We start from the raw sequence: 69,151 nt of genomic DNA on the forward strand, positions 1-69,151 counted from the left end.
CAGAATCATACTTGTAACTCCTACACTATCTTTCCCTGTTTCCTGTCCTAGGTCTGGCAGTGCCCTTGCACTGTAAGATTGTAAGATTATGCAGCAGAAGAGGAATAGCAGAACAGCATCTTCTTCACCACTTATCACCAGGAAGGCATTATCATGACTAGGCAGGTTGAAAGCTATACATAGGAGTCAACCTCCTGCTCCACAAAGCCTTTATGATGTCAGTGACAAGAGGAAGATTAAAGTCAGGGATGAGAACTGGTAACAACCATCTGGAAAAGACTTTTACACTAGGCCCCATCCTAGGCCTCTAACTCTAGTGGCTAAAATGACTGAACTCCATCCTGTGAGCTTAGCCCAACCCCAGTCTCCCAACAGGACTATAAATAGCTCTGAGTCAGTAGCTGCTAGCTCAGTGCTAAATCCCTTTTAATGTTACTATGACTCGTGGTTGGGTCTTCCTGATGCTCACATGGAGACTGACAGCAAAGGCCAACTTTGGTACCATTACCAGACCTGCTTTTGCTCTGAGGAACATCCTGGATTCAGGAGTCTAAATATAATTCATGGTTACCTGAAGGCTGACCTCTCAGTTGGATAAGAACAGTACTTTTCAATGCTATCACCACCAGCAAGTGTGTAGGCACACACATAAAAACAATGCTGGTCTCCCTCCCATATTTGGATAAAATATGAGAAATTTAGCATTAAAATGGTAGCTAATCCAACAATAAAGAAATATTCCCTTAATAGCTACAAAAGAGATGCAGATTGCAGAACCAGGACTTCAGGTCTTGATAATCACAGAAGTCTTCTAGAAGAAGTCTTTGAACTGGATCTTCTCCTTTAGACATTAACACTTTTTTGATACCTACTATCTGCCAATCACTGTGCTAGGTGCTGGAGATAAAACATTAAGCCATGATCATCAAGACAGCTCTCCACTTCAAAAGCATTGCTTTATCCTAGTGAATTGCCTTTTGTTGTGCAGCCATCAGGCTGTAAGAAGCATCCCTCTGAACTGGTCATCTAGTCAGGAACACTGTCAAGAGCACTGTTCCTCATATAACACAATGTGCTCTTCACAGGCATTTGTGGGAGACATTCCAATCTGATCTTACTTCCAGGAATAGTTTTACTTCTCCAGAGTAATAGGGTTTGTTTTTTGTTTTATTTTTTTGGTGCTGGGCATTGAACCCAAGGCCTTATGCATGTGAGGCAAGCACTCTCTCAACTGAGCTATATCCCCAATCCTGTTTTTTATTTTCATACATCATGAATTGTAGGACCAATGATGTTGTCTGTTTAGCGACAAATTCATGGCTCAGCTGTAGTAAATATGAAGATCATTTCTATATGCATATTTAGTTTTGCCTCTGGTTCTATGTTGTCTCTGACCATGTCTTTTAAATTTCTTCATTCTTCACACTTTCAATTTACAGCATCTTGGGGTATATGGTTGGCTTGTTTTGGTTTTTGCATGTGTGTTTGGAAGTGGCTCTTAATTCTTTTGGAAGAAGGCATTTTCATTATCTTCAATGTTTATAATACAGTATATATATATATATATATATATATATATATATATATATATATATATATAAATGCAAAGACAAAGGTGTGTCCACAGGGTGATGTAGGACCATGACAGAGCTTATAAATTAGTCAAAAGCATTAGAGAAGTTGGGCATAGGGGCATTCACCCGTAATCTCAGTTACTCTGGAGGCTAAGGCAGGAGGAGGACAAACTCAAGGTCAGTCTGAGCAACATAGCAAAACCCTCTCTTTTTTTTTTTTTTTTTTTTTTGAGAGAGAATATTTATTTTTTAGTTTTCGGCAGACACAACATCATTGTTTGTATGTGGTGCTGAGGATCAAACCTGGGCCGCACACATGCCAGGGGAGAGCGCTACAGCTTGAGCCACATCCCCAGCCCCGCAAAACCCTCTCTTAACAAAATGTTAAAAGAACTAAGGCCTGTGGCTGGGGCTGGGGCTGTGGCTCAAGCGGGGCGCTGGGTTTGATCCTCAGCACCACATACAAGTAAAGATGTTGTATCCACCGAAAAACTAAAGAATAAATAAAAAAAAAAAAAGAACTAAGGCTGTAACTCACTAGTAGTGCTTACCTAGCATGCACAAAGTCCTGGGTTCATTCCCCAGTTCCACAAAATAATAATAATAATTTTAAAATAAAGCATTAGAAATGACTGCACTGGGGTCACTGCTTGAGGTGTTTTTGTTGTTGTTGTTGTTTGCTGTTCTTTGCTTCATTGAGGATGTTGTAGAGTTTATTCATAATACATCAATCTTCAAAATTAGGTGGTTGCCAAATTAAAGATACTTTTAAAAAATCTTGTAGAAATTAGTGTCATAGCATGGATTTAGGGAACACCACAGAAATTATTTACAGTAAATTAAAGCTATTGCCATGAGTTCCCTTTCATCAATTTTTTTCTCACAAAAAGATTATGGGACAAAACCATTAACATCTGTGTCAGAATTTATGTGCAGAGAAGGAAATTCAGATGGAATATCCAACTTTACCTAGAAGATATTTGATAGCAAAGTGAGCACAATTAAAATAATTATCTGGAAGATGTATATACACAAATTACCACTAACTGAATTATTGAAATAAATGATGCCAAATAGGATTAAGGCGTTTCATTTATGCAGACTAAGTGCCTAAGATTTGTCAGTGATATTAAAAGTCATTTTGTGGCTGGGCACAATGGAACACACCTGTAATCCCAGCCACTCAGGAGGTTGAGGCAGAAGCATCATCTTTTTTTTTGGGGGGGGGGGACATACCAAGGATTGAACTCAGGGACACTTGACCACTGAGCCACATCACCAGCTCTATTTTGTATTTTATTTAGAGATAGGGTTTCACTGAGTTGCTTAGCACCTCACTTTTTTTTGCGGAGGCTGGCCTTAAACTCATGATCCTCCTGTCTCAGCCTCCAGAGCCACTGATATTCAGGTATGTGCCACGGCCCTCAGCTGAGGATCACCTTCTTAAAAACAGGATCTTCCTAAATTGCTTAGGGCCTCATTAAATTGCTGAAGCTAGCTTAGAATTTGAGATCCTACTACCTTAGACTCCCAAGTCACTGGGATTACAAGCTTGGGCCACTGCAGCCAGATAAAAACATAATAATAATCAGTTTAATAAATAATTTTTTGGCAATACTAAGAATTGAGCCCAGGGTCTCGAACATACTAGGCAAGCATTCTGCCACTGAGCTACAACCCAGTCCTTTCTATTTTTAGATAGGATCTCACCAAGTTGCTGAGGCTAGCGTCAAATTTGTGGTCTTCCTGCCTCATCTTCCCAAGTAGCTAAGATTAGAGACATATGCCACCATGAGGGATCCCATAATTTTTCTTTAAAAGAAAGGAAACTGTACACCAAGTGTACCTATGTTTACTATTAAATCTTTCAGCTATCAGGCTAGACCTTAAAAAGAATACTACTCTGGGGTTGGGGCTGTAGCTCAGTGGCAGAATGTCTGCCTGGCATGTGTGAGGCACTGGGTTCAATCCTTAGCAATACATAAAAATAAACAAATAAAATAAAGGCATTCTGTCTGTCTACACTACCAAAAAATTTTTTTCTTTTTAAATACTACTACTCTATCTGCATTGTGCATTCTTAAATTAGGCTAAAACAGAATGCATTACTCTTTATATCCCTCGCCCTTTTCTCTTCCTTTTTAGTGCTGCAGATTGAACTCAAGGCCTTCCACATGCTAAGCCCATGCTATACTACTGAGCTATATTCTCAGATCTATCTTTCACCTTTAAAGCAATTTAAAAAAAAAACCAAAACTTTGGGCTGGGGGCTCGATGGTAGAGTGCTTGTTTTGCACACAAGAAGCCCAAGATTCTATCCCCAGCACTACAGGAAAAAAAAAAAAAAAAACTTTCAGAAGTTTTAAAATAAAATTCAAACTTCTTAGTATAGTGCCCAAGCCCTTATGACTTGGCTCCTGCCATGGCTATAGTCATCTCCAGTTAAACTCCATGGACACTTATGATCTAGCCATACAATTTATTGAAAATTGCAAAGTATCCCAATGAAATGTGGCTTTTACTTAGCCTTATAAACTTTAAATGGCCAAAAATATATATTTAGACATTAAATGAAAACCTAATACACTAAAGGGAATAACTGTAATGTGTGACAGACTAATATCAACTATCCCTAACATAAAAGTGCCAATATAGCTGGGCATATGCCTGTCATCCTAGTGATTCAGGAAGCCAAGGCAGGAGGAGAGTATGTTCAAGGCCAGCCTGGGCAACACAGAAAGACCTTGTCTCAAAATAAAAAAATTTAAAAGGCTAAGGATGTAATTCAGCAGTAGAGCATGCCTTGGTTCACTCCCCAGCACTTCAATAACAAAGTGTTTGTAGAACACTGGAAATTGCTGAAATGTTCATCAATGGGAATAGTCATACTATATATTATGAAGTTTTAAAAAAAAGACAAGGTAGATTTATTTATCCTAACAATAAAAAGACAAAAAAGTGTAAAAGGCAAATTGTAAACATCATGTGTAGTATGATCCCTTTTTTTTCTCTTTTTCCTTGGTGGTACTGGGGATTGAACTCAGGGGTGCTTTCCCATGGAGGTGCATTCCCAGCCCTTTTTATTTTTTTCTTTTGGGAGTCTCCCTAAGGTTCCCAGGTTGGCCTTAAACTTGCAATCCTCCTGCCTCAGCCTCCCAAATCCTTGGGATTACAGGCTGGCAATATGATCCCACTTCTATACAAAAAAGATCATATATAAATTTATTGCTAATGTTTTTATATTTTATGTAAATAAGAATGTTTTTCTTTTTTCTTTTCTTTACAGCAGTGCTGGGGATTAAACTTGGGACTCTCACATGTTAGGCAAGCACTCTACCACTGAGTTTGCTTCCTAAAAATGTTAACTTCTATTACTGAAAAAGAATATTCATAAGTACATTTTCAACATCATTGAAATCTATTAAGAAAAAAAGTCAAAATATGTAATGATAGGTATTGGGGGGTTTTGTGCTTTTTAGTGAATGCTTAGCTTACATGTTTATCAGTGAGCTACATTCCCAGCACTAATGATAGCTTTGGTGGTAGGGGGTAGTACCAGGGAATGAACCCAGGGGCACTTAACCGCTGAGCCACATCCCTTGCTTGGATTTTGTTTGTTTGTTTTTGAGACCAAATCCCGCTAAATTGTTTATGGCCTCATTAAGTTGCCGAGGCTGGATTTGAACTTGCAATCCTCCTGCCTCAGCCTCCCAAGCCTTAATGATGGTTTTTAAAGCAACTAAGAATTATCTAACTTTGTGTGAGGTTGACAAGTTACTAATTCAAAGCTTGTATAATAAAGAGAGGATGTTATTCTTTTTTAATTTTTTGAACAAGCACTACATTCAAATGAATTAAAAATTCAGAAGTTACACAATGGTAAATTGTGAAATCTCTTCCTCCCATCCACTTCTACCCAGTCAGCACCCCACGTGTAACCATATTACATATTTCAATGTATCTTTCAAAAACAGTCTCCACACATACAGATCAAGTAAAAAGTACTTTTTTTCTTTAAAAAAAAAACTTTTATGACCTTTATTGTATTGTTCAAATGAGGAATTCTCAATAAATGAGTTTGTGAACATGAAATGTATTTTCAATATCAGATATCATAGTCTTATGTTGGCAGTCTGAAGGAGGTATTTTTATGCTGGAATCATACTTGCACCTTTCTCAAGTAGTAGGAATTTCATTGGGTTCCTGAGGGAGAAACAAACACTAAACAATGGTCATCTAAATGATGGCAACATTTACAAAACACCAAACATGGTGATCTTACTGTAAAAACTCCTGGTTCATATGCTTAACCAACATCAGATTCACAGATGCATAGCTCATGTTATAGTAAAAAGTAGGAACTTTAGGACTATAACACCATTGACGATATTTAACTATTGTTCTCTACTAATTTTTCATTTTTTCACACTTGCTGGTCTCTGCCTCAGATGTTCATCTGAGTACTTGTTGGTGCAAGACTCCCCTTTTCTACTAAACATGACAGTTTACTTTTATTATCACCTATCACACTATACTCCTTCATGTTTCTGGTTCCCTGTGTGCTGAGTTTCTTCAAGGCAGGGACCATGACTTTTTTTTTCTTGGTACTGGGGATTGGACCCAGGGGTGTTTTACCATTGAACTACATCTTCAGCCCTTTTTATTTTGAGAGAGGTTCTCCCCTAAGTTGCTGAGGCTGGCCTAGAATTTGCCTTCTTCCTGCCCTCAGCTTCCCGAGTCACTGAGCAACCCCACCCAGCAACTTAAACAGAATTTCTATATTACCAAGCCCTAGTATGATGCCTGGCAGTATTAAAAAGTGTTAAAGGGAAAAAAAATTATACCAAAGGTGATACTTGAGAAGGTAACACCTAAAGTGTTTGTCAGGCAAAACAAAAGCACAGAGGTTAAAAAAAAAAAAAAGTAGTTTGCAAAAATGAAGATAGTTCTGTGTGAATGAAATAACAGTTCAAATTAAGAGATAAGGTGGAAGAGGTAGCATGGGATACTTCCAAGGTGAGGTTCAAAATCTTTAGCTTAGTCAAGATATTCCAAGAGATGAAGGTGTTCCCAACTAGCTTTGAACCAATTTAGTTCCCTTAGCTATGGCTACAATTGCTTGCAATTTCCTAAAAACATATTCCACCACTTTAGTCTTCCCTTGTGCCTTGTCCTTTACTCATATACTTTCTCCCTTCTTCAAAACTCACCTCAATTGCCAACTTCATAGCCAAACTCTACCTGATCTATCTGAAAACAGGAACCTCCCCTGTGCTGACCTCTATCGTAGTTTCTCTTTCAGTTCTTTTGACTCATTTGGCTCCACACTAAAGTCTAAACCTAAAGTCTAAAGTGAATCTGGTGTTTTTAACTTTGTCTCTCCAGTTTCTTCGGTGGTAGATACTGTATTTGTTGTGTTGTTGAATAAGGTAGACAGACTCCATTTCTCACTATGTTCCTGTCATAATATTTGAAAGTCTAAAGACTCACTTTACAGACTGCAAATCCTGGTTAACTGACTGGTGCGACTTAAAAGTGATGTCGAATTATTAATTTGTTAACAGCCTTTATTGCTATTACTCAAACTGGGTGGAAATTTGACCACAATCCATAATTCTCTTTGCATCAAGGTTTTCCAATCGTCTCCCTGTTCAGCCCCAGGATACCTGCCCTGGACACAAAGCAACCAGCAAGATCCAGGAACCAGCAAGGTCGGATGCTGATATAACGAGTGTCTAGGAACCCGCAGTCTGGTGAACTACGAAGCTCTGAGCTGCGCGTGGAAAAGAGCAAGAGGCAAGCCTGTGTGAGCTTGGTCTGGGACTAGGCCCGCCTTGCTCGGCGAGTTTCTAGAACCTCCGGGCTCAGAACTAAAGCTATTAAAGACGCCGAAAAGGGCGAAGGAGGCGCCGGGGGCGGGGTGCCGCGCTTTGTTCCAAAAGGCTCCCCTTCTGAAACAGCTCCTTTCCAGGACGCTGTACCGGATCCCTTCCTGGTCCTCCTGAACGGTGACCCCACTGATTTAGAATCCCAAATTGCCTCAGAATCACACTGCTCCTAAGCCATACCGGCTCCAGCAGGGGACATCAGTACTTCCTAGCCCGCAGAGCGGAGCTAAGGGCTCCAGAAGATTCCACGAGCCTCGGAAACCCGGGCTTGCACCCTTCCCCACAAGGCCATTCGGCACAGCCCTTCCCGGCCCGAGCGCCCCCGCGCCGTTGCCGGGTAACCGCGGGGCGGCGGCAGGGGCTGAAGGGGCGGGACTTCCGGCGAGTGACGCGCCCCAGCTCGACTACAAAAGACGACGGCTGCGGCGCGCCGGGCGGAACTTTCCAGAACGCTCGGTGAGAGGCGGAGGAGCGGCGGCTGCCTGGGCTGCACACAGTTACGCGCTCCTTCCCACTCCCTCACAACGGCCCCAGCCCGCTCACCGGTGAGTTTCAGCCTTCGCGCTTCTCAGTCTCCTAGCTAACGCTGTTGGCGGCACCTGGAAGCCGGATGGAGCCGCAGTTGGGAGGCGGTTGGCTCCGCGTGGGCGGGAGGGTTGTCGGTTCCTAGATCCATAATTCCATTTTTTGGAGGGCCGGTGTGGTGCCCTGGCAACCCATCCCCAGGTCGTAGGGAGAGAGTCCAAGTCCTCTTTTGAGCCTCCCCCACCCAGCCTAAGCTCTCCAAGGAGCAGCCTTGGGTTTCCCCTCTGTGCGCGCCCCCGCGCCCCTCCGCCCGCGCTCGCTCTGGGTGGGCAACTCTGCGCGCACGCGCAGGAGTGAGGCAGGGGCGAGGGGCTGCGGGAGGAGCCGAGCGAGGCTGCTGCTTTCGCTTCTCCAGTCTCCCCTCCCTCTCTTTGTTGAGGGCTGGGCTTCCCCCTCCGCCCCTTCTATCCTGGGTGGGAGGGAGAAAGGAAGGAAACCTTCACGGTCGGCGCCAAGTGCAGGGGGGAACCTAAGGACGATTAACTACGCTGACCTGAGGGGCGAGTGGGGTTCGGCTGTGAAAGTAGGGAGGTTTTAAGCAATGTGACAAAAATACAGTTAAGCCCTCCTTCCCCAATAATTGTGCCTGGGCGGTGGGGGGGCTTGCTTTCAGGAACCAGTTCCATAAAACCCCTCCCTCACCGCATGTACCTCAGTGTCTTGGGGATGGTGTATGGCATTTATCAGTGTACAAAGACAGTGAAAATGTAATCAATGGAGTGAATCTATTAGTGCCCCTTTTGATTACTGTTGTCACCACCTCAGGGGGAAGGGAGAACAGAAGAATCCAGATTACACTACGGAAGCTGTAGTGTGGGAGAGAAGGAACCAGCTGCTAGAATGCTTTTGAATTCCTTGATGATTTTTTGCTTACATTTAGTTAACTAGAACTTGTAGCTGAATTATCACAGGAATTGTTACATTTCTGTGAAGTTTAGCGGAGGTGGTGTTTTTAAAATCAGATTTAACAAAGTAACAGTTTGCTGTGCCTTAGTCCTGACTTTACTAATTAAAAACTACCATTTGAAAGCTGATTAAAATTGCATTTTTATTTCAGGCTGTAGAAAATGGTGAAAGAAACCACTTACTATGATGTTTTGGGGGTCAAACCCAATGCCACCCAGGAAGAATTAAAAAAGGCTTACAGAAAATTGGCCTTGAAGTACCACCCTGATAAGAATCCAAATGAAGGTGAAAAGGCAAGTAATATGTTTGTGAACATCTGAGTAGTTCTTTGCGGATATGTAAAGTGTTTCTATTACTGTCTGAAATTGAGTGGGTTTTTTTGTTGTTGTTGTTTTTAAGAAAATTGACTCTCCTTTTCTCAAATAGTTTAAACAGATTTCTCAAGCTTATGAAGTTCTCTCTGATGCCAAGAAAAGGGAATTATATGACAAAGGAGGAGAACAGGCAATTAAGGAGGGTGGAGCAGGTGGTGGTTTTGGCTCCCCCATGGACATCTTTGATATGTTTTTTGGAGGAGGAGGAAGGATGCAGAGAGAAAGGAGAGGTAAGAAAGATCTACATGCAGCAAGTTTCAGTAGCTGTTGATCAAAACAAATTTTTGAGAAATCACTCGTTTTAAAATGCTTGTTGACTTGTTGGTATAATGTTGTAGATTGACCCATAAACTGCTTCTGTTTGTTCCGATTTCTGGTGTAATTTTATAAATGAGATTTTGTGTAACTAAAAATAGCTAAGCCAATCAAGTGGTAACAAATGAGTGCTTTTAAAGCCCTTGGTTGGATACATCCAACTCCCTCAGGTTACCAAACATTAATTAAGGGAACAAAGCATAGCAACATAGTTTTAAAACCCTTTGCGAATCTTACTTGGTTCCTGTGCCCTGGAACCCATGTTCCTGTGCCTTTTTCAGTCAGGTGAGATATTAAAGTTCAGAAATAAATTATTCAAGCTCATAGCAAAGGGAACAGTAGAGGTAGCAATGAAAACATAGGCTCATTGACTGTGTAGCCCATTATCTTTTTAATCTTGATTCATCTTTGTTTTCTCAAAATATGTACATTGACTATTTAGCAGAAAAGTAGTCTGTAGGCTGTACATGGAATAAGTGTTTCAGTCAAGAGAAGACAATCTCACTTTATTCCCTGTGTAGTTTATATAAGCAAGGGCAGATGTTTTTATATACCGGTCTTCAGGAGAGGATTATGTTAATAGTTTACTAAAAACAAAATCAGAAACCCAGATCACTTGTTTAATAAACCATTAGATGGTTTGTCCTACAGAAAAGTATTTGTAGTTTTTATCTTTTTTAAAATAAAGAATTGGCCTAAAATTTATCACTTGACCAAACTCTAGAAACTTTTACTTTTTCCTTGCCTGTACTTTCCACATAAAAGTTACAGTGAGCTGAGAATGGTGATATATTCCTGTAATTCTAGATACTTGGGTACTGAGGCAGGAGCATCACAAGCCCCAGGCCTGCAGGAGCAACTTAGCAAGATCCTGATTCAAATTGAAGAAGGGCTTGGGTGTGTAGCACAGAGGTAGAAGAAGGTTCCTGAATTCAGTCCCCGGTACTGTAAAAAGGTTGATGAAAAGTGTGGCTTTCAGCATGCCATAACCAACTACATGGACTGTTTGTGATAATAGAACCCAAAGATACAGCTAGGAGCAGAAGGATATAGTTGTTAATGCTTCACATTCTATTTAGGAAGTTAAAATGTTCAATAGGCATATTGTCCAGAAAAGAGTTTGAGAACTTTTTTCAGTCATGCATAAGGCAATACTGTTGCAGTGGATAAAGTCCTTGTGGAATCATTAGCTAGAAACTTATTAACTAACCATTGGGAAACTGTTTCATTTCTGTTGTCATACTGTCCTTATGTGATCTCAAAACTCTACTCCCTGTTCTAATATGAAAGTAATGTGTGACACTCCTTTGAAGCCTCAGGCCACCTGGGGATCTTTAAATTTGTATTAATTTGGGATAAAGGAGAAAATGCAATTCTTCAGTTGAAGTAATCATCACACTTTCTTATGTGCCCACTAAACACGTGTGACTAGTGGCTGCTATACTGGACAGTACAACTAAAACATTTCCATTACTGCAGAAAGTTCTGTTGAGCAATGCAGTTATGAAGGGTATGATAAATTTATCCTTAAAAAAAAAAAACAGTGCTTGCCCAGTGGTAAATGGCTGTCCCTACTGAATCGGGAAGAAGTAGAAATTGATATTTCAGTGGTGTCTTCATTGGCTTCCCTGTCCAATCTTGACTGTTAGGAATTTACTGTGCTAAAGAATTTTGGATGAAGTAATTGACTCTGTTGCTCAATGTCATACCTGAGTGAAAGCTTCAAAGAAAACATTGGCACAGAAATACGTATTTGAATTATTTGTGAAATGAGCTTACTTAGCTAACCTTGAATTTGGAGGTAATATCTTTGATTGCCATATTTCTAAGATGGTATGTCTGTGTCCTTGGGCATGTTAGTCTCTGACCCAATTTTCTTCATCTGTAATTTTATCACAGTTCCACGATCACATGTGATAATATGGTAAACATTCTGTGAATAGGTGCTCAACTGATGATAGATCCTTATGAGGCTCATTTTTCATTATTCTTTACCAATTTTTATAGTGACTTCAACATAAGATAATAGCATTTTAGATGGGTTTTTAATGAGTAGTGTTTTGTTCTAGGTAAAAACGTTGTGCACCAGCTCTCAGTAACATTAGAAGACTTATATAATGGTGCAACAAGAAAACTGGCTCTGCAAAAGAATGTGATTTGTGACAAATGTGAAGGTATGATCTTTTGACATTCCTTTACATAACTGAAAATGGAGCTAAAGACTGAATAGGTAAAACTTGACAGATGTGCATTACTGTATCTGTTGCTAAACTTACACATAAATTTCTTTTAAACACTTTTAAGGCCGGGGTGGTAAGAAAGGAGCAGTAGAGTGCTGTCCCAACTGCCGAGGTACTGGAATGCAAATAAGAATTCATCAGATAGGACCTGGAATGGTTCAGCAAATTCAGTCTGTGTGCATGGAGTGCCAGGGCCATGGGGAGCGGATCAGTCCTAAAGATAGATGTAAAAGCTGCAATGGAAGGAAGATAGTTCGAGAGAAGAAGATTCTGGAAGTTCATATTGACAAAGGTGAGTTCTGATCCCTAGAGGAAGTTCCATGGCAAGTTTAATAATACTATTTTTAAAAATATACTGTTTTTATAGGTGGGGTTGTGACACAATGGTAGAGTGCTTGTCTAGCATGTGTGAGGCACTTCGTTCAATTCTCAGCACCACATGAAAATAAATGAATAAACTAAAGGTCCATCAACATCTAAAAAAAAAAAAAAAGCACTGTTTAATAATTAGGAAGATTCAGAAACCCTTCAGTGTAAAAGAGGGTCATTTTTCTGGCATAAGTGATTGAATAATGTTCCGTGCAAACTTAATTCCTGTTGCACCAGAATTCTTTGACCTTTTAAAATTAAATTACAGTTAAGCTGTGTACCCATTCTTAATATCTTTAAGAATTATTAGATTAAAAGATATGCATACTTTTAAGGATTTGGGAGGAGAGAAAGAGGTTTAAATGAAGAATGGCCTCGTTAAAATTCATCTTAAATGTTTAAATGTTCTTATTTGTCCACTTCTTAATTATTGTATTAAAATTATTGTAATTATTGTATTAAAATGCTGAATTTTTTGTTCCCTTTTTTCCTTTGAAAAACATCTCAGTGTGTTGCCCAGGTGGCATCAAACCCCTGGGCTTAAGCCATCCCCCTGCCTCAGTCTTGTGACTAATTGGCACTGTAGGTGTATGCTGCCATGCCTGTCATACTGTTCCTTTTCTTAATTGATTTGTAAGGATTTAGATGACTCGTTCTGGTTTTTTGGCTTTTTAAGTTTTATGATATCCCTCTCAGTTTCTACCTATTGGGCTCTAGGTTATAACTATGTAACTTTTTTATATTTATGCATTTTAGGATTAAACTATTTTGTCATTTTCTTAATTTTGTTGGCTTATTTTAAAATTTTAGATGTATTACAGCAGTGCATGTTCATTTTAGAAATATGTATAACCCCAGAGAAAAATTGATTATGTGTAATTCTGTGAGACAGTCAACATTATGGTATTAATCTCTTTCAGAGTGCTTTTATAAAATGAAACTAATATTGTATCTGTCAAACTGGAACTGATAATATGAGCATCTTTTCATAGTAACATATAACTCAAATTAATTAAGTAGTTACATTAAAGTTATCCTTTGTGCATCTGCAGATTCAGCCAACTTTGGGTTGAAAATATTTGGGGACTATATATTCAATACAGTATATATTCAGTACAATATTCATTGTACTGAATATGTACAGATTTTCCCCCCCCTTGTCATCGCTTCTTAAAACAATGTAATACAAAAACTATTTGCAACTTATTGTACTATGTTACAAGTAATTTAGACATAAGTAAGTGTGCAGGAAGATGTGCATAGGTTATATGCAAATGCTACATCATTTTATTGTATAAGGGACTTCAGCATCCTCAGATTTTGGTGTTTGAGGCAGATCAAGGACCAGTTAGTTTCCTGCTGGTATCAAGGTGTAACTATAGTTATATACATGTATATTATCAGGAAGAAGTAGAAATTGGTATTTCTGTGGTGTTTTAATATTGGCTTCCCTGGCCAATCAAGGTATAACTATAACTATAGTTATATATATTATTGGGAAGAAGTAGAAATTGATAAATAAATTATATATATATATATAAAGTCTATCATGTAAATTATGGTAACTGCCCTCTCACAAAAATTTTTAATTAACCAGGTAACTTTTACGTATTTTTATAAATTTGATTTACAAATTAATTTAACTGGCCCATGATGAATAGGGTTTGTGCTTTTGAGTTTTTCTCTTTGATGTCTTCTCTTAAACACAGCAATATCATAGGTGTGATGGGTTGAAATAAAGAGGGAGAAAATCAATATTGTACAAAGAAAAAAAAAACACAGCAATATATATATATATACTTAGAGCATTGATTGCAAATGATGCTATTAATGGTGTGCTCTTTACATTGAGAACAACCAAGAAAAATTAGCTGAATTTAACTGCTTTACTGATGTAACAAGACAATTACTTTGCTAGTATATAGTTTAAAGACAGATTATTAAATTTTGTCAGTACTGATCGGTATTGGTTTTAAGTCCATACTGAAGTATTTGTGGATTAATTTTGCTTCAGAATAACGTGGGGAGAACATGTGGAAGTACAATACATAAAATATTAATCATAGGTTAACCATGGAATCTTGATTAATCCATGGAAATCCGTTGCACTGTTGACTGCATTTGTATGGAGTGGATGTTTATGTATGCATACATATGCTTATTTCTAAAATGTGGAATCACTATTGCTTATGTTCAGTGACCTTGGTAATCATTAGTTCAGCAGATACTGCTACAGTGCAATCTGAAAAAACAAGATTTTCTTATATAAGTTGTTAGAGATGTTATAGCCTTTACTGAACTAAAGTATATGGGGCAGAGAGAAATAGAAGTTGAGGAGAATCTCAGTAAAAATACTGATCTTTTTAAAAATATCCTGCTGGAAAATCGTCTTTCCTGTGTTTTTTCTTTTGGGGGGGTGGTGCTGGGGATTGAACCCAGAGCTTTATGCATGTAAGGCAAGCACTCTACCAACTGACCTATATCCCCAGGCCCCTATCTGTGTTTTTGACATTGGCCACTAAACCTCCTCTCTCCTTCCCAGTTTTTTTATTGCTGTAGTATTGAAGGATCGAAACCAGAGCCTTGCATGCACGTGCCGAACAAGTGTTCTACGATCAAGCTATACCCTTAGACCCAATATTGCACATTTTAAATATTTTTAGTTTATATCTAGATACTCTTATAAATGGTACAATAGTGAAAAGAAAGTTGATTTATTACTGTTAGACTTAATATAAATAACTTGAAAAAGGTTTGTTTTAAATTTTTTTTAAGATGTTGATGGACCTTTATTTTATTCATTTATTTGTATGGGATGCTGAGAATCAAACCCAGTGCCTCACATGCTAGGCAAGTGCTCTACCACTGGGCCGTGGTGTAAGCCTCTTGGAAAAGATTCTTAAATGTTATAGTGGAAGTAATTAATGTTTATTGCCTATAATGTTTACTATCTGCCAGTTTGGTACTGGCCTAGGTATTTTGGGGGTGGGGAGCAGTTTGCACAGTTTGTTGCTTTGTACTTTTGTGTGTAACTTGATGGCCCTGTCCTCCTCCTTTTTTTTTTTTTTTTTTTTTTTTTTTTCTTAATGTGATAGCATAGGCATTTTTTACTTAAATCCTCTCAACAGCTCTAATGAGTTAGGTGTCTCTTTGGGAAAGTTGAAACTTAGAAAGGTTATGCAACTTAGTTCCCCAGAGTAGTCCAGCCACTAAATAGCAGCTCTGAGCTTTGAAGTCTTGTCTGTTTGCTTCTAGAGTTTGTTTTCTATTTGATAGCTTTCTTTAGTAGCAAACTGAACTGATTAAGAAGTCATTAGTCATTTCTCTGAAAATTTACCATCCACAAGATTTTAGCATTTGTTTTTCATGTATACACAAACAAATCTGTGTGTTTTAGAAGATTTTGCAGTTCTCACCTCAGTAATGGATGGATATTCAGCAAAAGTACATGCTGTTCTCTTGTTTTTAGGCATGAAAGATGGACAGAAGATAACATTCCATGGTGAAGGAGACCAAGAGCCAGGACTGGAACCAGGAGATATTATCATTGTATTAGATCAGAAGGACCATGCTGTTTTTACTCGGTAAATACTTAAATGACATTGTATATTTGGTTGTTTTTATTTGTTTTTATTTAAATGAGCTTCCCTAGAACGGTTATTTTATTTACCCTTAGAACTTATCCTTAGAATGTTATTTCTGGAAATCTTAATCTGAAACTTAAAAGGTGTATTTCAATTAGGAGATGTTTTCTATGAGCATGAATGGGTGCTTGAAGGGAAACATCCCTAGGCAAAATTTTACCCTCAGTCATAAGGTCATAACCCTTTCACTAGTTTTCAATCCTGAGTTAGTGATAAATTGAGTTGCTTTTAAGTGTAACTATCTAAAATCATCTCAAAAGAGAAGTTTGGGCTCAGGTGTATGTAAATTCAGGTCTACTGCTATAAAATATTTAACATTGAGTTTATGATGAACTTATGTTGAAACACAAGAAAGTTAATCGTTAACAGTGAATTATTAAATATATCCATCGATGAAACATGAGAGACTGATGATAGGATTAGGACAACATCTTCAAAGAACTGGTTTAGAATGAATTATGTGGGGTGGTGTTTCACAAATGTCTCAAAAATAATGAGAAATGCTGACGAGTTCAGGATGACATATATCAATAAGGAAATTCTTACTATTGCTTGAAATCTGTTGTCTCCATTATTTAATTTCACAGAGCCTAAATAATCTAGGACCCAGCCCAGGTCTGTTTAAATTTATACACAAGTAATGTTCTCTGTTCCTGGTGTATATTTGCTTTCTTTTTATTTATTTACTTTTTTAATTTTTTTTTTTTTTACTTCTTTAAAAATGTCTTTTAATTAGTTGTTGATGGATACAATGCCTTTATTTTACTGATTTTTATGTGGTACCAGGGATCAAATCCAGTGCCAGGCAAGTGCTCTATCATTGAGCCACAGCCCCAGCCCTGTATTTGCTTTCTTTAAACCTCATTCTTATGAGAATTTTTTCTCTTTTTAAGTGAAAGGTGAAGATGAGCATTTCCAGAGCAGATTGTGGGCTATTTTTTTAAAAAATATATTTATTTATTTTTTTTTTTTTTTAGTATTTGGTGGACACAACATCTTTGTTTGTATGTGGTGCTGAGGATCAAACCCGGGCCGCACGCATGCCAGGCGAGCGCGCTACCGCTTGAGCCACATCCCCAGCCCGAGAATTTTTTCTTTTCCAAGAAACTTTATTTTAAATGTTAAGTGGTACAGGTTACCAGAATGTGTGGAAGGATTTTAAAACCTTGTTCAGGAACTGCTGTTCCCAGTTCTTAGCTCTGTTCCATTTTTAGGGGGATTGGGAGGGGTTACTGTATGTGAACTGCATCGATTCTGTTCAAGAAGAAAGCAGCAAGGTGCATGCCTATAATCCCAGTGGCTTGGGAGCCTGAGGCAGGAGGATCACGAGTTCAAAGCCGGCCTCAGCAACAGCGAGGCACTAAGCAACTCGGTGAGACCCTGTCTCTTAAATAAAATACAAAATAGGGCTGGGGGTGTAGCTCAATGGTTGAGTGTACCTGAGTTCAATCCCTGGTACCCAAAAAAAATTTTTAAAAAGAAGAAAGCAGTTGCCCACTCTAGTACTTATAATCATTGGTAGTTTGAAAGATGTAAATATGTGCCATGTTTTCATTGATATAGACGAGGAGAAGACCTTTTCATGTGTATGGACATACAGCTGGTGGAAGCATTATGTGGCTTCCAGAAGCCAATATCTACTCTTGATAATCGAACCATAGTCATCACCTCTCATCCAGGTATGGTAACTAGATGAGTTTTTCCCTATTCTAGATTTCCTAATCTCCTAATAACTAAGAAGTAGAGGCACTGGAAGATAGCTGGTATTTTTTCTTCCTCCATTATATATCCTTCCCTGGGTTGATAAGGTCATAAACAGAAGAGACTAGGATTGTTCTGCCTCATAAATTATAATTCCTATCAGTTAGGACATTCCTTTATTGTTTTCCTTGCCATGTAAAAATATAGCCATACTTAGAACTTGACTTTGATGTTTTTAGGTCAGATTGTCAAGCATGGAGATATAAAGTGTGTGCTAAATGAAGGTATGCCAATTTATCGTAGACCATATGAAAAGGGTCGCCTAATCATCGAGTTTAAGGTAAGCTATAATACTCTAGGATATTTGAGAATGGTTAGCTTAACCATTGGTTAGAATTAACATTTTCTGAGTGCCAAATAATCTCATTTATATTCCCCCTTGCATAAAAAGATATATATTAATCTTATTGTTACTTAATAACAAGTTGGGGATGGGTTTATTTGCATCATTAAGAAAGGGATGACCTTTTTAAAGTCAAAAGAGCTTTGTTAATCTCTTAAGAAGGATTAAATGTTTCTGAGGGTGGATTCTTATGTTTTAAATATCTATTTGCTGAGTGAAGCAGTGCTAGAACCAGCGTTTTTTTGTTTTGAAGACCTGGCTTTTGCTTGTTGTATTAGCACATGCTCACCAATTCATGAGACTGTGGCAGGAGATCACAAATGCAAGCCCAGCCTGGGCAACTTAGATCTTCTGTCTCAAATTTTTCTTTAGAAGTTTGGTATATAGCTCAACACTTGGCCCAATATACACAGGGTCCTCTGTTTGATCCCAGTACAGCAAGAACAAAAGAAGACCTGACTTTTGTCAAAATTCTTAAACTGGGGTTCACAGTATTGACCTTTGGCATATTCGTTTAAAAATTATGTTTTTCTAGGGGAAATGAGTCCATGATACTTGAAGAAGCTAATAATGAAATTAAATTAACAGAAATTTCTTTTTGTAGGTAAACTTTCCTGAAAATGGCTTTCTGTCTCCTGACAAACTCTCTTTGCTGGAAAAACTCCTACCTGAGAGGAAGGAAGTGGAAGAGACTGATGAAATGGATCAGGTAGAACTGGTGGACTTTGATCCAAATCAGGAAAGACGGCGCCATTATAATGGAGAAGCATATGAGGATGATGAACATCATCCCAGAGGTGGTGTTCAGTGTCAAACCTCTTAATGGGGCCAGTGAATAATACTCACTGCAGGCATTTTATATGCAGTAGTGAATGAGTGAAGGACTATAATCATAATATGCTCACTACTTGCTATTGTTTTTGTTTTAATATTCAATTATAGTAGTGTTTTAAAAGTTAAATGAAGAATAAACGCAAATATAAAAGCTCTGACTTTGCCCTGTATGTATGATGACTTCAGTGTGCAAGAAGTTGTTTAATACCTGTAAAGACTACTTTTAAAAAAGTTCCCCTAGCATCTGTTAGGCCATACCTTGTAATTGATTTCAGCTGTGTATGTGGACAAACTTAGACTGAAAAGTATACTAGGTATATGTGTTGATTTCAGTGTATGACCCTTCATTGTTAAGCTATAAAATTAAAACTCTGTATTTAACTTGCAATCAGAAAAAGAAAACTTAATTTGTAGAGGAGTGTTGGTCTGTCTAGTTATTTGTATTAAGTGGGACTCTTGTGATGACTGCATTCTATTGCCTCAACTTACTTGAAGGTGACATAATGTATAATTTTGCTTCTGGTATCAGTGAAAGAAATGATACCTTTCAAAAGATGGGGTTTATCATTATATGCTGCTTCTTAAGGGCTTGCACTTGTAGAATTGCATTCCCTTCTATTGTGCCATCTTTTAAAAATATATATATATATACATACACATATATACAAAACTGTGTTGACCAGTCCTGGTTACATTTTTCCCTTCTCTTTGGACCATGGTAAGCCCTGGTAGTGAAATCCAGAGCTGGATAACAGAAATTAAAACGAAGAGACCTATACATGGAAAAGTAGTTTGCATGTATAATATAGGAAGGTGTTCCTTAGGTATGTTACAGACTTAAACCATTTGACTTATGCTCCAAAGTAACTGTAATTTGATGTTGGTAGTCTAGCAAATATGATGAATAGCTTTAACCGTGTGTTTAAAAGTCATCATATGTTCACATGCTTAAATCTGGATATCAGAATTTAAGCAATTCTTGAAATGTATGAATGTCTCCTTAATATACTGATTACAAAGCATTTCCAGTGTGTCACTGCAGGCTTTTTTTTTCCCCCTCAGATCATGAAAGCATTAGATTTTAATTAAGATACATAGCTTCATTTTACTTAAAATTAACAACAAAATTAATATTAAGATAATTAAATGCTTAATATTAAACATGGGTGGGGAGTGAAAGTAGAGGGTTGACTTGGTATGAATCAAGAGGAAAGGGGCATTAAAAACTTGTCAACCACTGGGGTTGAGGGTAATAATAACTTCCTGCCTTAAACATTTCCAACCTGGAAGTAGCCTGAAAGTTTCCCTCATGCACTAAAGAGGAGAAACTAAACTTGGGGTAGAAAATAATATCCAAATCTTCAATGTTGGTTTGACACTGGTTCTCAATCTTGGCTATCACTGTCGGGAGGACTTCCCAACATGATGCATACTTTACTTCATAGCAGCTTCTCAGTGGGAAAGGAAGCTCTAAAAGCACAGAAACGAGAATGCACAATACAAAAAAATGCCATTCTTGCACCTTTTATCTTTCAAAATGTGTCATCTCATCCACCTTTGGAGATCGATAGCAGGAATTTAAACACCTTTTTTTTTTTTTAATGGGAAAACCACCCTCTCTAGTCTACTGGCTTCTCAAATTTGAACATGTTTGCCAGGCCTCACTACCAATTTGATGCTGTAAGTCTGGGGTACGACCTAAGAATTTGTCTTTGAAACAAGTTGCCAGGTAACATTAAGACCAGTGTTATAGTATGAGTAAAAGCTAGTGACTACAAAGACAGGTCCAGATTCTTGCAATTCATTTATTTCCACTTACCTCACTACCTGTGGTTTGCTTGGGTAAATATTTAACAGAATGTGGAGAAACAATCCATGGTTTCTTTGCCTTAGCCTAAACTCTTGAAAATTTGAGAAAAACAGCAGAAGTAAGAAATGGAGCTCTGGAATTATCTGGTTTTCAATGTGAGCTCCATGCAAGTTGTGTCATTAAAGTATATCATGTCTGGAAATCATTTTTTTATGTATTTGTGGGGTCTTTTATCTTTTTTTAAATTTATTTAAGTAGGTATATATTACAGCAGAATACATTTCGATTCACTTTACAAACGGCAGCACAACTTTCTCTGGTTGTACACAATGTAGCTTTGCACCATATGTCCAGTCATACATATACCTAGGGTAATAATGTCTATCTCATTCTACCTTCTTTACTGTCCCCAGTGTTTTATTATTTTTTTATGTGGTGCTAAGGATTGAACCCCGTATCTCATACATGTGAGACAAGCATTCTACCACTGAGCTACATGCCCAGCCCCTTATTTGTGGGGTCTTAATAGAATCTCCCTACTGAAGTGGTTCTGAGACTTGAATAAGGCTGATTACATAGTAACAAAGAGCTTAATAAAGGCTATATTAGTGGAAGTAGTAAAGAGGATATATACCTAAAATTTCATGTCATTTAAAAACATGTTGCTTTGGAATACCTTAGGGTGGTATCTCAGATATTAAGTGGAGCATAGGACATAGGTCCTTAATCTAATGAATTTAATGCCACATATTTTTGAGTTTATGTACTAAACTCCCAGGAACCTAAACCCATATACTTAATTTCAGAATAAGTGCACATAGATCCTTGGCACCCAACTCCCTTTAGCCTCTGCCATCATACTGGTAACATGATCCCTGGCTGGAGGTTGCCCTTCAGAACAAATCCAGGGCCTCCTGCATGCTAGATGAGCATTTTACCTCCAAGCCCAACCTTAGTCCAAGGCTGTAGTTTTTAGAAAGTAAAGGAGTAGCACCACCTGATCTTCAGCCCCTAACCCCATGTAGCTGGAGTGGGCTCTCCTGCCAAAGTGGCCCAGACTCAGGTGCTGATCCCTCTTTCTCTGGAACTAGGGACACGCAAAAGAGGAAGTGTTGGAAAGTACTAAAGTTAGTCACAAGACAATAAGTGCACTACCATTTTTTAACCCTGAGTTTTGTGTGGAATAAAAGGCAAAAATATTTTCAATTTTGTTTGCTCAACATGCATTATGTTAATTTAAAAATGTAATGGCTTCTAATCCAGGCTTTGGCCTGGTCTCCCAAGACTACCAATTTGTCTAGCACTTACTTTGCTGCCTTGCCAGTTTGCCATTCCTGGAAAGGTTCTCTCTCTTTAGATGCCAAACAACTTTACTTTCAACTCTTCCTCCTGGTTGTTCTTTTATGGTCACCTCCAGAAATGTTTTCCTAACCCATCAGCATATCACTCTTTTTGTCTAGCTCTTCTTTACCATAAGGCAGAAACTAGCCTTTTTTGCACCATCCCCAGCACTTGATGCTAGGAATAGAAGTGCTCCACAAAACTCCTGGAAGAAATGAATATGTGCTGACTAGATTCTTGATTGTAAACTAGCACAAACTAAGCAATATCCAGTAGCCAGCTTGTGGAGTCAAGGACTAAATCAAAAACCTAACTTTTCAAAGGAAAGTTTTTGTAAAGAATTTTGAGCATAAGTTGTTTTCATGTCCCAATTTAAACTTTTTTAAGTAAAAGGCTTAACTGGAATGACATGAGAATTCTTAAACTAATGGCTACATTCAACTCCCACCAGCATTTTTTTTCCCCAGTACTGGGGGACTGAACCAGGGAGGAGTTACGTTCCTAACCCCTTCCCCACCTCTTTTCTTTTTGAGACAGTCTGGCTAATTTGCCCAGGCTAACCCCAAACTTACTTATGATCCCACTTCAGTTTCCAGACTCACTGGAATTGTCTCCCTATACCTGGTTTTCAACTAGCATTTTTAAATGTCAAAATAATATCAAATGACATCTTGGACAAAAGCTGCAGGGTTTTTTGGCAAAAGGGAAATAGTTACAGAATGTGAGAGATTTCTTAATGCTGTGCCGAATTCAGCCAATATTGAGCATTACATGCCAGGCACAGATCAAGCTGCATTTCAAGTAACAATTAAAGGTAAACTAAAGGGCTGAGGATGTAGCTCAGTGGTAGAGCATTTATCTAGCATTTGCCCCGGGTTCAGTCCCAGTAGTATTTAAATAAGAAGTCAAGTGCAGTGGCACATACTTAAATCCCAGCTACTGGGGAGGCTGATCAGGGCAAGAGGATCACAAGTTCAAGTCCAGGGGCTGGTAATGTAACTCAGGAAGGGTACTCCTGGATTCAATCCCCAGTACTGAAGACAGCTAAGTGAAGTGGCATAAGTCTGTTATCTCAGCAGCTTGAGAGGCTTGAGACAGATTGTAGGTTCAAAGCCAGCCTAAGCAATGGTGAGGCAATTCAGACCCTGTCTCTAAATAAAATACAAAATAGGGCTGGGGATGTGGCTCAGTGGTTTGAATGCCAGGAAAAAAAAAAAAAATTTAAAAGGCTGGAAATGGTAAACCTGGGTTCAGTCTCTAGTACCAAAAAAAAGAAAAAAATGCTAACATTAAAAGGGAGCATAGAAGGCCTACAGAAACAAGATTTCACATTCTTGAAAGTGCCTAGCACAGATATATGGCACTTGTGATGTATGAAGTTTCCTATATTTGTTGAAACAAAAAAGGTATCCATATGTAAAATTGTTTTTTCAAGAGTAAATGCATTACTTTAGCTAACTGGTAAAGATGCACATTGCAAGAGATTTCTGTAAGTCTTAGATCTTAGGTTTTCTTAAAAACAACAGCACATTTTCAATGCTAGACCTTCCTCCACAAAAAAGAGATGACAAGACTTTGAATTCTCATAACTGATCCTGCAGCTAGCTCCATCCAGAAGATGGAGACAATATTCCCTAGAGTTGGTCTGAATGTTTAAGAAGGCCAGCCAAGAAGGGGCAGATGAAAACATAACTAAACTGAGACCTTATGCCATCAACTGACCTTTCTCACTCAGACCAGTCTATCCTCCTATCCCAAGAACATGCCGGACTTGAGATTCAATAATTATTTTTTCCCACCCTGACACCCACCCCCACCTTTTGATCCTAAGTAAATATGTTAAGTACATGAGCACTTATTTACAAGATCTCCAGAAAGGTGTAAAGTTTATTAACATCTTTAAAAAAAAAAAAAGCTATTGAATATGGGGATACTTATTTACAAGTTTTAAGATGGGAGGGGCACATTTTAATCAGCATTTCAAATAATCAAAGGAGTACATTTTTTTTCCTAGAAATATCATTTTCACTCTCCAGAAAGAAGATAAATGAAAACATTAAGTGAATGCCCCAGTTAGAAGCAGATAAACTAATACCTTAAAAATATTTTTTAGAAAGGGTAACTGCTACTTCGGCAAGAATTTTCACAAAATTATTTCCATGGCTAACTCAGACAATTTCTTTGCTTAGAAAAGCTGGCCTAAAGAAGCAAAAGAGCAACACATGAATACATCCTCACTTAAACATGCTTTCAAGCTAGTTTCTGAAAAGCTGAATTAGGGTTTCCAGAGCTTTAGGAGTCCATCTTCACTATAGGTAGCAATCAGGTTCTGATGAGGGTGATGTGCAATACCAATCACATCCTTCTCGTGAACCTGGAACAAGTTAAAGCAGATTAGGGTATGCAGATCTCTTAACAAATCACTCTTTACAGGCTTCTAGAGCTGGAGTGGGTGGGATGGAAGAGTGATCCTGAGAAACCACATATTGCAAATGGCATAGCTGGAAGACAGAGAAGAGCTATCCAACTCACATTACATTGTGTTATAATAAACTTTTATTATGTTAAGCCCCTGAGATTTGAAGACTGTTACAGTAACTGGCATTACTTTTTGTACTGACTTTAATATCATGAGAGTTAGAAATTTCAAAAACTTCCTAATCAATTTAATTAATATAATACACAAATAATGTGCCTTCAAAAGGGTTCCACAAGAAAAAACTATTTGGCTAGACAAGTGTATACCTCTTCTTCTCTTTGTATGCTCTCATTCTCTCCACCTGAAGTTTGGGGGGCGAGGCAGGGTTGTCACTAAAGGAATGACTTGACTTGATAAAAGGGGCAATGCCACACATTTATAGTTGTTTAATTTTACTTAGTGTAAAAATGCCCCCATTACATTTTTTATACTGAGGTTCACAATGATAGCAGAGTATGGAAATGGTGTGTACGTCTAAGTTTAGAAAGACAAGGTTATCATAATTTCTTCTGATTGAGTAATACTCACTGTCAAGGTTCTCTCCAGTTTGCCAGTCACTGTGCTAAAACAGTACAGCACAAAGTCCTCCCCCACACAGTAGATCCATTCACCACGGGGAGAGAGGGCACAGCAAACAAAGTCACCACCTTCTCTTTTACCAGAGCTGAAGCTTCTGACAATCTAGAGCACACACATATCCCAAAAAGACAACAATGAAAAGAAAAACATTAAATCAGCAGCAGCTCACCCATGGATAGCATTCTAAACATTTTTTAAATGACATTCTGAAATAACTTACAGTTCTGGGGATTGTGTCCAGGGACACTCTAGCTATATCAGTGAGCTATATCTTCAGTCTTTTACTTGTTTGAGACAACAAGTCCTACCAAATTGCAGAGGCTGCCCTCAAACTTTTAATCCTCCTGCCTTAGCCTCCTGAGTAGTTGGGATTATAGACGTGTGCCATCACAATGGCACTAAATATGACAAAACTAAACTAACATTTTTACATTATTAGTTTGCCCCTTGGTATACCATCATTTATAATTAGAGCTCCAATTCTATTCATCATGTGCTAAATCTTCTTACCTGGGAAATATTCATTGGATAAGCTACCTATAAAGTAAGTGACAAACATGAACTTCAAATTTATACAGTCATGTCACAGATCCCCCTACTGACCACATTACCCTGAAGCAAATTCATTACCACAGAACAATTTTAAAAATCAGTATAACACTAGTTCTCAATGCTTTAGACTTATGTTCTCCAAAATCCTCTAACAAAATGTGTTGCTTTCCGCATGCAGGATGGAACTGTCTCCAACACTTTGCTTAGTCTATGTTCTGCAACATTAAAATCATAAATCAATTTCAAAAGAGAAACCAATCTCAAAAACCTAAGTATATACTGTGATTTTATTTATGTACCATATGCAAAATACATTGTAATAAAAACAGGTTAGTGGTTGCCAGGGCGTTAGTTAGGGTTGAACTTATACAATACCATTTATATTAGCACCAAAAACAAAAATAGGAAATACTTAGATATAAAACAAAATGCAGTGAGCTGGAGTCGTGGCTCAGTGGTAGAGTGCTTGCCTGGCATGTGTGAGGCCCTGGGTTCAACCCTTAGCACTGCATATAAATAAATAAAAGATCCACTGACAACTAAAAAATACTAAAAAAAAAAAAAAAAATACACATGATTATATGAGGATAACTATAAGACTGATGAAAGATATCAAAGAACTAAACATAAATATTCCATGAATAGGAATATAATATGGTCAAGATATCTTTCCAACTTAATATATAAATTCAATACAATCCCAATCAAAATCCCAGCAAATTATTGTAGATAATGAGAAACCGATTTTAAAGTTTAAATGGAATAGTCAAAAGATCCAGAATAGCCCAATTCAGTATTGAAGGAGGAGAACAAAGTTGACTGGCACTACCCAACCTCAAGACTTATTATAAAGCTTCAGTTATCAAAACAGTATGGCACTGACAACAGAATAGAAAAATAGATCAATGGAACAGATCAAAGTCCAGAAGTAGGGTCACATAAATACAGTTTAATGATTTTTCAGAAAGGCACAAAAGCTCCTTTATGAAAAAGGAGAAAAGATCTTTTTTTGGTACTAGGGACTGAATCCATGGATGCTTTTACCACTGAGCTACATCCCTTTTAATTTTAAGTTGCTGAGGGTCTTGCTAAATTGCTAAAGCTGATCTTAAACTTATGATCCTCCTGCCTCAGCTTCCCACATCACTGAGACTATATAGGCATGTGTCACCATGCATGATAGCCTTTTCAACAAGTGGTACCGGAACAACTAAATACACGCAAAACCATGAATCTAGACACAGATATTGCACTCTCCACAAAAAGTAACTGAAAAAGTAACCTTGATGTATCTAATGCCCATAATGCTACCTCATAGTCCACAAAAAGTGAGATTCCTTTAGAACCTCATAGGTGTCCTGGTTGGAAATAAAAAATAGGAGAACACTGTTGTCTTTCTCTTGGTATTGGTGTTCCACTTTAGCTCATGTGGTAGCTAGGAAATGTCCTGAGTTGGTAATCCACACCACACTGCATCTCCCTAATGGAGACAAAGATTGTTATCTTAGTCTTCCTTGACATTCTAAATGAGGCTTAAAGAAAGATCAAAGATTCATTTATCCAAAGGAAGAAAAAGAAACAGCATAATATGCAAATACCCTGAGGGAAGGAAATAATTTTTGAAACACCAGAGAAATTCTGTAGAGCCATAGTTTAAGTGTCTGAAAAATAAATACCCCTTATATGGTTTATCAAGTGGTGAGCCCTTATTTGGTTATGGGGAGGGCCAGAACTGAGTTCTGTGCACAGGTACTTTCGGAGTACTCACCTGCCCTTGCATGTTCATGATGACCACTGTGTTTGATCTGTTGCATACCACAAAATGCTCTGGATTTTTAGGAAGCAGGATCACACTGTTGACAGTAATGTCTGTCCCTGCAGTGCTTCCCAAGGATTTAAAGGTATTTGAACATTCTGTAGTCTTCATATTCCAGATCTACCACACAAAAATTTAAATTAAAGCATAAACATTTTTTTAGTATAAGAATTTCTAAAGTTTTATGGCTTACAAAATCAAGAATTATGTTCTAAAAGTGAGTAAAATTCACTAAGAAAATGTTTCTTATGATTTTTATCCAAATATCCAGCAATACCACATATACAGTAAGCACTCATCTTTGTTAATCAACTGGCATAAACAAAATGAGAGTTACAAATTAAGTTATAAAAAACCCCGACTAATGATCTTTCCTTACAAATTTTTCTTAGCTAACAGAGCCACGTATTTTTGAATTTATGCTATGTATCAACACTGCTATGTCATAAACAACCAGAAGCTACCTTCGGATATCAAAACCCAAAGGGGATGGACTGGGATTGTGGCTCAGCGGTAGAGCGCTTACCTAGCACATGTGAGGCACAAGATTGGATCCTTAGCACCACATAAAACTAACTAAATAAATAAAGCGTATTGTGTCCGACTACAATTTTTTTAAAAATTATATATATGTATATTATATATAAATAAATAAAACAAAGGGGATCATGAGCTTGGGATCCTATCCCAAAACTCACAGTAGGTCTGGGATGCTATGTATCAACACTGAGGGAAGGAAATAATTTTCAAGTTTCAAAAAATGATTCTAACACATAGCTTGTATTGAGAATGACCAAACAAAAGTCACAATGTTAGAAAACACACAGATCCATGGAGAGGGAGCCACTCAGCCAACAAGGTTTTACCTTGTCCTTTCAGGCTCTTAAGAACTGAAGGAGTTAAATCGGACAACCCAGAAATCTGCAATGTGCTTACAGGAGTGCCAAGAATGCATGGCACTGTCCCAATATCATTCACTTAATGAGGTATAAAAGCCTCTAAAGCACATTTTGTGTCATGCTTCCTCTGTGACTAACACAGAGTGTGGCACAACACAGCTGTTTAATAATATCCAAAACAGAAGGACATAGTCCCCCTAGTTGCTCCCCCTAGACTTGCCCCAGTCTTCTCTCTGAAGCCCAGATGCCTAAAGCAAAAATGAACAATTAAGGGAGCAAGAGTTCTGAGGCTTTTCTGTTCAAAAAGTCAATGAAATGCTTTACCCCAATCACTACTGAACTAAGAGGAAAGACCACAAAACAAAGAGGCCTAGAAAAGCCACCTAACAATGGCATTTACAAATTGTGAAGCCCATAAGCAGAGCACAAAGGGGGCAAATCCCATAACTAAAGCACTGAGAGTTGTATGTTTCCCCATCCATCCCAAGGGAGAGTAGACCTATCTTCAAGTCTCTTGTTCAATTCTCAAATAAGAACAAACTATTTCAGAAGGTAGTCCGACATATAAGTGCTTTTGTTAAAATGTCTAGATCTTCTACCAACAAAGCACTCACTTATATAAGGCAATTTAAGAGCAGTAAGTCCAGAATATAAAGGAGTATCTCAAATCTCTAGACAATTTTCTACTTCAGTTTTTCATCTTTTCCTGTAAAAAAGGCCATCTCTTTAAATCTTTTAAGATACTAGAGCTCGATTACTTTCAGCTGAGAGCTAACAGCAGTGGATAAGTATGTAAGAGGGAGTTTAGCTCTACTCTATACCTCCCCTAGTCCTCTAAAAATGCTGTAAGGGAGATACTAAATGGTGGCCTGGTGTAGGATAAAGCTGTGTAACAAAAAGCAATCTATACATTTGGCTACTGAGTCTTGTGCATTTGAATGGTAGGGATGGGCCATATTACAGCATGACAGATTCAACAGCTGTACCTGTGAATGCAAAACCACGCAAGTCCACATATTTCCTCTTTCTCTACATATGATAAAATCTGTTTGGACTATAGATAAGAGATTTAGGCTCCTCATGCCAATAAGGATTACCCACAGAACATTACTCCTGGCTCAGACTCAACTGTGGTTCTGACTAAAACAGCTAGTAAAGAGATTTACTCTACCATCATCAACATTATCACCACTGCAATCTTCTCAAAGGACAAAGATTTTTAAAAATAAACAAATTATAACATCACAAAATGAACCAGTAGCAAATACTTAACCTTTACAGTGCCATCAGAGGATGCACTAATAATATAATGTCCATCTTGTGTAAATGTTGCTTCATTAACAAAGGAGGAATGGCCACGAAATTCCTTCAGGGTTTTCCCAGACTTTAAACCATGAATTCTATCACCAATAAAAGAAAATGTAAAGAAAAATTAATATTCTATATTTTACGGTTGGGACCAAGTAAGTGTTGAATGCATTTCAGATGAATTATAGAAACTTATAATATTAAGTGAAGAAAGAGAGCTATATAACTATGTATATGGTATAATTTTCATGAACTCAAACCATGAAACAAAACCAAAACAAATTACACAGAGAGACTAGGGGAAAATGTAATGATACCACAAGCTTCTGTTCAGGGTTAGACCTCTAAAAACTCGGGTCCCAGGAATCTATTTGTAACAGGCCTTGGCTCACTAAAGTGATGATGCAGGTGGGTCCACAGACCACACTTTGAGAAACATGAAACACCCTTAGAGTAGCTTTTTTTTTTTTCTTCCCCCTCAAAGAGTAGAGGGTCTTGCTATGTTCCAGGCTGATGTAGAATTCCTGGGCTCAAACAGTCCTGCTGCCTCAGCTTCCTGGGACTACAGATTTGTACCACCAAACCTGGCTTATGTTGGCATTTTTTACAATATTAGTTTGTATTGTGTAAAATTATTTTTTCCCGGCAGTATCAGTTGTTCATTAGAAATGCACACACAGCACTGTTATCTGCTTTGGAGGATTAGAGTGGATGCATTTCATTTTCCTGTTTCTAGTGAGTTTCTAGAGACCGAGGTCCACTTGGGTCTTGGCTTCTGTGTTATTAAAAAAAAGTCAAACACTCTCCTTAGAAACCCTTTCAAAACTCTCTTCTGGGGATTGAAGGGAAGAACTCAAATTGACAGAAGAATACTACTATGAATACTATTATGTTACCTGTATTTTGGGCAAAAGAAGGCTCTCATGCCCTAACTTTCCCTATCATCCCATACTAATGAAGTCTCCTCTGGAACCTCATCACATCAAACCAAAGCAAAGGTAGTTTTGGGATTCTTACTTACCTAATTGTCTGGTCAAAAGAGGCACTAAGGATTTGACTGCTATCCTTAGAAAAACTCAGACAAGTAACACCTTTACTGTGTGCCCTTTCAAATCTCCTTAAACACTGTCCACTCTGAATCTTCCAGACCTTTATTTTAAAAAAGAATAAAAAAAGTTGTAAATAATACCCCATCATAGCCCACAGAGCCAAGCAAGATGCAATGTTCACTAATGTACTAAAACAACATTAAAAATGCATGCCAATAGCTGAATATGATATGTTTGGCTTTTGTAATACAATGATAACTGAATCCTTTGTAACTTGAAACTCTCTCCTTATAAATTATTTAAACAAAAATTTAGACTCTAAATCCACTTAGTAGAGATCATTTCTGTATTTTTATCTAGGACAGGGTGTATTACTAGCAATTAAATACAAACCACAGCTAACTGGCTATCCATCATCCACTAGAAAAAATCAAATACAATATATCATATACAGTAAAATAGAGTGGTATGACCGAAAGGCATGAACAGATTAGGACTAAAGTCCTAAAGCTATCACTCATCTACTGTGTGACCTTAAGCACTGAACCACCCCAAGAAGAGTTATTATTAGGATTAAACAAAAAATACAGTGATTAGCATAAAGTTAATGCTGTATAAGTTGCTGAATATAATGTGTAGAGCATTACCCCATTACAAAAGTCTCAAAAAAGCTTGTGTCACTAATCCATACCTTGATTTTTCCATCTTGGGCTCCGGTTGCTAACATTTCTGTATCTCTACTGAAACACATGCAGAGAACAGCATCATCCATCATCATGAAATTATCTTGGGCCTGGTACTTAAGATCCTAAGGGAAATGATAGATAGTAGTTATCAAAATAACACAGAAGCCACGATCCCAGTAGACCTGGGACTCTAGAAACTCACTAGAAACAGGAAAATGAAATGCATCCACTCTAATCATCCAAAGCAGACAACAGTGCTGTGTGTGCATTTCTAATGAACAACTGATACTGCCAGGAATAAATAGTTTTACATAATACAAACTAATACTGTAAAAAATGCCAACATAAGCCAGGTTTGGTGGTACACATCTGTAGTCCCAGCTACTCAGGAAGCTGAGGCAGGAGGACTGCTTGAGCCGAGGAGTTCTACATCAGCCTGAAACATAGCAAGACCCTCCACTCTCTTAAAAAAAAAAAAAAGCCAACAAAATACCCTAGTCTGTTTACTAATCTTTTCAAGGCAAAATTACTCTATAGTTTCATATTTTACATCATTAATAAACCTGAATCTACTACTTTGAGTAATGACATGAAAAAGAAAACTAATATTTTCCTCCAAAGTGTCAACTCCTTTTCCTAAAACCATTTGCTGACTTTGTTATTTGTGATGCTTCTTTTATCATATTTTATTGTTCAACAGAAATATCCTTTTTTTGTTGCTGTTTTTTCTAACTAACTATAAAGTAAGACTGCTTCATGAAAAAAAAAAAAAAAAAGGCAAACTACTGTGTAAAGTACAAAGTGAAAATCACTCACAAATCCACTACCTGTGGAGTAGAACTTAGAAGTCTATGTTAAAGATTACGTTTTAAATCAATGGATAGGGGTTGGGATTGTGGCTCAGCGGTAGAGTGCTCATCTAGCATGTGTGAGGCCTTGGGTTTGATCCTCAGTGCCACATAAAAATAAATAAACAAAATAAAGGTATTGTGTCCAACTACTTCTAAAAAATAACTATTAATAAAATAAAATAAATCAATGGATAAAAGTCAATAAATAGCTATTTGAAAAAAACATTAAGTTGGATCTATACCAATTTTATCCTTAACAAATTCCTCCAATGAGTCAAACACTAAATATAAATCATAAAAATACTAGAAGAAATTGTAGGAGAAAAGATGGAAAAGTTTCATCTGTAAAACAAAACCATAAGCAAAATTAAAATATAAAGCCAAAATCTTTGCAATGCATATTCTGAGTTCCTCGATACCCAAGGCTCCTACAAATCAATTTTAAAAATGTCCAACAGAAAAATGAGCAAAGGATATTAACAGACTTCACAGAATAAGAAACACTGGTAGCTTTTCACATGTAAAACCATGTTGATTCATAATAAGAGAAATAGAATTACATTAAATTGGGGCTGGGTTGTGGCTCAGTGGTAGAGTGCTGCCTAGCATATGCGAGGCACTGGGTTCGATCCTCAGCACCAAATAAATAAATAAATAAAGGTATATTTTTAAAAAATCACATCAAAAAATATTTTTAAAAATATTATGTTAAACTGAAAACAATCTTAAATATGGTTCAATCCATGCAATGAAATATAATACCAGCAATTATCTGCAAGATATACTATAAAGGGAAAAGTAAGAGGCATAACACAGTATACATATATATCCTACCATCTGTATTTTTTAAAAATGGAAAAGGAAATATAGTAAGTAACTGCTTGCACAAATATAGAATATTCTGGGAAGGTTACGCCAGAAACTGGAAACCCTGCCTGGTCCAAAGAAAACTGACTGGTTAAGGGGCATGGATGGAAATAAAACTCTTAAATAAACTTATTCTGTTTTTTGAATGTGTTATCAGATGAACATGTTACGCATTTAACATAAAGTTTTGGGCTGGGGATGTCATTTAGTGGTAGAGTGCTTGCCTACCATGTATGAAGCCCTAGGTTAAATTCTTAGCATAGCAAAAATAATAATTTTACATATATATATACACACACACACACACACACACATTTTTATATAAATGTCTATATAAAAATTATAAAAATAATAGGTAAGCAACTATAGCTAACACAGGTCCTCACTTTTGTTATTAAATTTACAGTTTAATTAAAATTACTGTGTGGCTTGTAATCCCAGCTACTAGGGAGGCTAAGGGAGGACAACTGCAAGTTCCAGGCCAGCCTAGCAATTTAGCAAGAACTTGTATCAAAAGAATAAGGGCTGGGGATATAGCTCAGTGGTATAGTAATTGCCTAGCAGGTTTGAGGTCCTAGGTTTAATCCCCAAGCACTACAAAAACAAAAGCAAAAAAACTTCAAAAGGATTTTAAATCACTAAAGTACTACACATGCATTACATACAGAACCTTCTTCAAATAATCTATGCCTTAGAAATAATCAGTCTGGGCTGTAACTCAGTGGTAAAGCACTTGCCTCACATGTGTGAGACACTGGGTTCAATCCTCAGCACCACACAAAAATAAATAAAGATACCGTGTTTTCATTTACAAGTAAATAAATATTTAAAAAAAAAAAAAGAAAGAAAGAAAAAGAAAATAATCAGCCTGAGGAAAAACACATAGATAATTAGAAATAAGGCATAGATAATTCAAAATCAGTAATTCTTCAACTGGGAAAATTAGTTTTCATATTTAAAATACTTTACCTTCCTGATTTTTCCGGTAGTAAAGTTCCATACTTCAATGAATCCATCAACAGACCCAGTGACCAGATACTGACCATCTGGAGAAAATCGAGCACACTCCACATGTGATTTCTGACCAAACTGTTTCAAATGAAACATAAAACATGCATTTTTATCTAGTGAACTTAAAAAACAATTTCCATTTTAACCTTACATATAATCATAGCTGGTCCATATTATGGAATACTACAGGGAAGTATCTATACCTGAACAGAGGGAGCTGATAGATAGGTTTCTAATTATGAGATTGTTATTTTGAAAGAAAAAGGAAAAAAAAACTATTTTAACAGGGTATTTAGAACAAATAATCTTGTTAATTCAGACCATAGTTTTTGCTAGATCAGCTTCTTTAGTATATCTCTCACATTCAACTTACTATGACCTAATATGTTCCTGTGCATCTGGAGAAAAACCTCTTATTTCCAAAATAAAAAAACATATTTTCCTATACTACTTTGCAAACAAACTTCCCATCACTGTTTCATAACCTTCATTTAATAATGTGATAATGTGTTTCTCATCAAATTGAGGACTAATTATAGAACATTAAACAGATGGGAAGAACAGAGAAAAGCTCTAATGTAGATTTCATTTTCAATGCCAAAAATAAAATATTTATACCAGAAAACCTTGATCTAGAGGCATAATTATAATGGATTTATATTTGTCTGAAGGTTTCAGCCAAGTTAGATAAAGGTGCTCCTCAAAAATATGCTACATATAAATTAGAACATATAATCCAGAAAAGACAAATTCAAAATGCTAAACCAAAGTGAAAGATTTGAAGAATATAAAATATTTTTAAATCAATTTCATTTGAGTAAAAACCCAGAGAGAAAATGTAATATAAAGGAAATGCTAAGGTAACATATATTCATAATTCTGGGAACTGCAGCAATTACTTGATTATGCTCTTTCCTAGAAAAGTACCAGATTAAAATTTTAAAATAAGGACTCAGATGAAGATCAATGTTAGAGCACTTGCCCATTATGTATGAGGCCTGGAGTTCAATCCCCAGCACCACACACACACACACACTAAAGAATCAGAATTAGACATAAGCCCACTTTATAACCCCACAACTGGCACTTTGCCTGACAGGCACCAGGCAAAAACACAAATATTTAATAAGACAAGTATATAGAAAGTTCAGGGCTGGGGATGTGGCTCAAGCGGTAGCGCGCTCGCCTGGCATGTGTGCGGCCCGGGTTCGATCCTCAGCACCACAGGCCAACAAAGATGTTGTGTCCGCCGAGAACTAAAAAATAAATATTAAAAATTCTCTCTCTCTCGCTCTCCTCTCTCACTCTCTCGTTAAAAAAAAAAAAAAAAGAAAGTTCAGTTTGTCCCAGGCTTAAACGAGGAATTAACCATTCTTCCAAATGCAGGTTTCATGAGAAGAAATGCAAAGGCAGATGATGGGCCAGATGTCAAATAATATACCAATATGTCCACTTGGTTACACTTCTGAACTATGCCGCTACTAAGACAAAGCAGTACCTCAGTGAACATGAAAAGTAAACTTGACTGCTGTCAGAGTAGAAGATTGAGTTCACCTCCCCAGTACCAAGCTCCTGACATAGGGTTTAGCTGAGCCCATAAGTACTCTACAAATGATTACCATCTGGCTGATCTAAAGATCTTACCTTAATATGCCTGCTCAGCTGTGTAGGAAACTTTTCCTCTTCCACATCTTTGACAGCTGCTTTGCCTCGAAACAAATCTATAGTCATACCAGGAGGAAGCAACCCCTGGTGCTGCTGCCACTTTAGTGCCTATGAAAAAAGAAAGTTCAGCAATCCACTTAGGTGCTTTTAAAGTCTGGGCATGAAAGCTCAGATAAAAACCAAGCCTGTTGTGATGAGGTCCAGAGGAAACTGAGTCTTTCAGACCCCAGCAGTCTTTGGCCATCCAAACACAACAAAAACTGTGCTTTTCAGTGTGTCTAAGAACACAGGCTGGGAGGGCACTCTAAGAACCAACAAGTCCATCAATTCAATACCTACTTTCCTTACATGAGCAACTCTTTTATTATAAACAAAACTGGGAAAACAGAAACTTCCCAAAGTTCCAAATATTTAAACACAGCAACAGTTAATTTTATATTCTCTTGTTTTCGGCTATCATCAGATCACACTATGACACAACTATCATTGGATTGTTATACCTTGTGTGATACCCTGTCTAGTGGATGTTTCAGGGTTTACTTAATCAATATATTACACTGCTTCCAACTTTGTTTTCTTTCCAAAAAACTTTGTTTTTTAATGTGGTGTTGAGGATCAAACCCAGTGCCTCAAACATGTGAGGCAAGCACCCTACCACTGAGCCACAACCCCAGCCCTGCTTCCAACTTTTTTCTCATCTAAATAATGCTGCACTGAACATCTCTGGATATAAGACAGAGTATATTTCCCCACTGAGTATATTTCTAGAAGAAAAATTTCTGAATCCAAAAAACGGAACACGAATGGTTAAGACTCTTGATGTAGGGCTAGGGATACAGCTCAGTGGTAGAGTGTTTGCCTACATGCTCAAAGTCACAGGTTTGATCCCCAGCACCAAAAAACCTAGACACAAGAAGTTCCCATGTTCTATTAACTATGGGTGACTATGAATAACCGTAATTTGCTCTATATTTAAAAAAATGCTATAAGAAGTGTGGGGCTGGGGGGGTTGAGGCTCAGTGGTAGAGCACTCGCCTAGCACGTGCAAGGCCCTGGGTTTGATCCTCAGCACCACATAAAAATGAATAAATAAAACAAAGGTATATTATGTCCCACTATAACTAAAAAATAAATATTTTTTTTAAAAAAAGTCAGATGTGGTGGCACACACCCATAATTCCAGTGTCTTGGGGACTGAAGCAGAGGGATCCAAAGTTTGAAGTCAGACTAGCCTTGGCCACTTAGCAAAACCCTATCTCAAAAAAATGAAAAAAAAAAAAAAAAAAAAACCAGCTGGGGAGCTACAGATATAGCTCCAGGGATCAAGTGCCCTAGGATTCTATCCCCAGCATCACAAAAGAAGAAATTTTAAAAAGGAAAAGAAAGAAAAGCTAGGAGTTTAAATGTTTTCACCATAAAGAAACAGTAAGTACTTGAAGAGATAGATATGTTTACCCTGATTTGAACATTATACAATGTATACATGTATCTAAATATCACAAGTTACTCCATAAGTATGTATAATTTTTTGTGTCAATTAATTAAAGAGGAAAAAAGAAGCCTAACTCTGAACCTCAGAATCAGCACAAACCTAGGGAGGGGGTGTAGCTCAGTGGCAAAGTACTTGCCTAGCATGGGCAAGGTCTGGAATTCAATTCCCAGCACCATATACTCATATCCGAAAAAGAAAAAAAATCACTACATATAAGTGATAAGATTTTTGGTCCTTTCAAAATGCAGATTTAGCACAAAGAAGCTATTTTTATCCCTATTCACTGGTGATCTTTGCTATTTGTAAAACATCTATTATTCTAGGTCGTTTTATAATAACAACAATGCTAATAAGCCATAAGTCCTCAACAATGATTACCATCTGGCTGATCTAAAGATCCTACGTTAATATGCATTAATATTTAATGTTAAAAATACCACTATTACTATTAAAAAAAAATCATCACAGCAGCTACCATTTACTATTTATTAGGTGCCAGGCAACATATGAAGTACTTCAAGAGCATTATCTCATTTAATCTTTACTACACCACCACAAAGAATGAGATCAGAATAGCTGTGACTCACCAAGACCATATAGCTGGTGAGTGAGCTTGGATTCTAACCAGAGTGACCATTTATTCCAATTTCCCCAGGACAGTTCTCACTTGCACCTGATATCTTGACATATTGATCAACAGAATCATCAAAGATATCCCAGACAGGATAATATGTTCAATCTATGGTCACACGAATTCTGACACTAGAGCTTTTTATTTTTTTATCCCATCCCAGAGTTTATGTTCTTAACCACTAAATGACATTGCCTCTCCCAGGAAGGGGAAAAGTGGCCTAACACAGCTGCTGACACACAAATGGAGCACAGCTTCTCATTTCTCTGGTAGTATACAATATAGAGTTGCACCATATGTGCAGTCATACATGTACCTACCTAGGGTAATGATTCTCATTCATTCCTACCCCCATGTTCCCTCCCCTTTGCCCAATCAGAGTTCTTCCATTCTTCCCATGCACCCCCCACACCCCCATTATGGATCTGCATCCACTAATCAGGGAGAACATTCAGCCTTTGGTTTTTTGGGATTGCTTACTTCACTTAGCATGATATTCTCCAACTCCATCCATTTACCTGCAAATGCCAAGTAATGCCCAATTCTTATGGTGTCTGATTTCTTTAGCTCAGACATATATCTTACATACAGGAAACGGTATGAGAAGTTCACAGTAATTTCATGGGTATTTAATTACCTGTCCCAGCAATGCCATGAGACGAGATGGAGGCACCACACTAACTTCCCCAGCTAAGGCCTGGGCAATTGCTGCTCTTCTCTTCTCTTTGCTACTTCCATCTGGATATGCCTAAAAAAAAGGAGAAGAGGTGGCATTATTACCAAGAAACAAGAAGACATTAATGTGCTTATTTAAAACAAAGAAACAAGCAAAAACATTCAAAGAGGGAAACATGAAAAGAAACTACCCAGGTAAACAGAGAATTAATTAAACCAATTTAGTTTGTTTTTTTTTTTTAATGGCTTCCCAATTTTGCCCACTTGCATTTCAAAAGTTTGAGCTAAGAGAACTGAAGATGTCAAATAATCCACACTGTTATTTCTGAAAAAAGAGTCCAGATAAACCATGTCAGAGCAAGAGATGTTTTAACAATTTTTAAAACTTTTCAGGGTCAAGAATTTTTTTTTTTTTTCAGTACATAGGATTGAACCCAGGGCCTTGCATATGTCAAGCAAGCACTCTACCGCCGAGCTATACCCTCAGCCCTCTTTTATATTCTTTAGAAATTTACTTTAATCTAACAACACCTAGCTCAGAAGCATTTCACCACTTCCCTAACATAAATTCTGTCCTGGTAATCAAAAAACTCCTTTCTTTCATTCTCATGGTTTCTGTAAGTTTACTTTAATTTTCTATTATCCAGTACCTATTAAATTCTTCCTTTTGACAATCCTCTGTGGAAGGTTAGGGGTATTTGTCACACACATCCCTACATAAATAAAATATGTTTTAGAAGAATAAGATAATCATGCTGGGTGTGATGGTGCATGCCTTAATCCCAGCAACTGAGTGGCTGAGGCAGGAGGATCACAAGTTCAAGGCCAGCCTCAGCAATTTAGTGAGCACCTAAGCAACTCAGCAAGAGCCTACCTCAAAATAAAAAATAAAGGGACTGAGGATGTCATTCAGTGTAAAGCACTTCTAGATTCAATCACCACTGCCAAAAAAAAAAAAAAAATAGACATAATCAGCTCAAAGGCAAAAGCACAAGCTTTCTGAGAATGGAAGAGGCTAGACATAAACTGCAACTGTCAGGGGCAAGGGACACAAATGTTCAGTAAACATCCATCAGTCTGGCAGCATTTCAGGGCCAGATAAGTACTTGGGCTAATGTGGAAATGACATCAGAACAAAATTTGTTGCTCCTTTTTTGTGTTTTTATGAAATTCATTTTTAAAATTTATTTATTTATGTATGGGGGATAGAACCCAGAGGTGCTCTACCTTTTTGTTTTTTATTTTGAAACAGGGCCTTTTTACTCTTATTTTGAGACAGGAACTCACTACGTTGATGTGGTTGACAACTTGAACTTGCAATCCTCTAGCCTCAGCCTCCTATGCAGCTGGAATTACAGGTATGTACCACCTTACCTGGCTAATTGTGTTGTTTCTTTACTAACCAACACACAATCCTCAAAAATGATGATGTATATACAGAAAAGACCCTCAAATACTCAGAAAACTGAACAGGACTATTTTCTTTAACATATGCACATTTTTCAGTCAACATATAAACAGAAAAGCATCATTCTCAAAAATTAAATCAAAACCACAAAGTGTCTAATAAATTATTAAAAATAAAAGACCACATTATTGCATATTTTATATTTTCAGTTAATAAATTTATTTTCATTACCACAGTCATACCTCACGAGGATCAAAATAAGACCTTGCCAAGAGGTTCTCCAGATGAATATACCGCTCTGGCTGTGTTTGTTTTAACATGATCATGGGGTCAGTCTGTCTCAGAAGTGACCTAGCAGCACCCAATTCACGGAGCTCTATCAATTCCAGAACAACCTGGATAATGGAAAGAAAATGGATATTTCAACACATTGTTATAAATATTTCAATTCCCCAGTTAAATTTCTCCCACATACACAGCCTGCCCAAATGATATCCAATACTGGGAAATGCCCCTTTTCCTTTTCACTAGTAGTTTTTAGTGGACAATTAAAATAACTATAAATAACAACTTCAATTCTTCAAACTCCACTTTTCATTTTTATCTGCTAATCTCTTCTCAGCCTTCTTGCTCATAGTATATATACTAAAAAAAAAAAAAAAAAAAATCAAGGTGGGCAAGTTTATTGTGGTGCATACCTGTAATCCCAGTGATTCAGGAGGCTGAGGCATGACCATTTCAAGGTCAAGGCCAGCTTGGGCAACTCAGCAAGACCATCTCAAAATAAAAAAGTTCCGGGATATAACTCAGAGGCAGAAAAAAGAAAAGTACCATAAAAAAAGAAAAGAAAGCAAACTAAAGGTAGGAATACCTCCATGGGCTCCAGAGAAACTTTCTCCAGTTACTAAAACTTTGTTTGGGGAATTACTGAACTTATGTGAATTATAAAGAAACAAATCAATTATTCTATTTTTTACTTCAAACAATACTATAATCTTATTTCCAGAAAATCCATTCTGTTCTGTTTTTCTGTTTTCCTACACAACAAAAAACTAATGGTTATTCCCTTCTTGTCAATTCTTATTTTGTAAGATTTGTGTGTGTGTGTGCGTACATTTTTGTTTTGGGATTTGTTTGTTGGTACTAGGGATTGAACCCAGGGGTACTTTATCACCGAGTTATATCCCCAGCCCTATTTTATTTTGAGACAGGGTCTCACTAAATTAATGTGGCTGGCAACAAACTTGTAAACCTCTTGTCTCAGCCTCCCCCAAGTCTTTGGGATTAAAGGCATGCACCACTACACCCAGCTGCTTGTGTATTTTCTTTTTTTTTTTGGTGGCAGATGGACATAATACCTTTATTTTACATGGTGCTGAGGATCAAACTTCACACATGCTAGGCAAGCGCTCCACTACTGAGCTGCAACCCTAACCCTTGTGTGTTCTTAATATGTAATAATTTGATTTTTGTCCTAGGATCCTAGCTTAAAATCCTTGGCATTTTGCCAGTGACTGGAGTATCTCTGTTACTCATAGGGTCCTTTGGGGGGGCACGGGAAGAGACAGTACCAGGGATTGAATTCAGGGCCACTCGACTACTACTGAGCTACATCCCCAGCCCTATTTTGTATTTTATTTAGAGACAGGGTTTCACTGAGTTGCTCAGAACCATGCTGGCTTTGAACTCAAGATCCTCCTGCCTCAGCCTCCCAAGCCACTGGGATCACAGGTGTACGCCACCTCACCAGCTCATGGCTTCTTGAATCACATTGGAGTTTATGCTAAGGCAGTGGCTCAGGATAGGGACCAGTTACCAGAAAGACCAACCATGTAACTACAAGGTTAAGACTTTGAGCTCACCCAACCTCTGGAGACAAGGGGTACTGAAAATTGGGGCTGGAGACTTAATTATCAATCATTTCCACATAGTGAAGCCCCAATAAATAATTCAATGGAATCTCCTGCTTGGTGAACACACTGACATGCCAGGTTGGTGGTATGCCCCAATTCCACAGGGATAGCTCAAAAGCTATACAATCAGGACCCCCTCAGACTTTGCACTGTATGTCTCTTCATTCAGCTGCTTCTTATCTATATCCTTAATGATAAAACTATAATCATTAAGTATAGAGTTTTTCTTAGTTCTAGTGAATTATCAAGCCTGACCATGTCAAAAGAACCCTCAAATTTATAGCCATTCCATCAAAAGTGCGGGTGGCCTGAAGACCCCCGAAGTGTAGCTAGTATCTGAACTGAGGACAACCCTGTGGAAGAAAGAAAGCAAGTCATTCAGTTCAGGAATTCTCACTCTCCAGAAGCCTAAAAGTAAAGCCTACCCCAGCTTATTTCTCTACTTAATGGTCCTCCTTTATCAACTTTCCATCTCTTTATCATGTGAGAAAAACTTCCAAAAAATTGTAGAATCAGCATTTAACTTATGGAGTCTGTGTTAATTATAAGTGTTAGTGACAGAATTAAGCCACAGTACAGCAGTTGGTATCAGAATAGTTCATTTAATAATTCATTAAATGATAACTTAAGAAATAATTTCAGATTGCACAGTGGCACACATCTATAATCTCAGCTGCCGAGTAGGCAAGCAGTGAGTCTCTGTCTCAAAATGTAAAAAAAAAAAAAAAAAAATTTATAGGGACAGGTATATAGGTCAGTGAGAGTGTTTGCCTAGCACATGTGAGACCCTAGATTCAATTACAAGTATCACAAACAAAACCAAAAAAAGGGAAGAATTTCAACTTGGGAAAATCTTGGGTTTTTCAAGAAAGAAAGACACTGTCAAGCCTTGAAGTGTAAGTTTTACAGGTAGTTATAGCCCTATAGTGTTTAAAGGAATGAATGCTTATACTTGAAAGACAGGGGGCCATCCCACAACAAACCAATACATGGGGATCAGCAGCACCATCACTCTTACCTGTTCATAAAGGTCAATAAGGGTTTTGTCTGGCAACTTCAAGGACTGTATAGCCTGTAGAACAGTATCCCAATGACCACTGTTAATGTCAGCCACAAAACTCTCAATGCTGTCCACAGTATTCAGAGACACAGTAGTCTCCTCCTGTAAGGTGGCCAATGCCCGATGTAAACTGTTCTCCTTCAGGTACTGCATGATCAGACGGATCACACTGAAAGAAAGCAAGTCATTCAGTTCAGGAATCCTCATTCACCAGAAACAAAAAAGTAAAGCCTACCCCAACTTATTTCTCTACTTAACGGTCCTCCTTTATCTACTTTCGATCTCTTTATCATGTGAATAAAATTTCCAAAAAATTGCAGATTCAGCTAAATGTGGTGGCACATGCCTGTGTTGCAGCAACTCAAGAGGCTAAGGCAAGAGGACCTCAAGATCAAAGTCAGCCTTGGCAACTTAGCGAGACCCTATCTCAAAATAATACAAAAAGAAAAAAATTTAAAAAGGGCCAGAGATGTAGCTCAGTGGTAGAGCACACCTGAGTTTCATCCTCAAAACCAAAAAAAACAAAATCACAGAATCTTAGTTCCAAAGGACCCCTCCCCAACCCTGCCCCACATCCTAAAGTGAGGAGAACTGGAATTCAAAGAAGAGAAATCATTTGCCAAAAGTCTCACAGTCAAAAAGGGAGTTGGTATCAATGTGACTCTTATTTCCTAGGTCAGAACCCACTGTCTTATTAATTCTTATCATATAATTATTACACACTTTTCGTGAAAAAAAAAATTCTTTTTCTAGTATTGGAGATTGAATCCAGAGGCACCAAATCACTAAGCTACATTCCCAGAGCTTTTTCATTTTTTATTTTGAGACAAAGTATTGCTAAGGTACCCAGCCTGGACTCAAACCTAGAATCCTCCTGCCTCAAGTCACTGGGTCTACAAGCATGTACCACCATGCTAGGCCTCATGATATATTTTTTTTAATATCTTTATTTTATTTATTTTTATGTGGTGCTCAGGATCGAACCCAGGTCCTCGCACATGCTAAGTAAGCACTCTACCGCTGAGCCACAACCCCAGCCCGTCATGATATATTTTAAACCTATGTTAATCATAGATAGAAAATCATCTAAATGATTATAGAGGATGATTTGGTCCACTGACATTAAGACAAACAAAACAAATCATGAACTAAAATTATCTTACTAGGGATTTGTGGACCACAAATAAGTACAGTCATACTGTATGTATAAATAAAGCTACGCATTTGCAAAAATAACAGTTTTTATTATCAAATCTTCAAGACAAGTGAAATAAAAACATCATGGAACCAATTTCCCAAGAAAAAGAGGACCAAGACAATTTTTGTATATTAAAAGAATAAGAAGGTGGGCACCATAGCACACACCCATAATCCCAGAACCTTGGGAGGCTGAGGCAGGAGGATCGCAAGTTCAAAACCAACCTCAGCAACTCAGTGAGGCCCTAAACAACTTGGCGAGACTCTGTATCAAAATAAAAAGGGTTAGGGGGCTGGGGCTATAGCTCAGTGGCAGAGTGCTTGCCTAGCATGTGTGAGGCACTGGGTCCCATCCTTAGCACCACATAAAGATAAACAAATAAAATAAATGTATGCTGTCCATACACAACTACAAAAAAAATATTTTTAAATAAACAAATAAAAGGTATTCTGTCCATCTACAAATACAAAAAGGGGGTTGGGGGGCTGGGGATGTGGCTCATGGTTAAGAGCCCCTGGGCTCAATCCTGGTAACCCTCCCCACCTCCAAAAAAAGAATAAATAATCACTGCCAATATATGACAGAAATAACTTATAAGTATTTTATATTTGTTTTTAATTAAATACAGTTACTTATAGTACAAAAATTTTTAAAGGGCAGGGAATATAGCTTGGTCCCCAGCAAGGGGTAGAGGGAATCACTGAATAGTGTTGATACATTGTTTTCCTTCTCTTTCTTTAAAGTAAGCATGTGGCTCCCACTGTATCTGTATTGGACAGCACTAGTATAGAGGGCCAGAATAATGGCTGTAAAGACTTCAGATTGGAATTTAATCAATTCCCTTTCTCAGAAAATAAATAATAATAATACAATAACCAATAGTATATATTTACTCTCTAACAGGTACTGCTCTAAACCATTTTAGATATATTCATTTACTTCTCAAAAAACCCTATGACAAAGAGAGGTACTGGGGAATGAAATTAGTCAAATTACATTTTTGTCTTAAAAATATTTTTTAGTTGTAGACAGACACAATATCTTTATTTTATTTATTCATTTTTATGTGGTGCTAAGGATCGAACCCAGTGCCTGACACATGCCAGGCAAGCACTTTAGCACTGAGGCATAATCCCAGCACCCCAAAATTATGTTAGATGCATGTATTATCTATATGCATGCCACAATGAAACCCACTAGTCTAAATATTTAAAATGTAACAATATAAAAAATATATATCCCAACCCTCTGACACAGATATCACTATTATCCCCAATTTACATTGGAGGATTTGACTGAATAACAGAGATAATAACTGGAAAAATGAGGGTCCAAATTGGCAGCATGGCTCTTGAGCATATATCCCTCTTGGAAAAGCAAACACCCTCTTTTTAAAAACTCAGGCAGAGGGGCTGGGGTGTGACTCAGCGGTAAGGGGCTTACCTAGCACATGCAAGGTGCTCGGTTGGCTCCTCAGCGTCACATAAAAAATAAATAAATAAAATAAAGATACCGTGTCCAACTAAAACTATATATATATATATATATATATATATATATATATTTTTTTTTTTAAAGGCTTTAAAAAAAAACACATGCAGAAATGAGCCAAGTACTGTTACCTGCAAAAGTCTTTTTTTTTCCCCTCATGGCCCTTTCACAAAGTACACAGGGCTACACCTCCAATATTCTAATATGAAAAAATATATATTATAATATGGGACTATCTTCCTTAGCACAACTCCACTGACTTCTACTTTGCATTCTTCCCCTCCCCACAAAGACCTCATACTTCCCACTGCAGAAATCAAATTCACTACCTTCAAACACAGTGTAATAGAGAGCTAAGTTTTGGAGATAGCCTGGGATTTTAATCAGAATTCTGTCATTTACTGTGACCTGTTTCCTCATCTGTTAAGAAAAAGGCCTGTCTTGGAGTGTTGATAGAAGAATTGACTAAACTAGTTATAGTATGCTCAGCACAGAAAGTATTTACTAAACAGTATGTATTTTTTATAAGAACAAGCAGCAGCCAGTGCTGCTATAGCAGGGTCCTCCAGGCTGGAAGAGTGGCTGTTACAGCTATCTTTCAAGCCCAAAAGCATGCAGTCCTTTCCAGCTCTTACCCTGACTTAGTTTTAATCTCCAGCACGCCTTATCATTCTTCTTTGCTTTATTTTTCTCCATAATATTTACTACTATGTTACCTTATTGCATCTATTGTTTGCCTTCTCCATTCAAAATGTGCATTCTATAAGGGCAGGGATTTTTGTCTATTTTGTTCACTACTGTACTTCCAGCATCTTGAACTGAACATAATAAACTTTAATGTTTATTGAATGAAAAACTCCCTTCTGCCTATGCATGTCTTCGGGATATATCCTCTCCTTTACACTCGGAACACAAATGTTATGTCTGCTAATTTAATTTTTAAGTTTTGGCAAGGACAGGTGGAAGGTGAAGTCCTGGAAATGTCCACCCTTTCGGTCACTCACCATTTCCCCGCCTCGCTCCCCCACCAACTATCATTGTTTAGGCCAATCTCCAGATTCTGTCTCTTCTTTTTGACTATGCAGAACTCGCAGACAAACCAAAATTCAGCGCCAGACTGAATCTGATAAAAAAGAGCTAGTTGTTCATTCATTGTAAAGCAGTAATTGAGAGTGCTAAGCACTAGGACTACAAGGAAAAGAAGCCCATAGACACCTTACAGTCCAAGGGTTGCAAGGAGGCAGCAAACACCAATACTGGGAAGTAAGTGTTAAGCACAGAAAAGCAAAGATTAAAACCAAGTCTGCAAAGTGTGCCTTTTCTCGGCCCCGCGCCGCCTCCCGTGGGGCTTTGGGCTTCGTGTGTCTAGTTGCTTCCTTCCTGTGGGCCCACCTCTGAGATAGCTGTATCCAAGAAGCTTCTCTGTGGTTAAGGAAACAGCCCTTCATTCCTTAGTCCCTCGCTTTCCTCCCCATGAGTAACCTCCACCCCACTCCCACCATTAACTTCCCGGCCCCTGCCACGCCGCGAACATCAGCCACAGCAGGACTCACTCCGAAGACTCGATTTCGATCGACATAGTGGTAAATTCCCAGCAGCAGGCCCCACTCCACTCCAAGACCCAGTCGCGCAACACACCGACACCTCCGGCGGCTACCTTACGTCACTTCCGCTGGGTGTCGGACGCCCGCCCTGGAGGTGGTATGAACGGAAGGCGGGGCGTGGTGTGCGTGGGGGCGGGGCCTCTGGTCGACAAAGATTTCCGCTTAGAAGCTCTGGGTGGGAAATTTTGCTTTCATTTAATGCAATTAATTGATTAGAATTAAAGATGGGACTGAATTCAAAATACCTGATTAGGAAATTACTACATCTTAAACCAATAGAATACTAACCAGCATTCCTAGAAGGATTTGAGTTAAAAAAAAAAAAGGACAAACCAAAACAGTTTAATCAACCTAAGAGATGTTTGAGGATTTGCATACCCACGTCTTACTTATCGTATTTTATTTCCCACTAAGTACTTAGTTTAAAAGGGTTGCACCGCAGTGGAACAGTTATTAGAAAACTAAGCAAATGTGTAAAGAGATTTGAGACTCCTTTTAATAAACTTTAAATAATACATTATTAAATCCATAATGACAAAATGTAGAGATATCAATGAATTTCATAAATAAACACTATTTTTAAAATATTGATGCATATTTTAAAAACTGCTTAAAACAATGATGAATCTATGTTGTGAAATTACGTATTCAAATAAATAACTTGGGGCTGGGTGTGGCTCAGTGGTGGAGTGCTTGTCTAGCACACATGAGGCACTGGGTTGGATCCTCAGCACCACATAAAAATAAAATAAGGTATTGTGTTCACCTACAACTAAAAAATTAAAAAAGAAAAAGAAAGAACTTATTTGGGGAGTTCCTATACAATTTCACTCTTATCTGAAGTTGTATCTGCCACACAACTTTTTTCTTTGTAGTATCTCTGTCTCTGTGTCTGTCTCTGTGTTGTCTCTCTCTCTCTCTCTCTCTCTCTCTCTCTCCCTCTCCCCCCCCCCTCTCCCTTTCCCTCTCTATGGTTCTGGTTATCAAACCCAGAGGGTTTGCACTGTACACTTTTCACATTGTCCTTTATTTACCATCAACCTCACCTTATTTTTCTCAGTACTGGGGATTTAAACCAGGGGTGCTTTACCACTGAACTACATTTCCAACTCTTTTATTTTTTTATTTTATTATTATTATTATTATTATTATTATTATTATTATTATTATTAGAGTCAAGGTCTTGCTGACTTGCTGAGATTGATCTCAAACTTGTGATCCTCCTGCCTTAGCTTCCCCATTCACTGGGATTACAAGAATCCATCACCACTCCCAGGACCTCCAAACAAAAAGAGGGTAGAAAAGGGAAGGAGGGAGAGAAGAAGAAAGACGAAAGGGTATAAACTGCAGGGATTTGGGGCTGGAACTGTATTCTGTTTACCTTGCTTGCTGCTTGAGAAAATCTCTAGTGCCTAGTACTTTATTTCATGTCAGAACTTGTTATTTACTGCTGTGCCTGTGGTTTATGCATCCGTGTCAGTCAGATCATGGACACCAACCTTAAGACATGAAATGTTACTGTACATGAGGATACAAATCCTTTGCTTCTTAAATGTTTTGAATTTTTTTTAATTTAATTTAATTTTTTTGTAAGGTAGTAGGGATTTAACCTACAGTTACTGTATCCATTGAACTATATCCCAACCCTTTTTATTTTTTATTTTAAGACAGGGTCTACTAAGTTGCCCAGGTTGGCTTCGAACTTGCAGTCCTTCTGCTTCTGCCTTTGGAGTAGCTGGTGTAATAAATAGGCATGCAACACAAAGCATTGTTGATGTATTGAATTTTTAATCTCTGATTGACAGCTAGTGCCTCTGTGCCCCTGCTTTCTTCATCTATTTTTCCTCTGAGAAGTTGGATTGGATTATGATGTTTTTGTTATCATATATAATAAAACTGCACTCTTTGCTTTTTTGCGTGTGGTACTGGGGATTGAATCACAGGCCTACCATACACTAAAGCGGCACGCTGCAATTCAGCCACATATCCATCCCTGAAACTGCAATTTTCCTAGTTAGGGAAAAACTAGTTTTTATATAAGTATCCCAACTATGTAATCAATTTCCATCTCTTTCCAGACCTAGAAGCATAGCTTTTGTTACTTTGTTGATCTCTTGTTAGCAAGTTGATAAACTTTGCCAATTTCTAAAGATCCCTTTGTCTAGGGAACTTTATTTTTAACACTAGACAAGTGAGGTCTCTTATACTTCCCTCATCCATATATGGACAAAAAAATCTCAAACAGGCACACAAAGAGAGACAACTTCTAACCTCTAAACCAGACAGTTGTATTCCCCAGGAATCTTCCCATCCCATTCTCAGAGACTAAGTCAGAGATTTCTGGACATGATTTCTAGAACAAACTGCCCATAGTAACACTGAGGGAAATCCTACTCATGTCCCCACTTTTCCAGAAAGCTGACCCTTCCCAGAAGTCCATTATCGCCAGTTCACCTCCTTAAGCCAGCAGAGGGCAGGACAGCCACAGAAAAGCTACCATTGGAAACCCTGGTTCTAGATGTCTTAACTAGTTATTAAGAAGAGAGAGGAGAGAGATCCCTGGATAAAAGAAGTAGAAGGCAAAGTCAATATTTGAGAGCCAAACTGGGTGAAAGTTTGACTTTACTTCCTTCTAAACAAGACCAATTTCACCTCACATGATAAGGCAAAGACTAGAGAAAAATTACCACATGATTCTACTTGCTTGTGGCTGGACGTGACTCAGAGAATTTTCTAACACAAACTACAAACTCCTTTTTTTTTTTTCCCCAACACTGGAGATTGAACCCAAGGCCTCACACATGAGGGGCAAGTGCTCTACCACTGAACTTCATCCCTAGCCCTTCTTATTCTTTTATTTGAGACAGTGTCTAACTAAATAGCCCAGGCTGCCCCCAAACTTGGCATCCTCCTGCCTTGGCCTCCTGAGTAGTTGGGATTACAGTGCCACCATGCCCAACCAACCTCCTCCTTTTTAATGCCTTCTTCCACCCCAGGGTATGAATTTCTACATCATCCCTGACAAAGAACTCTCATCTTTTTTGTATACCTACATGAACGAAAGCCATATGGTCCAACTTGGCACAAAATATGCTTTTCTTTGACACCCAAAAAGTAACCTGTTCCTTTCAGAAATTGCATTGTGTACCTGACCTCTGCACCAGAAAATGAAATTCTTCTCATGGGTCAATTTTTTTTTTTTTTAAGAGAGAGTGAGAGAGGAGAGAGAGAGAGAGAGAGAGAGAGAGAGAGAGAGAGAGAGAATTTTTAATATTTATTTTTTAGTTCTTGGCGGACACAACATCTTTGTTGGTATGTGGTGCTGAGGATCGAACCCGGGCCGCACGCATGCCAGGCGAGCGCGCTACCGCTTGAGCCACATCCCCAGCCCATGGGTCAATTTTTATCAGGGACAAAAACCTTTCCCAAACACCCATCCTATTTCTGCAGATACACTGGCCAAGGCAGTAGCACGTGTACTTTACCAAGAGAAAGCCAACACCGGCAAGGATAATGGAATTACCTGACCACATACATGTACCCTGGGACTGTGGAAGGACCATTTTCCAAAGCATCCACACCAGTCTCAGGTCATCTGGCATTCTGCTCTACAGGACTGCTACAGCGCACTAAAGAGCCCCATCACAAAGACAAGAAAGTAGAGAGGAGGAAATGAAAGGCCCCACCCAAATCTCACAATGAGGGAGTCTCAAGCTTATAAAAACCTATTTCTGCTGACTCGTGTCCCTTCCCGGCCTTATTTGACCAATGCCTGAATTAATGACTGCAGATGCTGTCCTTGATGGACTAGCCAAGTAAGTAGAAGGTGCCCAGGCCCATGGGATTGGAGGGAAGCAGAGGGGAAAGAATTCTTCTTAGGAAGTGAAGAAAATGTTACTGAATTGGGGAACAAAGATTAGTATTAGCCTGAAGGTGTGATGCTTGGACAGAACTTGCATTACACTTGCCTGTCATAGAGGCACCTTCTAAAAAAAAAAAAACAAAAAAAAACACCTCATCCATACCACTATCTAAAAGGACAACTGTAGGTGACTGTGTTTATGCCATGTGATGTAGGTCCCCGCACCACTAGTCCCAACTGACTGCACTACAGGTAGATACCAGCTCCAAGAGCAGCTGAACCATAGGCTGATCAGTATCTTTCAACCTGCACTGGCTCAAGAAAATGAGTTGAGGCACTTAGTTTTTCTCTCTGCCTTAGAAAGACCTGGAAAAATGTGGAGAGACCAAGACATTTAGGAGCAAGTGCTAAAAGGTCCGAAGGGAAAGGTCTAGAGACCGTGAGATGAGTAAAAAAGGAATGTGGCATTTTTTTTCAGAAGAGAAAGAAAAGATATTGAGATGAGGAAAGGAAAGCTAGTGAGTACATATATAAAGGGAGCATAGAGGACACCGGGAAACATGGGGAGTGAGGTTGATAGAGGCAAGGGGAGTGGGGAGCCTTGAACTTTACCTTACTGCTGAGAATGCTAGAGTGAACTTTGAGCCCGAGAGAACTTCCATTTCCAGGCTTCTAAATGCTTGGCAGCCTTGTGTTACCTATTCTTAGATTTCCACAGCTTCCATCTCTTTTCTTTTAGCCCACTCCTATCCCTTCTATCCTTCTAGTACCTTCTAAGAAGTTCTGCTTGCTTCCAAAAGAGCCTAATACAAATATACATTGCTGGAACGAGAGCAGCAGTATGGAGAGCAGTTAAGATCACATATTACCTGGGTCAGAATCCCAGCTATTCAAGATACCAGCTGTGTGACTTTAGGTAAATTGCTCAACTTCTCTGTGCCCTGATCAGAGAAGTTAAAATAAGAATAATGGTAATATCTGTCTCAAAATGTATAAGGATTAAATAAGTTTATGCATATAAAACACTTAGAACAGTAAGTGGGCATATAGTAAGCACTGAATAAGAGTGCTATCATTATTTTTTTAATATTTATTTTTTAGTTTTCGGTGGACACAACATATTTATATGTGGTGCTGAGGATCGAACCCGGGCCGCACGAATGCCAGGCGAGCGCGCTACCGCTTGAGCCACATCCCCAGCCCTATCATTATTATCTATTAAAAAGTCAAAGCCCTTTTGTTATTTGTTTTCCTTAAAACAATGAGAAAGTGAGTACTGTAAGTCAAAATTAAGTCTAAAACTGGTCAGTGTGGGAATGAAGGACTACTGGTCTCAAGAGTGAGATGCCACTCAAACAAATGGGCTTAGTGGGTAGGGATGTGGCTCAATTTTTGGTAGCGTGCTCGCCTAGCATGCATGAGGCACTGGGTTCGATTCTCAGCACCTCATAAAAATAAAATAAAGATATTGTGTCCACCTAAAACTAAAAAATAAATATTAAAAAAAAAAAACAGATGGGCTTATACCCTGCTCCTGTGCCACCAAATGGTGGCTGGCTGGTCCTCCACTTTGTTCTGACCACAGGAATCCCTGTGCTCATTCTGCTGGTCAATTAAGCCTCTGTGATACAAATCCACAATGAAGCATGAAACCAGCACCTCCTCTGTTTATACAGAAAGCATTTTGCCACAAGGCTGAGTTCAGGTGGGAGGTCAGCTCCCCACACCACGACTTGTTAGCACTTGCAGTTTGCAGAGGTTTCCCTTAGGGCACCTTTGATCTTGGATCTGTGCAAACAGAATCCACAGGGCCAGTCACAACGAGCCCTAGCTTCTTGTACTTTTCCCATGGGATTTCCCAGTGTAATTGTCCTTTTAAATGGCATCTATGACCTCCTTCCCATCCTGCTTTCCTACAACTTCCAGGGACTTTAGGGCGCACAGAATAAGTACTAAACGTGTATACCTGGTATGTCTGGCATTCCTTTAACTAGATCAAGGGGAAGATTTCACCCTTATTCCCCATATTATCCCTGCCCACAGAATATCAAGGGATTCTCCATTTCTATCATTGCAGTGGATAGTTTTTGGGGTGTCTGGAAAGCTCACAATTCCCCTTTCTCCCTGTGGTGCTCCAACACCCCCAGGGATAAGCCACATTCTGTCAGGTATTTCTCTTCCCACCATATTTAATGGCCCAGGGATAGACCCTGACCAAAGATAAGTTGATTGGATTCTCTTTTATGGACATTAAGAAGTGGGACCAAAATAGTCTCATTTCAACTGGCCTGAAGTGATGAAGATTTTGAACAGTCATTTTCTTTTATATGACTAGGAAGCAGAGAACACCAGGCTACATATAAAAGATTGAAACAAGCTGTGTAGTGCAAAAGAGGCTTGAGGGCCACTAAGAGTACTATCTGGGTTTCTGGTTGTTTTTCTTCCCCACTAAAACTCTATGTGGACCAGGTGCAATGGCACACACCTCTAATCCCAGTGGCTGGGGAGGTTAAGGCAGGAGGATTGCAAGTTCAAAATTGGCCTCAGCAACTTAGTGAGACCCTATCTCAAAACAAAACAAAACTGGCTGGGTTGTGGCTCAGTGGGTAAGCACTCCAGAGACTACTAGAGACTATTTATATCCCATTTTACCAAAGAGGAAACTGAGGTACAGAATTGATCCATGTTCAAGTGGCAACAGATGATCTAGCTTTTCCTAAAAAGGATACAACTTGGGTATCCTGGTTGTGTGACTTGGGTAAAGATCCCTTATTCTCCCTAAGCTGGTTTGACTTGGGATTCTGTCATTTTTGGTTCAAAGAATACTGATGAAAGACAGCTGAGATGGATTTTTTTTTTTTTTTGTTATTTTTCAGGGCCTATTCTGCTTTCTTTTTTGACAGACTGGGGACTGAGCCCAGAGTCTTGTGTGTGCTAGGCAAGTGCTCTACCCCTGAGCTCTGCATGTCCCAGCCTAGGATGGACCTAGCCTTGGATATGAGTGAGGACACCAAGACACAGGAAAGGCGATGAGAAGGGGGATGGGCAGCTACAGGTATATTTAGAGGTGGGAGGGGGCAGGAAATGGAGAAAGTTCATAACTCTCACCTCCGGTTTTTTCTGTGATGTGGTATAAGGCAAGGTCTTTGTGTTGAGATCACAGCACTTGGGGTGGGGAAAGATGGTGCAGCTGGGAAAAGGAATTGCTGAGGGAATAGGAGAGGAAAGGCAGTTTATCAGATTGAGGAATCCCCAGCTGTGGCTACAGGTGTTCAGTTCCAGGTGGGTTCATTTACCCAGCTGTGAGCTTTTCTTCAAGGCTTAACTACATTATTGAGGATTAAGTGGATGGGGCCATAGTAGGCGGGGCTAGAACATTAAGGGTGCTGAGAAGAGAACGACCGGGCTGTGAAAGTCTGGAGGCCTCTAGGAGGTGAAGGCAGGTTTGGTAAGATAGTGTGCGAGAACTAAAGAGAAAGAGATGTGTGTGAGAATGGAGAGATTGGATTTTGAGACTTCTGAGGTGGAGCCTTTCTTACTAATGACAGGATTCAGGACATGACCACAAGAGGGAGAGGCTGAAATGGAGTGAAGGGGAAATATGAGAGTGGAGGAAACAATGAAATTTGGGGGCAAATACATATAAATACATTAGCATAGAAGCACACATAAACATATCAGATGTACCCGGACACAATGCAAACAGACATGCAGATACATACAGACACACAGTATAGGCAGGCATCTACAAATTCTTGGATACAGGACACAACACTTCTCCCTTCTAGTATACAACAGAGAGGGGTACACACAATAGGACACATGCACAGATGTGACACATATATAAAGACACACATAATCATGTGACAGACTTGGAAACTTTGACTCACACACCACAGTTCTGTGACTTAAGGTAGTTTGATTTTCCCCCGGGTATTGTTTTTCTTGTTGACTCTGGCCACTGTGGTGTCCATGTGGCACATCCACAGTTCTTTGTAAAGGGACAGAAACCTGAAGCCTCTCCAAGTTAGAAACAAAGGCCCTGGCACAACCCAGCCCTGGCTCACTAGTCCACAATGTTTGTTCCTACCTTTGTCTCCCTGGAACTGGCATTCTGGCTCAAAGGCTGCCCTGGGGGCTCTTAGGGGGAACAGAGCCTTCCCCCAGTGCAGGGTGACACTGGGACAGATGGCAGGGCTGAGCAGACAGTCTGACACCCAGAGACTTCACCATCCCCAACCCAAGCATCTCTTTCCCAGATAAACCAGCCTTACCCATACTCAGCAGCCTGCTAGGGAGGAGGATCAAGGATGAGAAAAGTGAAACTGGAGAGACAGGTTAGAAGCTAATGCTTCAGCCTGAAGAAAATAAGGGAGTCTTGAGGTTTTACTAAGTGGGAGACTGACATGTTTAAATTTCAATTGTAGAGCTCCCAACTCCTAGCACATAATAAATATGGATGTGTAATAAAAAGTGTAAATAAATATAATTAAGAGTGTGTGCCTAGAATATAATTAATGTGAATGACTCTGGTAGCTCCATGTAGGAGGAGTTGGAAACTGGTAGCCCTGGTTCAGTCAGGAGCATTTGATCAGGTAATGCGGGGTTGGTCTATGGCCAAGGATAACATGAGGCAAAAATAGAAAGAAAGGGAAGGGGCTGGGGATTTGATAACAAAGGCTGGCTAAAGCTGGCCTGAACTGGGAGCATGGCCTCTTTGCTCATACTAACTAAAACACCACTATGAGGCAGACATAGAAAGTTAACTTGTAATTTACTATGAGAAAGATATTAGTCATAGAGATAGAAAATATATTCACCAGCGTAAATTCTTCCATCAGCATATAAACATGCTCTAATGTCTTTCATTGGTAAAATTCTTCCTTGACCCAGATCATTCCACTTCATATCCACTCCATTTCTCTGCTTTCCTTCAAAGACAAACTTCTAGGAAGTTTCTCCCAAATGGTATTTCGACTCCCTTACCCTATTCACTCTACCCTATTCCAATATGACTTTCTTCTACTATTCCACAGAACCTTCTCTTGTCAAGATCACTGATGATTTCCATTTGCCATATATCTAATAGGCACACCAAGGATCTCATCTAGAGAAAACTGAGGCTCAGAAAGTCAAGTAGAATTTCACTTCTTGCTTATTGTTCCAGTCCTCTTGCTGAAGACATCTGAAAAAATATAAAACAAATATGCTTGAGGGCACAGAAGAGATAATAAACAGGTGTTTGTGACTATTTTTTCCCCTGAGGCATATGTATCCACACTAGCTAGAATGGATGGCCCAGAGGCAAATTGCTTTTTTTCCTTTTTTAAATTCAATGGTAAATTGGAAATTCTGGATTTTTTAATTGGTTATTTTTAGTTATACATGACAGTAGAATTTGTTTTGATATAATTGTACAGGCATGAAATATATCCTATTCTAGTTAGGACCCCCTGTAGTTAGGACCCCTCTTCTTATGGGTGTACATGATGGTAGGATTCACTACAGTGTATTCATATAAGTACATAGGAAAATTATTTTGGATTCATTCCACTGTCTTTCCTTTTCCTGTCCCCCTTCCTTTCTTTCATTCCCCTCTGTCTAATCTACTGAATATCTATTCCCCCCACCCCATCATTGGTTAATTTCATGTATCAGCAAAAACATTTGACCTTTGGTTTGAGGGGACTGGCTTAATGCACTTAGCATAATAGACTCCAGATTCATCCATTTACTTGAAAATGTCATAAAGTCATTGTTTTTTAGGTTGAAGTCTTAATGTCTTATTTATTTGTTTGTTCTGGGGCTGGGGATTAGACCCAGGGCCTTATACATGGTCTCAAGGTTGTAAAGGTATAAAATCTCAGGCTGGGGGTGTAGCTCAGTGGTAGAGTGCATGTGTCAAAGAAAAAAAAAATAAGCCCTAGATTCACAGTCATTTCAATCAAAATTTCACAACTGGTAGGATTGTTTTCAGTGGATGTTGATAAGCTGACTTTATATATGTGTATATATATATATATATATATATATATATATATATATATATATATATATATATATGACTATATCTGTGTGTGTGGTGCTGGGGATTGAACCCAGGGCCTCATGTATAATAGGCAAATGCTCTACCACAGAGCTGCATCCCTAATCCTTTGACAAGCTAATTATAACGTTTATATAGAAATGCAAGGGCCAAGACACTCATAAAGAAAAAGAACAAAATCTATTAAGAAGCTGCACTAAGCTGGGCTGCATGCCTATACCCCAGTGACTTAGGAGGCTGAGGGAGGAGGATGCCTCGGCAATTTAACAAGACCCTCAGCAACTTGTCAAGACCGGTCTCAAAATAAAAAATAAAAATGGGGATTCCACCTCTTGGGTCCCCTTCTTCCTCTGGGAGAAGTCTTTTCTGCTGTCCTTTAATAAACTTCTAATTTCTACTCTGAAAAAAAAATAAATAAAAATGACTGGGAATGTGGCTTAGTAATAAAGCACCCCTTGGGGTTCAATCTCAAATACCAAAATAAAAAAAAAGTTACACTAATTAAGACATTTTTTGGTAGTGGCACTGATAGAGAATGAACTAGAATGTCTAGAACAACACCTCACAGGTCTGAACACTTTCTTTATAATGAAGGTGGCACTGTAGGACTATGGGGAAGGAATGACAGCCTTGTCAATAATATGGGACTGGGATAATTGAATATCAGTATGGAAAAAGCCATTTTCCCAGGATTGGGGTTGTAGCTCAATGGTTGAGCACTTGCCTCGCTTACATGAGGCACTAGGTTCGATCCTCAGCACCACATAATAGATAAATAGATAGATAAAACAAGGATATTGTGTCCATCTACAACTTAAAAAAAAATTTTTTTTAAAGTCATTTGCCCAAAATCCTACAATGATGATGTGGTGAAGCCAGGTACTTGAATCCAAATGTGTCTAGCTCTTAATCTATATTACACATTTCCAATCACTTGTCACTTCGCAAAATTGTTGTGAGCAACAGGCCCTCCAAGTGTGGAAGTGCTTTGTCACCCAGCAGTGCTATGAACTCCTGTTGGGGAGCCTGTGGCACTGAGGAAATTAATTACTGCCTTCCAGGTAAGCAGGCATGGCCTTGGCCCACAGCCCTAAAGCCCCTGGTGGGTCCCCTCCAATTGTCAAGTGCAGCTGTTACCTGAGCACCAGGTCACCTAGAAAGAGAGTGGCCCTTTGGCTGGCTTCCCACAGGGGGACTGGCAGAAGTTCAACCTTTCAGCCCAGGTGCTCATGGCTAGAGAAATCCCACGGAGCAGTGAGTGAGTGATGTTTTGAGGTCCCCTTTGGGTCTGCCTCAGGCAGCGTTTGGGAGGAAGCAGGAACTGAGCCGTGGGAGACACTCAGGACAAGTTTGGTGTCTCACCTTATAAGTGGAATTTTCGTGTTTTTGCAGCTTCAGTCCAAGGGGTGAGGCAAACTGAAGAGGGAAAAGCAACAGGCCCTTCCAGGAAAACTTACAGCAAAGGCCTATTTCCCTTTGGACTCTGCCATTCCCTTGGGGTTCCTTGGAACTGCCAGGGGTTGTCCCTTCTTCCTACTTCCCCACCCAGATTTCCTGGGTTGACAAAGTGAACCTTTGTTTCTAGCCCTGAGGCCTTAGGGGAGAATGAGAGCCCTTAGGCTTCCAGCAACCTTGAAATTGGCTGGAGGGCTGGAGAAATAAAGTCCAAAATCACCCCAGAGAATTTTCTTAGAATAAGCTGGCAGCTCTAAAGGGCCTTCACAGTCATCCCACCGAGTTTCTAGGTAAGGATCAGAGAGGCATGATCTGACCTTATTTCCTCAAGAGTCAACTGTGGTCTCCCGGGCCAGAGCTTCCTCAGTTCCCTGTACTGCCCACACTCTCCAAAAGTGAGGCATCCCCTGCAGCATGCTAGCATGTGTCCTGGCCTCAGAAGTGGAGAGGAGCCAGGGAAGGGTTTGTCGGGCCCATGAAGAAAAGCCCCAGAACAATCTCATGGAAGTTATGGATGGTGAACCTGAAAGATAGAGTAGGCACAAGCCAGGAAGAGTGTTGACAGATGCTTGGAGCCAGCAGGGCCAAGTTCCATCAGCCGAACACAAATGGACAAGCCAGGGCAAGGGGAGAGACACACAGCATCAGAGTCAGACACAGACGTTCAGAGCTACCAGGAATGGCCACATTGACGTCTGAGATACGTGCCCAACAGTTAAACTGGCTTTGGGGGGGGCAATTCCTCCTGTCCTCAGCCTGTAGTTCTTTTCTCCCCATTCCACAGTCTCATTGTGGCTTGGTAAGTGTTTATCCAGAGCAAGCCACATAAAATACAAATCATTGGGGTCTGGAGTTGACGAAGTTATTCCCAAACCTACTTTTTAGAGCTCTTGGTTCAGCCTGTCTAAAAATCATGAATCATCAAAACAAACCACAGCCCCTGGCTTCACTTAGGAAATTGCCTTTGATTGAGAATATGCGGGGGTGGGGGGGTCGAGTAACAGTGTGGCAATTGACCTCACCGGGTTTAAGAGGAGAGGTGCCTAAAAGGAAATTTGAGCAGGGATCCAGACTTCAGCAGAGATGCTTCTACTGTCCCTCTGGGTTCCTGCAGCCTTGGGACAGATACTATAGTGAGATCCTGTACACTAGGTGCTGGCCCAGGGCAGGGACAGGTCCGGGAGGATGAAGAACTAGAGACTGGTGTTGCTGCCCACATTGAGGCTTCCAGAGGCAGAAAGCCCTACTTCTTCAGGTTCATGTGACTTCTTTGCCCCCAGAGGATTCCCTTCCACCCTCTCCCCCATGCCTCAGTCCTTCTTGCACCTTTACAGATAATTTCAGCGTTAACCATTCCTGTATGTCTCACAAGCAAAAGCAACACTGGTGCCCCAGCACAGGAAGCTGTGGCTGCCAAGCCTTCCAGGTTCCTAAGTCCTCTAAAACTGTAAAGGCAAAGAAAAACAAAACATACAAAGTCTCACTGGAGAGAAGCTCTTGGGTCTAGTCCTGGATCTAACACTTATCTCAGCAACACCGCAAAGGCCACTCTGAGACCGGGGGCAATGTACCCTCCAGCCTCCAGCCTCCAGCTCCCGTACTGTGTCGTGGAAAGAACTAGTGAGGCTGGATGAGAAGCTGGTCCAGTGGCCAGAGTCCTGGGCTGGGACTCAGAAGGTTGGGGTCAGACACTCTGGCAAGTCATGTGACCTCCCTGAGCCTAAGTTTCCAGTGATGGGAATTATTGTAACCCAGAGCAGGTGGTAATTTCTGAGTGTGCTCATAAGGGGTGAACCAGGAGAAGGACTAATATTGCACAGCAGTTCAGAGTCTACCCATTCCCACTCTCCCCTACTCCCTCCTGTCTGTTTGCCTTTGGTGAAGCTGAGACCTGCAGGGCTGGAGCCTTAAAGCTAGCCTTTCCCTGTCCTTTTTGTCATCAGGGAAGACCAAAGACACTGCAACCACAGCAATAGTACACTTTCACGGTCAGGGAGCATTCTAAGGGCCCCTCTAATGGCCCAATGGTCCTGACTGGATAATCTCTGGTGACTCACTCTATCTAAGGCTTTTAGTACAGAAAGCTCCAGCTGGCCTGGCTCCATGGAACTGAGCAGGGTGGGGCAGGGCTGGGCACAGAGCCCTTGGCATTCCACAAGATAGAACTCAAGTATAGAGGCTTAGGCTCTTTCTGGTCACAGCCTGGCACACAGTTCCCAGGCAAGGACCCAGTCCAGAAGCACACGCCAACTGTCCAGCATTCCCATCTGGCCCGGAAATGAGTCTTGGATAAAGTCAGGCTCAAGTCTGTGTCAAAATCCAGATGTCAGGGCCTCCCTAGGCAGAATCTGAGGTTCCTAGATCTTAGGACCAGAGTTCCACTGGTAGAGAATCCCCTCACTTCTGCTCGAATCCTGAGCCCTCATCAGGCACTTCAGGCCAGAGCCAGGTCCCAGCACTCACTTCCTTGCTGTTGGTAGTTGTGGTGATCTTCTTCTTTAATTTTTTTTTTTTAAATACAAGTGTAATAGGCATGAGAAGTCTGTTGCCTTCAGGAAAGAGTGGCAAGAAATTTCAGAACTTTTCCTAAATATGAGAGAACTACTAAAAGCCCCCCAGTCTGTGTTCACCTTTCTTGGATATCCCCACAGCCAGGCCTCATCCTGCCACATGTGAAGAGGGCTCAGTCTACCACTAGTCCCCAGGGGAGGAAGTCCCCATCTCCCTTCCAAGTCTGGGGAAACCTACAGGAAATAAGCCCTCCAGGGGTTCAATGCAGCTTGTTTTCTCTCTCTGAGTACTTTTTCTTTCTTTCTCTTCTTTTTTTTTTTCAGTGCTGGGGATAGAACCCAGGTCCTTGAACATCTTAGTGCTCTACCACTGAGCTACAACCCGAGCCTCAGCTTGTTGTCTCAATGGGGCCAACACTCTGAACAAAAAGTCTTAGTTCTCAGGCAGTTCCAGAAACGTTAAAAGTTGTTACCCCTTTATAGGGGTACCCAGAGCAAGAGCCTGGCCTCAGTCTGTGCAGAGAAGGGAAAATCATCCCCAACTTTTCTCATGCATCTGCTCCCACAATTATGGAGTAATTTCTGCACTAAATTATTCATCCATTTCCCTTCCATGTATGGAAATACCATTCTGTAGTTTGATTTTTCTCCCTGGACCTCTTTCCAATCAATAAATATAGATCCACTTCTTTCTCAATGGTTGCATAGTACTTGTTTGGAAGTACATCATTTTACTTAGCACAGCCCTCTATTGCTGGTGATTCTCATTTTCCATGGCTATAGGGGTTACTAGGGTAAATGTGGCTGCCCATGCATATTCAAACAGGGAGTAGGTTGTTTTCTTGGACTGGATTCCTAAAAGCTGAATTGTGGGGTTAGTGGGTAAATCCACTTTTAAGATTTAGTTCTCTACATTCTCTACATTCCACACCCAGAAAGGCTGGCAGCACTCTTGCCAACACCAAATCATGAGTCCATCTCTCCTGAGTGTCCCACTCAACCTCCAGATTCTAGGATCGTTGACACAGAACTCAGGGTTCCACTCCTAACACCAGGGGACCCAGTCTTAATCTAGACAGAACCTGTATAGCTGACTCTCTCCATTTTTATCCTCAGGTATAATCTAGCCCCAGCTTGTCATTTCTTCCTTTCAATAGAATGCAGCCCAGGCAGGGTTGTGGCTCAGTGGTAGATCTTTCACCTAGCACGTGCGAGGCTCTGGGTTCGATCCTCAGCACCACATAAAAATAAATAAATAAAATAGGGTATTATATCCAACTATAACTAAAAAAATAAATATTAAAAAAAGAATGCAGCCCAATTTCTAGTTTCTGCCAACAATAAATGAAAGCCTAGTGGGCATTCTGGGAATAAATTCCATATTGCTCTCTGATCCTAAGGTACTTCCTGAGCCCAGGCTTCACCTTTTCCACCCAAGCCTCACATGCTAAGGAAATCATTATACCTATGTCATAGCTTTGCCATAGCTTAGCTTCCCTAGAGAAGATCAATGTTTGTCTTGGGAAAAAGTACCAATTGAAAAGCTAATCCTTTGGGGCAGAGTGACAAGCTGGATTCAGCAATCAAGCTGAGTCCCTATGATTTGCCAGTCCTCAGGTGGCATGTGGCTAGCCCACTCCTCTCTCAAAACTCCCCGTGGATTCTGGGACTAACCATGTACCCTGTCACCTTCACATTAAAACAGATGAGGTGAGGCCTTGACCTCAGGGAGCCTTCTTTTTTTATTTTTAAAATTATGATAAAGTATATGTAACAAAATTTATCTCTGTAACCATTTTAAGACCTATCATTCTGTGGCATTCATATTGTTGTGCTACCATCACCACTGTTCACCTCCAGAACCTTTTTTTCATCTTCCTCAACTAAAGTTGTGTATTCATCTAACACTAACTTCCCATTCTCCTCTCCTTATGGCAACCACCATTCTACTTTCTGTCTCCATGAAATCTACTATTCTACATAACTCATGTAAGTGGAATCATACAATATTTGTCCTTTTGTGCTTAATTTCACTTAGCATAATGTTTTCAGAGTTCATCCACATTGTAGTGTATGTTGAATTTTCCTTCTACTTTTTTAAAAATATTTATTTATTTATTAGTTATTGGCGGACACAACACCTTTGTTTGTATGTGGTGCTGGAGGATCGAACCCGGGCCGCATGCATGCCAGGCGAGCGCGCTACGGCTTAAGCCACATCCCCAGCCCCATAGATTTTATTTTGATTTGTTAATAATAGCCATCCTGATAGGTGCAAATTCTTGTGTTTTTTTGTTTTGTTTTGTTTTGTTTGCATTTCCACTGGGAAACTTCTTAAGGTCAAAAAGTCTGAGACCCTTTTGTCACAGGCAGAGGGGCCAGCTGAAAGGAATCTGAGTATGGAGGTAGTTTCACTCTTAATCCTACCTCTTCCCAGGAGCTGAGCAAAGGCTCAGGTACCCCACCTTTATCCCTGTACTTTTCCCTCAGGTGCCCTGAGTATTCTGCTGCCTGCTGAGCTTGGTAGGGGATGATCAGCAAGCCTGAGGGGTTTTTGCTGTTGTTGTGTTGCAGTTGTTGCAAAACCCAAGGTTTTGCACATGCTAGGCAAGCACTATATCACTGAGCCACCTCCCAGGCCTAAGGTTGAGTTTTTTTTTTTCCAAGTTGAGTTTTGAAAACCTAAGGAAGAAGCCAGACACTATAATCTCAGTTACTGAGGAGGCAGAGGCAGGAGGATCACAAGTTCAAGCCCAGCCTGGGCAACTTAATGAGATCGTGGCTCAAAATAAAACATAAAAAACTGGGGGTGCTCAGTGATAGAGCATATCTGGGTTCAATCCCAGTACTGCCAGAGAAAGAGAGAAATGCTCCTTATGGGCAGCAGTCAGCATGGGCAGGAAGAGTCTACTGAGGGGACTGAGGGGGCATTGAGTAGAAGAGGGCAATGGCATCAGCAATAACATTCCAGCCTTCCCTCCCTCACCAGGTGGAACTTTAATAGTTCATCCTTGATGCCCAAGGAGACCCTGGGAGGGAGGGAAGGAGCCAGCAGGGATGGTCCTACTGTTTTTACAAATGAAGTCTCAGAGATATTTCCTTTAGGATCCCAGAAAAGGTTAGCCTCAAGGGACAAGAGAAAAACCCAAGATCAGAGCAAGTCATAAAATGAAAGAGCAGAAACCCAGAAAGGGAAACGGACTTGCTCAGAAAGCAGGACAGCAGAGAGAGCCAGAGGACCATTGTTCATATGGTTTCTTCCTGGCTCCCTGCCTGGTGGCCTGTGGCATTCACTCTCTACAAATACACTCTGACATTCTAATGCCCTGTCCCCACCGTGGTGACCCTGGCATGCATCTTTACAAAGTGCGGATATCCTTGTAGTGTCACCTCCCTCTGATTTTCAGTCTATTCACCCTATCATCTCGTAACAACTGTGCCCCACAGCTTCCTCTGCCTCACATCCTGGGTCCAGGTTCTGAAGTTCAGATGGAGGCAGCAGCCACATCCCCTGCCCCGGGACTCTGCCAATGAAGGAAATGAGGCTTGTCTGGCATGACCAGCTCAGTCAGACAAACCTCATTTCCTTTCTGACAGGATAAGAAGTTCCAGTTCTAAAAAGAAACTAGCCTCTGGAAATGTCTGAGCTCTCGCCTTCTGGAAGAACGAAGAGGAGGGGAGCCTGGATATGTGGTAGAAATTGGAAACAAGAAGACAATAATTTTCTCATTTCTTAGCCTTCTTCCTGCCCTCCCCACGCATGGCTTGCCTTGGTGAAGAACAGCAAACTCTCCTTGCAGAGGCTCCACTCTTACACCTCACAGACACCCCCCTTCCTGGGCACCACAGTCCTGCCTCCAGAAGATACCTTTGGGTCAATAACTGGCACCCTGGTCACATTCTTACATGGAAGAGGTGGTATATAGGGGATCTGGGGTCCACCAAATCAACCCTCTTGGTTAATGGGCTCTGCCCGATTCAGACTTGGTTCTGGGCCCCGTGTGAAGAGGGAGACTAGAGACGGCATTCCTTGAAGACATGGCCAGGCCAAGGAGCCTGTCCTTGGTGCCCTTCCTCTTATTTCCCTTCCTGGCCCCTTGGAATCCACCAGGGATGCTCAAGCCCCCTCTCTCCCTGAGGTGGTCATTCCAAATATCTTCACTAAGGTGGAGTAGGGAAGGTGTAAAGAAAACACCAATGGTGAGGTCCTGGGTGTCTCCAGAAGAGGAGCAGTCACTTACTCTGATGTTCACCCACCCAACCACCAAGTAGCAAAGTTCCAGACATGCACCCTAGAAGAGGAAAAAGGAAGCTCTCCAGCATTTGAGCATGTGACTGTGTATCTGTGTAATATGTACATAGCAATTCATGTACATGTCAACACGTGTGCCCACATGCCTTTAAAAAACTTGAACAGGGATTTATTAAGACTTATAATGCTTATTATGAGCCAGGCATATTCTGAGTAATTTATAAGCATTAATTAACTTAATCTTCATATCAATCATAAGGAAGTAGCTATTACACCTATTATACAGATCAAGAAACTGAAGCTGGGCATGGTGGTGCACACCTGTAATCCCAGCGGCTCAGGAGGCTGAGGCAGGAGGATCATGAGTTCAAAGCCAGCCTCAGCAACTTAGCAAGAACCTGTCTCTAAATAAAATATTTTAAAAAAGGGCTGGGAATGTGGCTCCGTGGTTAAGCACCCCTGGGTTCAATCCCTGGTACCAAAATAAAATGAAAAAAATAAATAGAGATAAAGAGACAAAGTCATTTACTCAAAGTCACAACTAATAAGAGGCAGTAGCAGGATTTGAACCCAAGTCTTTTGTTTTTTCATAAGCACATGCCAGGCATGTCATACATGTTAGTGCACATGCATCTGTGTGGATGTGTGTGTTTTTGAGGAGGGAAGGGTGAAATTGCTTTTCCCTCTGGTCTTTTAACCCAGATCTTATAGTTGCAAACCCTGTGTGACACTGCAATTTAATAAGAAACATATACTTTTTCTTTGACTTTGACTTAATTTTCTGGCACAGTGTTTCTAAAATCCTTATAATTTCCTGAGCTACAGGGGTGCTAGAAGAATCTTCTGTTCTAATATTTGGTCTTTGACCCTGGTTCCTGATGCAGAGCTCCCAATCCCTTGCAACTTCCTGAGTGATAGGAGTGTCTTTTGTTCTAGTTAGGTGACCCTTGGTGGGCTCCTGATGGGGGCTAGTCACCAGAAAGATCAAACCATGATTAGAGCTTGAAATATTCAGCCCCCTCCTCCCATATTCTCCAGGAAGGAGAGAGGAGCTGAAATTACCAATGGCCAAATGTAATCAACTATACCTACATGATGAAGCCTTCACAAAACCACAAAAGGACAGGATTTGGAGAAGCTTCTAGACAGCCCACATGGGGAAAGGCCTGAGGGTGGTGTACCTGGAGAAGGCACAGAAGGCCCTTTCCTTCCCACAGGGCCTGCCAAATGCATTTCTTCATCTGGCTGTTCGTTGGTATCCTTTGTAATAAACTTTATAATAAACCAATAAACATAAATGTTTCACTGGGTTCTGGGAGCCATCCTAGCAAATTAATTGAATTCAAGGAAGGACTCCTATGACTATGGGAACCCCAATCTGTAGGTGGCTAGTCAGAAGCACAGGCCACAATCTATTACTGGCTATTGGCATCTAAAATGGTAGTATGTGGCTGCCTATCAGATTCACTATGGAATCTAACTGTAGGTACATTGTGTCACAGTAAGTTATTCTGTAGGATACTCAGCTGGTGTCCACTGAATTAATTGCTTGCTGAAAGGGGAGAAATTCCCACAATCTCGTGTCAAAAGTGAAGTGTAGAGAGCAGTGGAGTATGAGATGAAAAGGAAAAAAAAATTTATAAGTCAATACTAAAAAAAAATTTTATAAGACAAAATTTTATAAGACAGAGGCATCTGTTGGACAGTCAGATCTGAACCTTGACTATTTCTGCTCAGGGTTGAGGCAAGCAGGCAGGGATCCCTCCAGTAATTACATAGATGAATAGAGATAGCCAGATGGCCCTGGGATGGCCACAGGAATCTACCCTCCTGTTTCCTACCTGACACTCAGAGTCACAGTTTCATCCAGCAGAGCCTGCAGCTCCCTCAGCCTGACAACAGGGGCCACCGGTCCTACACACTTGTGTCTTCTGGCCCAGGGCCATCAAGAAGGAGGCAACTGGGACACTTACTATCTCAACTGCTAGGGTGATAATTAAGACTTTAGAGCCTCTGGTTAAATTTCCTGGGGCTGACAAGAAACCTTATTTTGGATAATACCATTTAAGTTACCCTACAAACACTTTGGCAAACGGCTCTGAGATCTACATCTGAACTTTCCTGGCCTTTGCTGAAAAAAAGGAGAATGTGACCAGAGAACTGCTAGGGGAAATTCTGTTTTGAAATGGATACTACTAGATTCTATAAAGTAAGTACCTATGAGGTAGGTGTCAGTCATTGGTTTAGATATATCATCTTCTAAGTTTTAAAAAGTCTCAATATTATTAGTCCCATTTCCAGATAAGAAAATGAAGCTCAAATGGGAAAACTTCTGATTCCAGGGAGGTGTGTATACCCCAACTCTGCCCTGCAACCATGATACCAGTGCGCAAGGCAGACGCGGGCAAGGCATATGTCTGCTTTCTTCAGATTCTCCCAGTAGGCAGCCCCAGCTCAGGGAGAACCCAAACCCCTTAAATCAGAAGAGAAACCACCATAATTACAAAGATAGGGTCATTTATTCATGTTATATTATTGGATTTCAAAGGCAAAAATACAGTTGTTTGTTCTGACACCAAAATCAGATACAGCCTCTCCCAGTGGTAAATAGAAGCATTTGCATACATGGAAAATCAAAGTACACAGCACAACAGGTCTTTAGAACATGAAAACTGTCATCCTGGCTGTGTAGGACAGCCCATACCCAGCCCCAGGGGTAACAGAGACCCTGCCCAGGCTGAAGGCAAGCACAGCATTTCCTTTACCCTCCTGTGACACTTTTGCCCTCTGATCATCTCTAAAGGCCATTTGACACAGGATCACTAGCCACAGGATTTACAGACTTAAAGAAAGGCACAGCATGACAACTCATGGTGGTAACTCCCAGGTGAAGGAAATTCTCCAGAACCCTCAGCCCTGGAGTCTCAAGGGAGGACAAAGGACACCATGCAAGGCAAACATCCAGGCCTAACTATGCCTTTGGTTATGCCTTTAGCCTGGAGGGAGAAGGGATGAGGCTCAGAGCACTGGAAGATCAGCATGTGTGTGTGTGTGTGTGTGTGTGTGTGTGTGTGTGGTGGGGGAGACAAGAGAAGCAAATTTTCCATTGTTTCTGAGAATGAAACACATACTTGATATGGATGAAAATGTAACAGGAAGAAAAGAAGGGTGGGGGAGGTGGAATTTTGTTCAAGAGTAAAGGAAGTAACAAAGAAGTAGCCACTCAGAGCATTTGTCTCCTTTTTCTTAAGGCACTTTGGAAGAGTCAGGTTCTGGAAACAGAAAAGACCTCTCTGCATTTCCCAAAAAAAAACTCTCAGTACAATCAGTCTCAGTTTTAATAATTTCCTTATTAAGGCATGGGGAATGACAAGGAATACTTTTTGCATAGCCCAGGTGCTTCTGCAGAGGAAGGTAAGTTCTAACACATACAAAAGTGTCTGGGGAAAAAAAAAAAAAGTTAGCATCTGAGATGCTAAAAGCGATAAAGGCACAGGTAGGATAGGGCCAAGCATAGCTCAGCCTCCAAACTCAGGGCAGGTATCCAGGAGGGCAGTGCTTGAGGTCCTGGCTGCCACTAACAAAGGGCTCAACCCTGGCAACTAAACCTTAGGACCTCAGCCCAAGCTGGACCTGGCAAAGGCCTCTATGGTAGGAAGTGCCTCTTGCTGTCTTACCCAGGTGACTACACATCCCCCAGCAGAGGCCTGCATTCCTGAAAGAGTCCCCTGTGGATTAACCTCATGGGGGTGGGAGCACCTGCTAAAACCCTGAGGGGGTACAGGAGGCTTTAGGCACCAGAGTTCTC

General features: G+C 39.7%; 2 protein-coding genes across 3 annotated transcripts; one reads left to right on the forward strand and one right to left on the reverse strand.

Annotated features, from left to right (window-relative positions):
* Positions 1-11,717: 11,717 nt before the first annotated feature.
* Dnaja1 (DnaJ heat shock protein family (Hsp40) member A1) lies at positions 11,718-19,371 on the forward strand. Its single transcript, XM_077797893.1, has 6 exons — positions 11,718-11,816; positions 11,947-12,174; positions 15,721-15,835; positions 17,459-17,574; positions 17,836-17,936; positions 18,604-19,371. Exons 2-6 carry the CDS (start codon positions 12,003-12,005, stop codon positions 18,820-18,822), a joined length of 723 nt encoding a protein of 240 aa, XP_077654019.1. The 5' UTR covers positions 11,718-11,816; positions 11,947-12,002; the 3' UTR covers positions 18,823-19,371.
* Positions 19,372-23,862: 4,491 nt separating this feature from the next.
* On the reverse strand, positions 23,863-47,270 carry Smu1 (SMU1 DNA replication regulator and spliceosomal factor). Of its 2 annotated transcripts, XM_077797896.1 has the most exons (13): positions 47,168-47,257; positions 45,746-45,813; positions 42,884-43,094; positions 40,195-40,347; positions 38,507-38,617; positions 35,726-35,854; positions 34,040-34,159; positions 31,358-31,474; positions 30,639-30,766; positions 29,583-29,709; positions 27,363-27,530; positions 24,992-25,144; positions 23,863-24,358 (listed from the first exon to the last, which is right to left on the reverse strand). In XM_077797896.1, the coding sequence occupies exons 3-13, from the start codon at positions 43,076-43,078 to the stop codon at positions 24,260-24,262; spliced, it is 1,500 nt and encodes a 499-aa protein (XP_077654022.1). In that variant the 5' UTR covers positions 43,079-43,094; positions 45,746-45,813; positions 47,168-47,257; the 3' UTR covers positions 23,863-24,259. The 2 variants fall into 2 exon arrangements, with proteins under 2 accessions (XP_077654022.1, XP_077654021.1); XM_077797895.1 differs by lacking the exon at positions 45,746-45,813 and having other exon boundaries at positions 23,864-24,358; positions 47,168-47,270.
* Between the last annotated feature and the right edge of the window lie 21,881 nt (positions 47,271-69,151).

This window comes from Urocitellus parryii, chromosome 4 (assembly GCF_045843805.1).
Source record: "Urocitellus parryii isolate mUroPar1 chromosome 4, mUroPar1.hap1, whole genome shotgun sequence".
NCBI lineage: Eukaryota > Metazoa > Chordata > Mammalia > Rodentia > Sciuridae > Urocitellus > Urocitellus parryii.

Bases quoted from the DNA above. Each gene is read 5' to 3' on its own strand.
- Dnaja1 (XM_077797893.1), top strand. From the start codon at position 12,003: ATGCAAATAAGAATTCATCAGATAGGACCTGGAATGGTTCAGCAAATT. The intron at 15,836-17,458 runs GTAAATACTTAA...TCATTGATATAG, and splicing joins GACCATGCTGTTTTTACTCG to ACGAGGAGAAGACCTTTTCA. The intron at 17,575-17,835 runs GTATGGTAACTA...TGATGTTTTTAG, and splicing joins AGTCATCACCTCTCATCCAG to GTCAGATTGTCAAGCATGGA.
- Smu1 (XM_077797895.1), bottom strand. From the start codon at position 47,193: ATGTCGATCGAAATCGAGTCTTCGGA. The intron at 35,855-38,506 runs GTAATTAAATAC...CTTTTTTCATAG, and splicing joins TCATGGCATTGCTGGGACAG to GCACTAAAGTGGCAGCAGCA. The intron at 27,531-29,582 runs GTTAAGTATTTG...TTTGTGTGGTAG, and splicing joins CCTCTGATGGCACTGTAAAG to ATCTGGAATATGAAGACTAC.